Source organism: Perissodus microlepis, chromosome 10 (assembly GCF_051167445.1).
Source record: "Perissodus microlepis isolate ML-2025 ecotype Zambia chromosome 10, ASM5116744v1, whole genome shotgun sequence".
Classification (NCBI taxonomy): Eukaryota; Metazoa; Chordata; class Actinopteri; order Cichliformes; family Cichlidae; genus Perissodus; species Perissodus microlepis.
In genome coordinates, this window is record NC_140470.1 from 6,640,446 (window position 1) to 6,712,534 (window position 72,089).

The 72,089-nt window shown below is 41.1% G+C and overlaps 2 protein-coding genes and 1 pseudogene across 2 annotated transcripts; 1 reads left to right on the forward strand and 2 right to left on the reverse strand.

The window, feature by feature from the left end:
• Nucleotides 1-7,870: 7,870 nt before the first annotated feature.
• Nucleotides 7,871-22,907, reverse strand: zpld1a (zona pellucida-like domain containing 1a). The gene is made up of 11 exons (XM_084941612.1): nucleotides 22,628-22,907; nucleotides 22,039-22,152; nucleotides 21,547-21,767; nucleotides 21,149-21,330; nucleotides 20,526-20,598; nucleotides 19,987-20,084; nucleotides 12,052-12,132; nucleotides 11,776-11,947; nucleotides 10,349-10,451; nucleotides 10,044-10,073; nucleotides 7,871-8,705 (listed from the first exon to the last, which is right to left on the reverse strand). Exons 2-11 carry the CDS (start codon nucleotides 22,142-22,144, stop codon nucleotides 8,530-8,532), a joined length of 1,242 nt encoding a protein of 413 aa, XP_084797738.1. The 5' UTR covers nucleotides 22,145-22,152; nucleotides 22,628-22,907; the 3' UTR covers nucleotides 7,871-8,529.
• A 14,037-nt stretch (nucleotides 22,908-36,944) lies between these two features.
• On the reverse strand, nucleotides 36,945-38,138 carry LOC146378695 (E3 SUMO-protein ligase ZBED1-like). Its single transcript, XM_084941626.1, has 2 exons — nucleotides 37,585-38,138; nucleotides 36,945-37,316 (listed from the first exon to the last, which is right to left on the reverse strand). Exons 1-2 carry the CDS (start codon nucleotides 38,014-38,016, stop codon nucleotides 36,945-36,947), a joined length of 804 nt encoding a protein of 267 aa, XP_084797752.1. The 5' UTR covers nucleotides 38,017-38,138.
• A 23,400-nt stretch (nucleotides 38,139-61,538) lies between these two features.
• On the forward strand, nucleotides 61,539-66,395 carry LOC146378696 (uncharacterized; annotated as a pseudogene).
• Nucleotides 66,396-72,089: the final 5,694 nt, after the last annotated feature.

Sequence of the window (72,089 nt, forward strand, 5' to 3'; positions counted from 1 at the left end):
GTTGAGTGCGAGAGGAACTGACCTGAAAGATAGGATCATGGCCAAGCTTGAAACCTGGACCCCCCGTAGCCGGTTACCAAGATTACGTGAAGTACCCTCAGAAAGTCTGCTAGATGATGTTAATGCAGCACTACGGACGATACCTACAGCCACGATTACCGACACTAACAAGCTGATCTACAATACGGCAGCAATGATCAGTGAGATGCTTGGCTACAAGTTGAACAGCCACAAGGGGCAGTACCCTCCATGGAGAAGGAGGCTAGAGGCTAAGATCAAGGTAGCACGGAGGGAGGTTAGCCAACTATCGGAGTTGCAGAAAGGCACGATGAGGAAGGTGCCTAAGAAGTACAGGAAACTGTCCATACCTGAAGCCTTGGAAACTGCCAAGCAAAGACTCACAGCCTTGGCTGGCCACTTGAGGAGGTACACCAGAGAGATAGAAGGCAGGAGAATAAACCAGCTGTTCTCCACAGAACCAGCCAAGGTGTACTCTCAGTGGCAGGGGAACAATATGAGAACAGCACCACCAAGGCTGGAGGCAGAACAATACTGGAAGAGCATATGGGAGAAGGACGCAACCCATAATGGCAATGCTCAGTGGCTAGTGGATCTGAGGGCAGACCACAGCAACCTCCCCGAACAGGGTCCAGTAACCATCACAGTGGCAGATATCCAAGAAAGGGTCTCCAGTATGAAGAGTTGGACAGCACCAGGCCCTGACATGGTTCACGCCTACTGGCTGAAGAAGCTGACTGCACTCCACGAGCACCTGGCAGCACAAATGAATCAGCTGCTAGTTGACGAGAGACACCCGGAATGGCTAACCGAAGGCCGGACAGTCCTGATCCCCAAGGATCCCCAGAAGGGACCGGTCCCCTCCAACTACCAACCAATAACCTGCCTCAGCACCACGTGGAAGCTCCTGTCAGGCATCATAGCGGCTAAGATGAACAGGCACATGGGTCAATACATGAGCGGGGCACAGAAAGGGATGGGCAAGAATACCAGAGGCGCAAAACACCAGCTACTGGCAGACCAAGCAGTCAGCCGAGACTGCAGGACCAGACTGACCAACCTGTGCACTGCCTGGATTGATTACAAGAAGGCCTATGACTCAATGCCCCACACCTGGATCCTGGAATGCCTAGAACTATATAAGATCAACAGGACCCTGAGAGCCTTCATCAGGAACTCAATGGGGATGTGGCGGACCACACTGGAGGCCAACCTCAAGCCCATAGCACAAGTCACCATCAAGTGCGGGATCTACCAAGGAGATGCTCTGTCCCCACTGCTGTTCTGCATAGGCCTTAACCCCCTCAGTGAGATAATTGACAAGACTGGCTACGGATACCGACTACGGAATGGAACAGTTGTCAGCCACCTCCTGTACATGGATGACATCAAGCTGTATGCCAAGAGTGAACGAGAGATCAATTCACTGATCCACACCACCAGGATATACAGCAAGGACATCGGAATGTCGTTCGGGCTGGAGAAGTGTAGTCGGATGGTAACAAAGAGAGGGAAGGTAGTCAGAACGGAGGGGATCAAACTACCAGAAGGCAACATTGCAGACATAGAGGACAGTTACAAGTACCTGGGGATCCCGCAGGCGAATGGGAACCATGAAGAGGCCGCTAGGAAAGCTGCAACCACCAAGTACCTGCAGAGGGTCAGGCAAGTCCTGAGGAGTCAGCTGAATGGTAAGAACAAGATCCGGGCTATCAACACCTACGCCCTGCCCGTGATCATGTACCCTGCTGGGGTAATAGGCTGGCCAAAGGAGGAGATAGAAGCCACTGACATCAAGACAAGAAAGCTCCTTACCATTGTTAAGGTTCAAATATTGAGGAAGGAGAGTACAAACAACCAGTGGTCCAGAACTTGGTCAAACAATTGATTTTAATGAAATACACGCGTGGGAAGACCAGCTCCGTTCACAGACAGGGCTGATCTCCGACTACTCAAAACATAAACAGATTTTTTATACCATCAGGGTTTGAACTTACTGACGCCCCCTCATGCGTCACAGATACACTTCATACATAGGTCACATCAAAACCACAATGACTTTTAACACAGTTTAAAAAGAACATTGTCTTCTATCTTCATAGCAGATGTCTCCTGTCAACCTTTTGACTTCCCGTTCTCGTCACAAGACACTCATCCTGCAAGACACTGTTCCTCTTTTTGCAGAGATAACAAGAAACTGTTCCTCTTTTAGCAGAGACAATTTCACAGTTACAAGCAGACATGGCTGACCTCTCACCTATAAATGAGTCTAACTAACTGAGTGTGTGTGTGTATATGTCGTCCTCAAATGCTCTCTCATCTCACCCGTTGCACTTCTGACCTTTCACCAGAACAGAGGCTCATCCTTAGGTGCAATAACCTAACTGAAACTATATGTACTATGTTGAATAAATGTTATAAACAAGAACCTCTACTAACAGCTTAATAAAATATATAAATGAAATAAAAGATAACAATGAACAACCTGGTTATTCAAATAGCCTCGTCTAACCAGCTCCTCAGAATAACCTGCACTTAGACTCTGCTCTCGGTTTCAGTTCTGCAAAAGCATGCTCTGCAAACCTGCGATTTCCTGTCTGCCTCCCACTTAGTCTTTCTGAAAGACACACACTGTTTAAACATCTGAATGCAATATCAATACTGTAGATTATATTATTAATGCAATGGTAATGATGATTATTAACAATAGCAGTAAAATAATTTCCCTGATCTCCACACCATGCATGGAGGGTCACCCCAAGTCCAGCACCCTGACGCTGTACGCTAAGCGGAAGGAAGGGGGCCGGGGACTGTTGAGTGTCAGCACCACAGTCCAGGATGAGACAAGGAACATCCACGAATACATCACAAAGATGGCCCCAACTGACAGCGTGCTCAGTGAATACCTCAGGCAGCAGAAACCCAAGAAAGTGGAGGAAGGCAAGGAACCATCATGGAAGGACAGGCCCCTGCATGGTATATACCACCGGCAGATAGAGGAGGTGGCTGATATCCAGAAATCCTACCAGTGGCTGGATAAAGCTGGACTGAAAGACAGCACGGAAGCACTAATCATGGCAGCACAGGAACAAGCACTGAGCACAAGATCCATTGAGGCTGGGGTCTATCACACCAGGCAAGACCCCAAGTGCAGGCTGTGTAAAGATGCTCCAGAGACAATCCAGCACATAACAGCAGGGTGTAAGATGCTAGCAGGCAAGGCATACATAGAACGCCATAAACAAGTGGCCGGCATAGTGTACAGGAACATCTGTGCCGAGTATAACCTGGAAGTCACCAGCCCCCCTACTCTTAATGCCCCCATCACCCTTGGGGGCATCTCCCATTTTGACCCCGGGGTCAAAATGGGAGATGCCCCCAAGGGTGATGGAGAATGACCGAGCTAAGATCCTGTGGGACTTCCAGATACAGACGGACAAAATGGTGGTGGCTAACCAACCGGACATAGTGGTGGTAGACAAACATGAGAAGACGGCCGTAGTGATCGATGTAGCGGTTCCGAATGACAGCAACATCAGGAAGAAGGAACACGAGAAGCTCAAGAAATACCAAGGGCTCAGAGAAGAGCTTGAGAAGATGTGGAGGGTGAAGGTAACGGTGGTCCCAGTGGTAATCGGAGCACTAGGTGCAGTGACTCCGAAGCTAGGGCTCCAGCAGATCCCGGGAACAACAGCGGAGATCTCTGTCCAGAAGAGCGCAGTCCTAGGAACAGCTAAGATACTGCGCAGGACCCTCAAGCTCCCAGGCCTCTGGTAGAGGACCCGAGCTTGAAGGAATAACAGCCCACAGGGGGCGAGTGGGGAATTTTTTTTTAAAAATAAATTTCTTACTCTATCCTCACTGTAGTTCTCACACATATTATTGGTGATATTTTGGAAAATAAATGAAAAACTGTAGAAAGTACAGTAACAAAAATGTGTTTGTTTTGTAGGCACGTTTGTGCTGGTCGATTTGACATGACAGCGGTGTCTGCAGGGCAAACGGTTTGGGAGAAAACCAGCCTAAGGGAAGGAGAATCACAGCAGAAAAGAGAAAGACCGGTCTCTTTTACGTGGTCTTGGTCTTGGATCCCTTGGTCTTGTCTTGGTCTCGCTGTCTCCGCCTTGCTGTCTCAGATCGACATAGTGGTCGGGAGATTTGGACTCAACAGTATCCATGACAAAGAACGTAACGTTTGATAATGTGTCATGCAAAAGCATCAGCTCTAAGAGCCGTGCTTAGAGAGTGCTTTGTAGTGAATCAGAAGAGTCGACTCCCATTGAGCGAGAGCCGGTTCCTCACTTAATTTCCTTTCACTGCTCAGCTCTCACACAGTGGCTCAGCTATGCTCCAATCCCTCCATATTGTGGCCAATCACATGCGAGGATATAGGATAAAATCATTATGTGACAAACAGAGAGGGTGAGAGACGCGACAGTCAAGTGGAGTGTGCGTCTGTCCTCTCAGTAAGTGAGTGAGACAGTAGACAGCGGTGAGGAGGGCTGTGCGAGTGCATCGCAAAAACACATAAATATGTCTGACACCCGGAAATGAAGCAGCATCTGGCTGCAGTTTAAAGACTTTTTGTCTCGGTCTTGGTCTCGTCTCGACTTTTAGAGCATCCTCACACAGAACATGACATCGTGGTTTGGGAACAGCTGTGTGAAGGACCAAAAAGCTCTCCAGAGAGTGATCCGTACAGCAGAACGCTGCTCTCCCCCCGCTTCAGGACACCTACACCAGGAGATGCCGGACTAGAGCAGCGCAGATACTGAAGGACCCGTCCCATCCTGGCAACAAACTGTTCCAACTTCTGCAATCTGGTAGAAGGTTCTGCATCATCCGGGCAAGGACAGAGAGACTCAAGAGGAGCTTCTATCCCCAAGCCATCCGGGCCCTAAACACACACACACCCGTCCTCTCACATCATCTATAATTGACTGAGACAGGACTCTCTTCCTCTTCCAGACACTCTAAACCCAGGCACAATGTACATTTCAAATTCCTTTAATTTTAAATATGTTTATATTGTCTATTCTGTAAAATAGTCAGATTTCTATTCTTATTAATGTACAGAATTCACCTGCTTGCTGCTACTACTGCACATTCACTCAATGTATATACTATATATATATATAATGTTCTTCCTCTACCCCCCCAATTTTTGCACATGTGGAGGAGCGTGTCAGGTTACATTTCACTGTGTGTTATACTTGTATAACTATGCACGTGACAAATAAAGAACCTTGAACCTTGTCTTGGTCTTGACTCGCTCAGTCCTGGTCTTGGTCTTGTCTTGGTCTCAATACCCTCTGGTCTTGGTATTGTCTTGGTCTTGGTGTAGGCAGTCTTGACTACAAGTCTAGCTGTTCTCCATTCAAAGTCAATGTGAATCTACCAACAAAAAAAGTGGAAATGAGCCCATCATTTTGAAGTATGAATGGTGTATCTACAACAAACATTCTGGCCGACCAACTGAGCCATTACTCTCTCTGGTCTCCCCTGGCAAGGAAATGTTGCATCATTCAGCCCTTTAGTATCAACAGGTAGATGAGTTAACAAGGACCAGGTGTGAAAAGGACAAGCCCAGAGCCATCTAGACCTGGAGGCGGGACCAATGGGGAAGCTTGTGCAGCACTCCACCTTTGATAGATAAAACCGTCCTATTCCAGAAAGGAGGTCTAGCTAACATCTCTGAGTTTGTTAAAATTGAGACGGTGGAAACTCAGGTTTCTTGTTTCAGAAAGAGAGTTCACTTCAACTCTTAGTGACTTACCAGGATAACAGACTCCATTTGGTTGTCAATACATAAGGACAGCGATTACATCACAGATTTATTATCAGCTCAGAATAAAATCTAAAAGACTCCATCTGATGTTGTCAGTTTCTTTGTACCGAAAACATTTACTGTATGTTACACATTGATCAATTGTTTATCTTATTATAATAAGTTACACTGACCTAAAAATGTCTGTCACAATTGGATCTTGGAGATGATGATGTTAAGAGTCTAACATTAAACAAAAACTAATGTTTTAAATGCAGCCTGCAGACAATCTGTGTTCCCAAAATTTCACTTTGAAATGTGTTCACAGATTTAGGTACAGTATTTGAATTTTAGAGTCTGAGCTTTGAGATATTTTTCACTGAAAATCATTGAAATCAGTCTGGGTGGTTCGACCCAGAACCGGATCAACTTGACGAAATCATAGGGTCTGTAACAGATCAGTAAACTGTGTCTGGATCCAAAGTGGATCTTATTTTAAATCACAGATTTAGACCGCATCAATCCCAGATCAATTAGACTCCAGCCATTCCTCAGCTGATCACATCTGGATCTATTCATAGAAGTTTTTTTTTATGTTTATGATCTGTATTCCTATTTAAAATGTCTTGAAATATCTTGAAATCTTGAAATATCCAACTATACCATAAATTGAAATGCTCTGCTCTTTACCCGTTGCCATGGTGAATCCTAGTATCGGTTTTCCATGGAGAATGACTTTCTTTCACTCCTCATGCAAATGCTTAAATCAGGTTGAACACACTCTGAGTTTGCTGTTCTAGAACAGCAGATCAGAGTATGTTCAAATAACTCAGAGTTGTCAATCTCACAGTTTATCAATTAAGAGTTTGCTTTCAAACTCAGAGTTTGATGAACATGCTTTCTGGAATAGCCCCCTACTCTTAATGTAATAGGCATTATGAAAAAAAATACTGGGTCACAGTTGGGATAGATCCTATCCCAGCTGTTATGGGGTGAAATTTAAGATACACCCTCAAAGGTCACCAGTATTTCACAGGCCTAAGGCCATGTCCACACTAATACGTTTTCGTTTGAAAACGCATATTTTTCTCTCCGTTTTGTCCTTCCATGCGCACTGAGATGGCTTTTTTGGTCAAGGAAAACTGATCTTTTTGAAATTGTAGATGAATTTAAAAACACTGTTTTCACACTGCAGTGTGGATTGCGAAAACGGAGGCTTTTGAAAACGATGACGCATTTTAGTCATATGATGCAGTCATGTAACCAATCAACTAAGATGGTGTACGGCATTGTACAGCAGTTTTGTTTTTTCCCCATTTTTCATAGCCCTATTAAAGATTAATATAAGTTTGTACATGCTCCACATTTTCACGTTTTTCTTCAAAGAAGACGGAATTGTAATTTCGGCATATTTGTTGTGGTACGTCTCCCAGTTTATATTCTCGCTTGCTTTTCCAACTTTGTACTCTTGTGTTACTCGCAGCAACAACTCCACCTCATTGTTAGTCCATTTAAAAAAACTTGGTGTTTTTCCTCGACATTTTGCCATGATGTTTCAAAGAGCTGGAAAGTAAATAAATGCAAGACGGAAATGACGCAGGTCGAATCGTCTTACGTTTCATGGATGCACAGTACAGGAACATAAGCGTTTAAATAAAATTATCCATATATACAAAACAAAATGTTTTAATGAATTCTATTCTGTTATATTAGCTTTAGGTTTTCTATAAAAATTAAAAGAAACATTAAAATGATAAATGATCCCAGAGGAAGTTAAGCCCCTCCATGAAGCAAAGAGGTCTTTGAGGTTATTAAGGACTATGATAAGGAATCAAACTGATTTTACATCAGGTTTGTATATTAGTAATGCAGAAATTTACATTTGCTTGCTCACCCCCAATCTCCACCTCACCTGATGTGTGTGTGTCTGTGTGTGTTAGATAGTAGTGTTGTATGATCTGACCAAGCAGTGCATGTATGCGTGCATGAATGGATAAATGTGGATTGTAGTGTAAAAATACAAGCTATATCAATGCTAGTCATTTATCAATTCTTGTAATCCCACAGTAGTGTTTAAGAGGCAATGTATAGTTTATGTTTAGAAATATGCAAATGGGTATGTTTTAATAACAAGTCAAGGTGCAGTATTAGCAACATGGACGTTTGAAGACAATTTGTACATTTCGTGAACAAATCAAGTTGCATTTTAACCACATATCAGGAAAAGTTATACATAAGGTAGCACATGTACAAAATATCCTTGACAATCAAGTTTATTGCTAACACAGTAACTAAAAATATTTAAAGCAAGCAATTGAAATACATATTTAGGGGAAAAAAAACCTCCTAATAAATGATTAAGTAAATCTATCTCTCTAATATCTATCATTTCTCTCAGGAAATGCTATGTTTATTATACACTATATAATGCACTGCAAGCCATATAATTGATCCCGTACCCTGCAATGAAAACTGTATAGCTGAGGTATTGCAGTAAGTTTTTAGTATCCCCACTAATGGGTTAAAGCTGCATGAAAAATATGCAGGCTGAGGCTTAGCTTTTTGTGCGATAGGAACACAAAACCCAGTTTTACTTAACTCCTGCACTAATACTCATTGTACAGACCTGGTAACAGGTATTTTTTTTCAACAGTTAAATTCTTTGATGCCCACATGCACAGACAGCGTGTGTTCTGCATTCTTGGTTAGCATTGAACTGATGAGAAATGTGTGAGTTCAGGTACTCAGTTGAAGGTTAGGTTTCGGACTCCTGACAGGGTGCCGACTGGAGCGCTCTTGCCTTTCAGAAGGGTGAGGGACATGATGAAGAAGCATAGGCACATGACACCCAGAATGATCATGCCTGAGATGAGTGCGATGGTCATTGTATTTGTGTGAAACACTGGAGCTTTAAGATGGGCTAAGCAGCACAAACACAAAGAAACATTCCAAAATGTAAAAATGTCTTTCACATTCTCAATGCTTTTTCTTAAGTTCATGCAAAATGCCAAATAGCAGTGAGTGTTAAAACGCTAATACCTTTTTTGCCATTCCAATGAGAAATGACACAACTTTTAATGTCAGATTGAGATATCCCGGCTCAGTATTTGATTTTCAATAACAACTAAAGCAATATACTGGCTGAACAATAAAATGAATCCTGAGGAATATAGTATGCGCAGGCATTGCAGAAGGGTATATGTTCCTGTCTAGATTATTGTGCAATCATCCAGTTAAGGAAATCCCAAAGGTTGATTCTGTTCATCTGGACATAGTATTTTCAGTTGGGGAAACATTTCATCACTCATCCAGACTTCTTCAGTCTCAGCTGGCTGCAGGTTTCACCAGCTCATAATGCATTTGTAGCATTGTAAAATGGTAAAAGATGTACCATACAATGCTGTGATTCCAAACATGCTGGAAATCTTCTAATGGTACTCATGGCCAGCGATCAAGGGTCATGACTAGGGATGGGTATTGATAAGATTTTCACGATTCCGATTCCATTTTCGATTCTGTTTAACGATTCGATTCTTTATCGATTCTCTTATCGATTCTTTTTTAAAAAGGAGAACACTAAGGTCGAATAGCTTAGAACTTTGTTTTATAGCTTCTCTTTGAACGAGATAGAAATTTAGGAGTAACATGGCCTTACAAACCCAACAGTGAGATCTTAAGAGATCCAGCCTATGGCTCTTCCATGGGGTGTCACAGGGTCCCCAGGAAAAAAAATTGTAAATGTAAAATAATAAAATAAATATTCTTCTGTAGCAATAACAAAGTATAACATAAATTATTCTGTAGCAATTACACAAGAATATCCAGTAATGTTCCTGCCTACAATTAAACACATTCACTTACCATCTGCTGTGGCAAATGGGTGCAAGCCTTTTACCGTCATTCGGGGCAACTGGAATCGATAAGGGAATCGTTTGCAAAAATGGCAAACAATTCCAAGGAATTGAAACAGTGGGAACCGGTTCTCAACAAGAACCGGTTTTCGATACCCATCCCTAGTCATGACAATTTGCATGTTAATGATTATACAATTGATATTACAGCCCATTGTTAGTTAGTAGTGCGTTAGTTAGTCCTTTTTATAAGGCTAGGAAAATCTGCAGTCAGCTATGACTAAAGAAGTCACTTGGATGAGTGAAAATGTTTCTCCCAGTGAAAACACAAATATCTTATAACCTTTAAAAGTAGAACAACACACAAAAGCATCATACCACTTATTGAACAGAATGACAAGACTTACCCAGCTGAGAATTATTGGCTGGTATTTCATCTGTGAAAAACAAAGACATGGCATTTCAGCACACTGTAATCCATATGGTATATAGTTTCTTTCATTCGCGTGTATACAGTACGATAGACAAGGATGCCTTGTCTAACGTACTGTTTTGAAAATCCTAGGTCACCCAGACAAGCTTTCAACTTTAGTCAACATTTAGGTGTCAAATCTTGGATTTTGACATACACTAGTGTCTTGTAATACATTGGATAATCAGTAAAAATTATTCAGCTGTGGAAATGTTAGGCAAGAGTGTTATTAAACTATACCACTCCGAGTTATGATAGGCCCAGCAGTCAGGATGGCGTTTCCAGATGCAGCATTTGATCCCTTTCCCTCAGAGACATCTCTCTTTTTCCTGCTGCCACAGATCTATGAAAATATTACACAGAAAGAATGAGTCCTCTCTCATGTGGTGTATGTTCTTATGATGAGGAATTCAGGACACAGACTACTAATATAACCCATCGATGTTGCCAAGATATGTGTCCAATTTGATATCGGAGGAATATCTAACCCCTTATTCTGCATTGAGGGAAATAATGATTTGATCCCCTTTGCTCAAATGAACAGTCTCTGATATTTTTGGTAGTTTTATTATTATATAATGGGGAGACACAGAACTAATCAATCATTCAGTTACAACTACTGTTGATCTCAGCTTGTCATCTGTATAAAGTAGACCTGTTTTCTTCCACTCTAGTCGCTCCACAATGCTCCATGATGATTCATGGTGAAACATGAAATCTAGATGCTCAGGTGTCTTTCAAGACATCGTACTGTCTGAAAAATGAGGAATGTAGGCTGATAACCTGTTATATCTTGTAACTGCTGTGCCCTCACCACTGTTCAATAACAGTGCTGCTGTCTGTTAGACTCTATGGAAGGACCATTTGGAAATCTCAGTCTGTTTGGAAAGTCAGACAGTCACTTAGTCTGAAGAAATATGAATGTAATCTGGTCAACTAATTGCTTCTATGAGCAACTCTTTAGTGACAGTGGGAAGGAAAAACTCCCTTTTAATAGGAAGAAAGTTCCAGCAGAACCAGGCTCAGGGAGGGGCGGCCATCTGCTGCGATTGGTTGGGGTGAGAAGAGGTGGACATTCATCTAACACTGTATACTGAAGCATCAGATTAGCTCCAGCAAATTTGTTACAATGAACTTTGCTGTGTAACGAATCCTTTATCACATACAGATGCTTTAAGAAATGCCCATTGTGATTACAAGGAATGTTTCTATGAGCACCTAACTATACTTGAAGAACTGAATTTAGGAATGCTGAAGGGAAACTGATGTTTACATTCAAGAAATAAACTATTTCTATAATTAATATTAAATTAGATGCAATGATGCAGTATATGCTTTGTATGAAAACATAATGGAACTAGTATTTATTAATTCAAATAAACGTATACTTACCCTTTGAATGTAGAGTGAATATAAAAAACTATGAGAGGTATAAACTGTAATGGAAAAGAATGTGCAGTAGAAGTATTTCCCAATTGTTGTTAAGAATTTGTAAATGAGCTTACGTATTTTAACCTAAGTAATAATAATAATAATAATAATAATAATAATAATAATGTCGATGGAGTTTTCCATTTTGAAATGAAGGTGACTCTAACAAGATTATTGTGTTATATTTTATCCCAAGATTTTTTTTTATGTGTGAGTGTGTCAGTATCCAATCTCACTGGCATCAGCATTGCACAATCATCTGCTCGGCACAGCTTGGTGACACAGTGTAGGAAGACAGTGGACATCTTCTGGTTCTTGTGCTTTACAAAGCGGAATACTTCAAAGGCAAAACGACCCATCTGGCTCTTCCCATTCTCAAACACTGTGGTCTGGGGGTCTTTTTCACAACTGGTTCAGAAAAGCAACATTAGAGAAGACTATTAAAACATTGTCAAGGATAGTCGGAGTCAGAGTTTTACACAATCATGGGCCTGTTATTATACTGGAGTTACCTAAAGAAAAGATCGTAACGCAGGTCATCATTAGGATTTCCAGAAGGTGTGGTGTAACAGTAGTCCATTAGAATGTTCCATCTAATTTGCACAAAAATGTGATTAAAAGCAGAACAAAGAAACAGAACATGGTACAACCTGTTTTAGGATAACTGTGTTTCAGTATGCAGCCTTATGTGGAAATGGTGCCTCCAGAGCAAAGTTGTGAAAAAAAAACCCATTTTTGGATACTAATGGATACTAAAACCCATAATTGAATTAGATGCTTATTTATAACAGTAGCAATACCAATAGTGCCTTCTTTACCTCCTCTAGGTGTGACACAACTTCATAGAGCAACATTGCAGATGGGCATTCCAACAACACAACACTAAAATACTAAACAGTTATGGTAACTGTTAACTTGGCCAGTGGATACATTAACGTTCTCAGTTTAACTTAAGTTATTATTCAGATAGCAACTAATGTTATTGGTCCTACCCATCAGTAACGTTAATAGACAGTGCTGATTTCGCAGTCTAACAAAAAAGAAGTGTCTAAAAAGTGCTACGTTCTTCTTAAAGCCTCAGACTGAAATTGGCTAAACCCAGCTGTCATAGGGCGAGAGGCGGGGTACACCCTGGACAGGTCGCCAGTCTGTCGCAGGGCTAACACACAAGGACAGACAACCAGTCACACTCACATTCACACCTAGTGGCAATTTGGATTATCCAATTAACCTATCCCCACAAACTGCATGTCTTTGGACGGTGGGAGGAAGCCGGAGTACCCGGAGGGAACCCATGCAGACACGGGGAGAACATGCAAACTCCACACAGAAAGACCCCGGCCTGATGGTGGAATTGAACTCAGGACCTTCTTGCTGTGCGGCAACAGTGCTAACCACCGTGCCACCGTGCTGCTTTTTCAGTATTGTATAAAAACAAACAATCAAGCAAAAAAAAAAGAAACTCCCTCTCACCCCTGGTGCATACTTGCCAACCTTGAGACCTCAGAATTAGGAAGACATTCAAAAGGGCTGTTGGGGGGGGAGTGGTATACATATACATTTATATACAAAAACCTTGTACTTTACAGTGTTAATTTATCGGATAAAATAAGTTAAATGTCACTGTTATTATTTACCAGCCAGAAACAGCAGGGCTGTCCAAATTCAGAGGCTGCATCCTCCTGAGGACACGGCCTACGCTGTCTAATTGGGCCGGGTCCTCCGAAAGACGGGTAGGCTGGATGTGAGCGACTGTGAAATTGGACAGTCTAGGCTTCAGAATTACGTCACGAGCTCTCTCGGTGGTGTGAAACTCTGCCGTCTACTCCTTGCTATCTAAAATAAACTGGACGCTGGCATAAATTCTCGACCATCTCACACTTCTGTTTATTACGTTTTCTGTTTGACGTTTATTCAGCTGTCTAAAAACCCCGGAGGAACCCTCCTGGGGGATTAATCTAATCTAATCTAATCTAATCTAATAATTTAAATCTCAGCCGAACTGATTCAATTTTGTTGTCCGGGTGGAAAAATTCAGGACAATGGTTGCTCGGGAGATTTTCGGGAGGGGCACTGAAATTCGGGATTCTCCCAGAAAAAATCGGGAGGGTTGGCATGTATGCGGGTGGATTGTATTTATTACAAAGTTTTAGTAAAAAAGCTCTTCAGTTATCTGCACACTGGTAGGATAGAAAGAAGAAGAAGAAGAACAACAACAATCAAATATGCCCTTTTATTCCTTTGCTCTGAACTGATTCAGCTAATTGCAGCGCAAGTTAAATCATTTCTTGTGCAGGAGGAAGAAAATTGTGGTTTGGTCTATAGCTAAATTGTGGACACTATTTATTTACTGATTGCAATGGTACAAAAGCACAATGGTGAAATGCAAACTGTGTCCAGGAGAAAAATATGATTCAGTACTTGATAAATAAACCCTTGTTGACAAGCACAAAAGTAGGACATTTCTGTAGTTGGTCACCTGGTTTGCATACATCAAAGGAGGGATTTTGGCCTATTCCTCTATGCAGAAACTTGCACATGTCCTTAGGTTACTTGGTTGCCTCTTGGCAACTCAAAGCTTCAACTTCCTCAGCTGCTTCCTTTTCTCCCCTCCTTTGTTGTCATGATGCTGTGTTTTTGGTCATTGTCATGCTGGAAGACTCATCCATGATTCATCTTTAGTGTTCTGGTTGAGGGAAGGACGCTCTCATCCAAAATTTTACAGTCTATTGGCTCGTTAATGTGGTGAAGTCATCCATTAGCATAAAAACAGCTCCACAGCATGACTACCAGATGATCCGATGCGATGTCTATGCCTGTCCTGTAGCTTGACTGTACCTTCTTTTGGTGATATTTAGTCTTTTGCTTCCTCCAAACACGGTGTGACAAGTTGAGGCCAAAGAGCTTGAGTTTGTTTTCATCCTACCACAGCACTTTGTCCTAAGTCTTCTCTGAAACATTTAGATGTTCAAGGCTGTCTTGAGCAGGGTGAGCAGGTGTAGGCAATGCCAGACCTGTCCAATATAATGCAGTGTGTTACCAATTATGTTTTTGGTGACTGTGGTTCCAGCTGCCTTCACATCATTAACAAGTTCATAGTTTTGGGCTAATGTCCCATCTTTCTCATGATCCTCCTCACCCAATGAGACAACAACTTGTATGGAGCTCCAGACCGAGGGTGATTGATGGCCTTTCTTCCATATCTAAATAACTGCACCAACTGTTGTCACCTTCTTATCTAACTTCTTGCTGATGGTCATTTGAGCCCCGTGCAGATCTACAGTCTTGCTCATGAGAAACTCTGACAGCTCTTTGGTCTTCTCCATGGTAGTGGAAGAAGTTGGAATTAAAGATTTTGATTCTGTGGGCAGGTGTGCTTTATAAACATAATAAGCTGACTATCTGTAATTGATTGATGGTCTGTATCTGTATCTGTTTCTGAAACTGATTAATTGATTGTAATCTAATCTCTGGGAGCCAGAATTTTATCTAGATTGTAGGGATTCAAATGCATACTTAACTCAATTATATGAAAATCCATTTATAATTTTATGTAATGTGGGGATTTTTTTCTGGATTTTTGGTTAAAATTGTGTCTCGCTTCATTGAACTTAAACTATAAACAGTGTTGGGAAGGTTACTTTTATCATGTATTCCACTACAGATTACAGAGTACATGCCCCAAAATGTATTTTGTAATGTATTCTGTTATGTTACTCAATGAAAGTAATGTATTCTGAATAGTTTGGAGTACTTAATATATTATCATGCTTTTTACAACTACATGAATGTACTATTGCTGTGTGATTTAATAACTATTACTGAAGGTTACTCGCCATAACAGTACCAACTAGATTTTTAAATCTTAATATAAAATGAGTAACAGTAGGATGGACATTAGATAAGGCTGCACTTTTTGCACCAATCTCATATAGGAAACTATTCTGCGTGTATCTCCAAAAGTTGGTTCTCTTAATCTGGACGTAGCTTTTAAAGTGGGAGAAACGTTTTGTCACTCATCCAAGTGACTTCTTCAGTCTCAAATGACTGCAGGTTTCCCCAATCTTATAAACCAGGGGTAGGCAACCTTTCTGATGATGAGTGCCATCTAAAATTTCCTCAGAAGTCAATGTGCCATTTGATTGCATTAGCAATAAATTTAATAACGCTCTATATTAACAGTTACACACTATATAAAACAACTTTATAGAATTATATTTGTTCACAGATGTTTGCAGCTATCAGCGAATAGTTATCAGCTATTTTGAAACAAAAAAAGAAACTTTTTATCCATAACAAGAACTCCATAACAGCAAATGAACTGTACAACAGAAAGTGCAAATGCTATTTGTGGTCTCCTCACAACAATGATAAGAAAAATAAACTGGGCCAATATGGCATGTTTGTTAATACAGGGATACACATATTAATGTGTATCCCTTCTATACATTTTACATCAGATAAAAACTTTGGTTGTAAGATTCAGACAATTATTTATTAAAAGTGAGTAACTAACCTTATGAATAAAATAAAGTTCACTATCAGTAACATCATAGCGCCCACCCAGCTGTATAGCAACTCCGTCATGCTAGCTAGTACGCAGTACGAGTTATTGTAACTGACTGTAAAAAGTCAGCACAACAAGAATAAACTCCACCTAAACTTGGTTTATCTCTGACCCAGATAGACTGCAGGTCACAACTTCTTACCTGAAGATCAGTTCACCTGACACTTGGACCAGCGGCCGCCTCGGGTCTCTCCTTCTCCTGCCTCCCCTTTCCCTCATCCACCTGCTGGTCTCTGTGAAAGCTCCGCCATAGCCACCACCAAACAACTGACTTATTTTTACACATCGGCCACCATCTGGCCAATCCACCACCTTTCATTGTTTATACTGTTACAAAAAAGAAAAAAACCTCGGCCCATAAAAACGAAAAATCACCATCCGGTATGCCCGATGGCCAGTCCAGCTATGGTTGTGCCACCAGTTAACCCTTCACATGCCAGTTGTGGCACGCGTGCCCAGGGTTGCTGACCCCTGTTATAAACAGTACATTTGCATAATGACTGAAACCAGCCCACTGAGGAACAATGGGCCAGGAGGTCACCTTCATCATGATTAGTCAAATTCTCATGACCATTGATCAACAACCACTGATCAATGGCCATGAGTACCATTCACAGAGAGTTGGGGAATGGCTGCAATCACAGCACTGTAAGATGGTGAAAGATGTACCCTTAGGCCCCCTCCTCGATTCAGAGATGGTCTTTCCCTTTTCGCGTAAATGGCCTCCTTGACTCCGCGCTCAAACCAGTGTTCCTCCCTGTCCAGGATGTGTACATCCTCATCATTGAAAGAGTGTCCACTGGCCTGACGAGGTAACTCTTCTGTTTTGTGCCATCTGCTTCGGAAGGGGTTGTTTGGTTTCCCTGATGTATAAATCCTGGCAATCCTCCTGGCACTTAACAGCATACGCTATGGCTACATTCACACTGCAGGTCTCTATGCTCAATTCCGATTTTTTGATCAAATCCGATTTTTTTTCTGCTTGTTCACGCTACAAATAAAATGTGACAGCAAACGCGCTCTAGTGTGAACCCTCAGTGGCCCGCATGCGCAAAAGAAGATGTTACACACAACGCGCTCTGTTTAGACCCAGACCAAACAGTATTGTTTGACTGATGGCCCTGGTCTTTAAGTCTGACGTCACTAGCCTTGTCTGGGCTCAACTCCAGTGCGGGTCCATAAATCAAACAATCACTGTGGCATCACCGAGAGTTGAAAAACTGTCTCAAGTCTTTCATCTGTAATAAAATGATCAGCGTTCTGCTCTACCAGGTGTAACAATTCATTTTAACATCCAGGCATCCATGAAAACGGAATTTATGACATTTAACGGAGTTAGAAATTAGCAGGAAGTTAGCTCACTAGCTTCCTTCTAAATACTAATATTACCAATAATATAGCATGTCCTGACTGAGGGATTTTGGAAACAAATTCAAACGTACAGCTCCTACATAAATGAAGACAGAAAACTAAACAGCATTGACGTTTGTAGGGTTACTTAAGTTTGGCTAGCTGGTATATAACGATGTGCTACGTGACCACTAGCGACACGGCTATGTGAGCATAATATAAACACGCTTTTTTCAACTCGATAAAAGTTAACGTGAGGATTCTTGGTGGTCAGGAACAAATGTAATCGCATGGCACGATGCTGTAAACAGACCAAACTTCAGCCAGGAGAACAACTGAGATAATCCATCCACAATACCAGGTTAGTCATTCATATACTGCTGTATGGGCTGGGCTGTACTTACATCGTAAGGTTTTAAAAACTGAGCTTTAAAAAGATTAGTGTTAATAAAAGCCGAGAGAGGCTGACAGTGATCACTGATTGATCACCCAGTTTTGTTTTAAGTTATAAAGTTATTTTGTTATTTTCATATGGCCTAATAATTATCCTTATTGCTGTTTAAGAGAGGAGTGGTGCTTCAAAGGATAGTTGCAGATTTCTGTCAGAATCTGCAGATTATACAGTACAAATAAAATGTTCACGTTTGTCCAGCGTTGTCTTCTCAACAGTTTCACTAACATCTACACTGGATGGCCAGGAAGCGTTCACGTCTTCTCGGGTGCTTCACCGGCACTGATAATTGGCGTCTGTCTTGTGTCAGCAACGTAAAAGACGGATTTAATGCAACATGACCATTCAAACAGCAGTCGCTTTCTCAAACATCAGATATGTATTGGATTCAGTACCACATACGAAAGTGACCCAGGTCGGATTTGAAAATATCGGATTTGTGTTGTTTACGCTGTCATACCATGATCGGATATGGGTCGCATAGGGTCAGAAAAGTCGGATTTGATGCGCTTTCGCCTGCAGTGTGAACGTAGCCTTAGTTACTCTGTTTGTTCTGGGGGACCCCATCCTTGGGGTGGACCAATTTTTGGCGCAGCGTGTTTTGCGGTTTAAAAGCCACAGAGACGCAGTGTTTAGATAATGCGTCTCAAGTGTTTCGATACTCCTGACATGTACGGGATAACTACAGGTTTTCGCTTAGTCAGCAGTTGTCCTTCTCTCCTGGATCAGCTGGAGCTTTCTTTAGGCGCCTTCCCAGCTTTGACAAATGTCCAGCTGGGATAACCACATTTCCTCAGGGCCTTCTTGATGTGATGTTCCTCTGCTTCCCTGGCCACTGTGTCTGTGGGGATGGTGTTGTTTATGCTCCAGTGGACGATGAGAGTCAAACCTTAAATACTGATCCGTATGCGTAGGTTTACTCCTCAACACTGACTATAAACGAACATGAAAATTAGAAATTAGAGACTTTATAAGTAAGAACATCTACAAATTCAGCAGGGGATCAAACAATTATTTCCCCCCACAGCAGGAGCTGTGCAAATTGAAAAAGAATTGACACAGAAGATTGCGTAATCACTCATGGAGTAGTTGTAGACTAAGCTCAAAGTTCAAACTCAGTTGCAGGTGTTGTTTCTTTGTACTCTATTAATTTGGATTTTAAAAAAAAGTTTGTAAAACTGTGATCTGGCAGCTGATAAACAAAGACAAGTGCTGTTTTTTTCACAATGTATAGTATTAAGTATATATTTTTATAACCCCATTTACTGTTCACACATACAGTATGTAAGGGGATCCCTTAGTGGGTCTGTATTACTAATGACATTATTTCTTTTAATGAAGAAAAACAGATAAGATGCTGCTAATATATTTTACTTTAGCTAACCAAAAAATGTGTTGACATTTTATATATTTATTTATTTTTGCACCAGTTAGTTAAGAGGTTTTAGGCTTTTTGTATTCTGATAACAAACAATTAGAAATAACATAAATGTAGCCTTTTATTTTATGCTGAGAGACCATTTTCTTAGCTGTTTATACAGTTAAGGGTCACATGGTGCTGGAGCCTATCCTAGCTTTCAGAGCGCAAAACAGAATTATCAGTTAACCCAACATGCGTGTGTGTGTGTTTGTTTGTGTGTGTGTGTGTGTGTGTGTGTGGGGGAGGGTCATGTATCTCATCTGATGACAGAAGCTAAGCAGAGGTGGGCCTGATTAGTACTTTGATATGAGAACACTTAAGAATACTAGGTAATGTAAGCTGGACGTCTGTTGCTCAGGAGGTAGAGAAGGTCATCTACCAATCAGAAGGCAGAACACTGAACCCCAAGTTGCTCTACAATACAGTCATTGAAGTGTGAACATTAGACGGTGAATGAGGCATGTTGTATAAAGAGGTTTAGCGCTAAACCTGAAAAGTACTATATAAGAATCAGTTCATTTACAATGAATAATGTCGATGTATTATTTTAACATATTCAGTGCTTTTATGCACAGATGAAAGTCATCATTTATCATAGTTTAATGAGTCATCGTGTGGGTGGCATATTTAGGCTGAAAGGCTACATTGTGACTGAATACCTTCTATCCAGATTAGTGGCTTTTACAGCTGCAAATATGCGTGTCTTCAGGGTCAGTCCTGCCATTGGGATGGACAACTGCTGAATATATGATGAGTCCTGTATAAAAAGCAAATTGTCATTTAAGCATAGATGTGATATTTCATGGCTCTTCGCGTCCACCCAACTGACAGTGATTTATTTGCTTTTTAGACATTTATTTTCTAAATAATTCGATGTAGCCCTAGTGTTTAATTCAAGTGGATTTAGGGTAAGAGTAAGAGTAAATTTAGTATACGTTTGTATAATTACAGTATTAGCAATAATTTGCTTTTTACATCAACTGTATAACAAGAATTTCTGGGAATCTGGCATCATTCTTCTTTTGTACATGGACAATTGATGCATACATCTGTAAGAGGTAGAGATCAACTTTACATAGATGCAGAGTTTCTTTATGTTCACTTTATGCATACAAGTGTGGCTTTATCTCTGGTGCAACAGACTAAGATCACCTGTACAACACAAATGAACATTTATAACTCACTGTTGTGAACTTACATTATAAAGCAGGAGATTCAACGTGCTAATGAAAGTGCCATTGCTTTCCTTCACTGAGATTGCAGCTGATGACCTTCAGTCAAGATAAAGGAAAAAAGAAGTAAGTACCTAAAACATTATGAAAGTTAACAGTAATTATGGTAGCATCAGTATTTTAAAATTACATTTTTATATTAAAATTTACATAACATTGAGGAATCCTTGTCTTTAAAACCATGCCTATACATCACTCTTTCAGGTTAACATATACACTTTCCTGACCAAACATTTCCAATATCTCCTTTTAGAGGTTAATATATGTAATCTGAATTGGACTTTTTGTGGGGCCGAGGACTTAAAATCTGGAAATATGTAACAAACTGTGTTTGGGTTGTATTTCATGAAAACAACAACAACAAAAAATTCTGTTGTATTGTGTGGAACTTAATAACTTATTATAAATTTTCATTATTATTATTAGTATTGTTTTTATTAATATTGTTGTTATTATTTTTTTTTATTGTTATTATTAACTTATTATTAAACTTCTTCTTTTTTTGTCTGCCAATTGATATAATGATTGAAACTTACATGTATATAGGATCACGGTATCAAACAAGCTTAAAGGTATGAGTGAGACTTACGAGGCCAGCTGTGTATTGTTGACTAGGTATTCCAATGGGTAGCTGCAGCTAAACTTATACAGCAGACCTGGCAGGTAGCTGATGATGGTTGGAGGGTCTGGTGTATCAATATACCCTGATATGTTTCCAATCTGCACCAGGGACAGGTTCCCATAAGCATTGGGTCCTTGAGCAGTTGACACCTGTAAGAAACACCAGTGTGAGTAAAATTCCTGCTCCAGCTCTTTTACTAAGATAAGAAGGGTTGGACATCGTGCAGGATAAAAAGAAAAGTTCTCAAGATCAAGAAAAGCTTGATTGAAGTATATATATATATATATATGTATGTGTGTGTGTGTGTGTGTGTGTGTGTAATTTAGTAAGAGCAGTTAATATAAAAAAGAAAATGTTTTTCTTACCACCAAAGAATTACCACAGGACTCAAGTGTTGCCAGGCTGATGCTAAAGATTACAACAGTGGGGAAGGTGTTGTTATTGATAAAGCCTCTGCAGTGGGCGTCTCCATGGCGACCATTAAGGGCTAGGTCGGTGTCAGTGTAGCCAGAGAAGAGAACAGGGCAAAAATTGATCTTGAGGGTAATGGTCTGGACCCCACAGTATACACTGATATCTCTCTCAGCTGGAAAAGAAGCCAAAAAATCTAATGTACATAAATATGTACATAAATTGTGTATTTTACAATAGTACATTTCCCCCCCAAAAAAAGATTTAACTTCTGGGATTACAGTCTGTAACATTTAGTTTTGTATGTCATAATACTGGTGTCCAAAAATCTTATCATCTCATCTTTGGAACATGTAGGTAGTCCAAAAGAATTTTTTTCACATTTTTAGAATGTTAACATAATTTCTATTCAGTTATTCACAAAACAAAAGTCTTTAAGTCCTCACCAGGGAAGCGGCTGTGAAAATTTGCATCACAGTTGTATCCATTGAATTGAGCTCCAACTGAAAAGGCCTTACTAAACATTAAAAAAATGACAAATATATGTTCCATTTCAGCACCTGAAACAGATCAATAATGTAATGTGAATAATCCAATCAACGCCATTTGTTTTATATTGTGGGGTCTTTACCTTACAATATAAAGTGCACCGAGGCAACTGTTGTTGTGAATTGCCACTATATAAATAAAACTGAATTAAAATTCATTTTTCACTTTAGAAAATACAACGTCTCATGTAGGAAGACAGAAAGTAAAATCTGTTTTACATGCACTAATGGCAGGAGGGAAGATTAACAGTTTTCCTTAAATTGAACATTTTTTATATTCCTACCAAATACATTCACTGAGCACCCACAGCTTTGGCAAGTTATAAGAAACTGATACAGTTTTAAATGAGGCCTCAGTGACAATTACAATGATTGAAAGTCCTCTGGAAACTGCTAAATTAAAACTAGTTTGTAGCAGATTATGTAGTTAATAAAACCCTCACCTACAAAAGCACACAGTTGTTCTGTGAGAGGGAGAACTACTCACCCTGGTTCCTGGCAGCCAGCAAGTGAGCGGTTCTCCATAAGCCTGGGACAGACGATGGAGTGGTCTGCACAGCATCCCTTCCTGACAACTAGAAACAGAACTCATGAGCAGGAGGGAAAAAGGGACCATACACATAACAGATTCATTATTTGAACGTGTCAACAAAAAGGGTTGTCTGGATTGAACATGGGAAAGTCCATCAAAACTGAATGTGTTATACAAATCCTTTCACATCCACAGAAATATGAGCAGGTTTTGAAGTTTCCCACTCATATCCTTTCGGCCCAATCTGGCTCTGTCACTGCTCACAAATGGTTTGACGCTGCATGAGGTCCAGGAGCTGTGGGGGGTGGCAGGGGGTGGGGGTGGGGGTGTTGAATTATCTTTTCATCGCTTCAGTGGCCTTGGCCTGCTGACTGAGCCATTCCTTTCTCTCTAGGACAGTCAGGGAGTGCAAAGCCCACTGTGCGGGCCTTTGGCCCAGGGAATCCATGCTTTTTCATTCTTTGTCTGCTGCAGTTCTCAGTCAACACAACAGCAGGCAATCTGGTAGGTGGGGCTGCAAGCTGCCTGTGACTGCATACCTGATCCCAAATTTTGACTCCTGGTCACAGGACCCTCACCACATGGCAAAGTAAAAGAAAGCTAAATTTGTGGAGTTTCATGGGATTAGCCAGTTGAAATATGAATATAAATGTATGTGGAACAGGAGGACAGGACATTGCGGTTTGAATTTTTAGGAAACTTCTCACTCTAGGCCTATTGGGGGAAAAAAAGGACACATTTTTGGTGCTAAAGCTAAAAAGCATTCTTCTTTTGCACAAATTAATCTGTTTAATCAGGTGTAGTCTGCTGAGTTGTCTGACCTTCATACTTCTTCAGTCCACAAAATATCTTGTTGAGGCTGTACATTAGGAACTCTGCAGCTAAGAAAAAAAGTCTTTGTTCTTGTGATTCCTTGGGCTTTTTGAGAGGGACAGAAAAGGTTTGGTTACATCACAAAAATACACAGCCAGTGTGCACAGTCCACAACTGTAGACTATTAAAGCAAGAATTTAAGAATATGAAAAAAAGGCTCAACACAACAGGAACTCAGCGTAATTGTCAGTCCACAAATATAATCAAACAGTATATGAGCGACTGTGGTCTTTGTGATGCATGGTGTTCCTTTCACCCCAACAGTAAGGAATATTCTTTCTTCTCACATGTCCATCCCTCCTACTCTCGTCTGGATTATTTCGTAATCAGCAGCTCACTGCTGAGTAACATTTCAGACCCTGAGATACACCTTGTAGCTGTCAGCGATCATGCTCCTGTTATGTCTAACAGTAATACATAAGAAGAACACTTCACCAAGTACAAACTGGGATTTAACACATCACTGCTCAAAGATGAAGACTTTATTAAATATTTAAAAAAAAGAGTGGAATCTATATTTAGACTATAATGGCACCCTTGGAACATCAGTTGTGATATGATGAGAGGTAAAATAATTTTTTTCTCATCACATAAAAAGAGAGAAGAAAACAAAAATAGTCAGTAAATAGAAAAAAACATCAAATCCCTAGAAGAAGTCTACGTGTCCGACCAATATCAGGAAATACCAAACAAAATATGCAAGACAAAACTAGAATTAAATGAAATTATTAATAAAAAAAATCATTTCCTAGTTCAAAGACTGCTTGCAGAATTTTGAACACAGTAACAAATCCGGTTGATTTCTAGCTAACCAGTTAAAAATAAATAAAGAAAAAAGAACTATATGTGCTGTTAAAGATTTATCTGGGAACACAATAAATGACCCTGAAAGAATAAACAACATTTTAAGGGATTTCTATGAAACTTTATAGTCACCACAAATAAACCCGTCTAAAAATGAAATTGACCAGTTTCTTGGCAACGTAACTCTTCCAAAATTACTAGACTGTCAAGCAATGGCACTGGATTTGCCACTGACACCAGGGGAACTCCAGGAAGCCCTGATAAGTATGCCCAATAATAACGCTCCAGGTCCAGACAGTTTTCCTGCAGAATTCTACAAAGAATTCTGGACAGTTCTGGCACCAGTATTCCACAGAATGTTGCAGGAAATCAAGGAAAATGGCAGACTACCACCAAATATGAATTCTGCCAATATTAGTCTCCTGCTAAAACCAGGCAAAGACTCCTGATTTCCCTCAAGCTATCGTCCAAAATCCCTTATTAATGTAGACCTCAAAATAATCTGCGAAGCTCTCTCAGAAAGATTAGAGAAGATAACCCCCCTTTTAATTCTAACTGACCAGACTGGTTTCATAAAAGGCAGGCACTCATCAACAAATACACGTAGATTGCTTGATTTAATAGACTACTCATGCAGTGAAAACATTGAAACTACAATGTTGTCTCTAGATCCAGAAAAAGAGTTTGACAGAGTTAACTGGAAATTTTTATTTGCAACTTTACACAAATTTGGTTTTGGAAACTCTTTCATAAACTGGCTAAAAATATTAGAATTATATAGAATTCCCCAACCGCTTGTGTCAGAATAAATGACCAAACATCCTCCAGCTTCTGTGTCCTGAGGGGCACCAGGCAGGGATGCCCACTCTCCCCTTCACTGTTTGCAATTTTATCAAACCACAGCAATTAGACAGGCTACAACAATTAAGGGCATAAAATGCAAGTAAGTAGAACATACAATCAGTCTCTAGCAGATGTGTTTCTTTTTCTTCAAAACTCACAAACCAACCTTTCTCAGCTAATTACACTAATAAACTTGTTTTCAAGAGTTTCAGATTCCATTAACTGGTCAAAATCTACAGTTCTTCCAATTAATTGCTCTTTCCATAATTCTTCTTCTATCCCACTACAATCTGGAAATATTAAATATTTAGGTGTTAATGTCTAAGCTTGCAGATTTAACTAAATTAAACCACATCCCACTTCTAAAGAAAGTAGAAGGTGATCTGGCTAGATGGAAATCTCTACCCATCTCACTCATGGGAAGGGTCGCTGATATAAAAATGATGGTCTTGCCAAAAATAAATAATTTATTTTCAACAACCCAAACAAACCATCACAAGATTGGTTCAGATCTCTGGATTTGTATATTTCAAAATTCCTTTGGAAAGATAAACCCCCGCATATCAGGTTAAAAATGCTACAAAGGACCAAGGATAAAGGAGGACTAGATCTGCCTAACTTTCAACAATACTTAGACAACAGGCTTCAGTTCATCTCAGGATGGTTAAAACATACCTTCTTAGATGAGCCTTGGCTAAATGTAGAACAGGTACTATGCAATAATTTAGAGATTTCAGACCTACTATTTATCAGCTCAAATGTCAAATGATGTTTGCTTTAAAAGCATCAACATCAGCTCTTCTCTGACAGCATGGTGGGAGTTTCTAAAAAGTAGTAGTCGTAGTTTTGACCCGCCTTCGCTATTGTGATTGATGTTGAGGTAGGGACGGGCTTACAATACAATACAACTTAGGGCGTCTGGAGAGTCCCTAGGGATGTTATCCCTGGAGGGCTTAACCCGGGGGTTGTGGTCAAGACCTGGTTAGGGGCTCTTAGATTGTGTTTTCCTTGTGGCTGCATCAAGCAGGGCTGGGGGAGGGTCTGTGCTGGCGGACGTGGGTTACTGGCCTGGTAGCCTGGATGCCCCTGGGTGAGTGCGGGGCGGGCGTGGGGGCTTGGGGTTCTGGGGGTGCTGCGCCTCCGTGCTGGCACTCTGGCTGGGCCTTGGGGGCTTTGGTCCTAATTGGTGTGTCACCGAGGTTGTGGGCGGGTGGGTACATGGGGACTCAGCCCTGGCACAGGGGGCCTCTGGTGCATCGGCAAACTGGGGGGCTCTTCAACTGGCAGGGAGGCTGTTTCCTCCTTGCAGGAGTTCACTCTGCAGGTGGGGAAGAGACATAGGAGAGGTGGAGAATAGACTTAACCTGGGTGTCTATTGTCTTGTGTAGCCTGGGAGTTGATTGAATGGTGGGGTGGGTACAGTTTCCCCTGCGGTGGGTTCAGGTGGGCTGCCCCGGGTCCTGTGGGGCTTGGCGGTGCTGCTGCCATGGGCTCTAGTCTGGATGGGCCTGGGCCCCCTCGCCTTGGTGGGTTCCAGAGGGCGGTGGTGCCTACTGGGGTCAGCGGGGGAGCTGGCCCCAAGGAGGGGCTGCTTGCCCTTCACTTCCTTCTCTCCCCATCCCCGACTGCCTCCCTCTTCTCGCTCCACCACACCCACCCACACATGCAGTGCCTTGGGTTGCAGGGGTGTCACCAGGGTGCAGGGGAGGCATTCCACTCAAGCCCTCCAAAGTATGGAGGCCTATCTCCCCTCACCACACTCTTTGCCGGTGGCTGATGCCCTCAGGCGTTGGTGCGTTGGTGGTTCTTGGTGTTTGGGGCTGGGCGATCAGGTATGTACCAGCTTACTTCCGGTGGCTGCTTGACAGGACCTGGCGCCCATGGCTCGGTCAAGCCTCTTAACCGTGATGACCCACTTGGCAAAGTAAATCTGTTGGGTATCTTTGTTGGCCTTCAGACTTCAATTCTGAGAAAAAAAAAAGAAAAGAAAAAAAGAACATGAAAAGAAGATCAAATCCAGTCAGATCAATAAACAGGTTATGGAAAAATGTGTGTGTAAAGAACAGGGCCCACCTGGCTTGATGGGAGTTTAATTATTTTGCGGTTTGCTGATGGGCAAGATTCTTGTGATTTGTCCAAAGAATGACTGGATACTGTGAGCCCTGCAGCACATCTCTCCAATCTTCCTGTGATGACTTTATGGCGAGCAACTCCTGATCACCAACATCATCAGTTTTCCCAAATAGACTCACTCAAATGTGCAATCCACTGGTATTCCTATTTATCCCTATTATATATTCTGTATTTATATATGTGTATATGGTATATTTATGCTCATATCCTTACTTTCATTCCCCTTTATTGTATCTGTAACATGCAACTTCTGTCAGTGCAGTGCTACTGAAAACTGAATTTCCGGGAGGAATCCACCCAAGGGTTTCATAAAGTTTCATCTAATCTCTAAAAATCCCAAGATCTGATAACACGCAAGCAGGTGAGTCATTCAGCAGCCGCGGATGTTGCAGGAATGACTAGTAGGATGGTTATCCTGTGATCCATGGAAGCATAGAAGTATAGTTCCTTAGCCGCGGAGACTGCAGCATAGGGAGATCAACATTAACACTAGGAAAAAACAAACTTGAGTTCACACATGGAGGCCGAGTTACCACTGTGAGTAGCAGACGATCTGGCTAAGAATGGAAGTCTTCCAGTGGAGAGAGTAGACAATTTCAGATACCTTGGTGTTCACATCTCACAGTTATCTGAAATTGTCCAGTCACATTAACACTCTGGTAAAGAATGCCCGGCAGTGTGTCTTCTTCCACAAACAACTTAGACATGCTATCTACCTCTGAAGGTGCTCAAGAACATTGTGGGTTAGGCTCTTTGAAAGTATCAGGAAGGAAGGACGTGAATACGAGTTTTATTGAACAGCAGGACATACCAACTCAAAACTATTGTTTTTCCTTAGTGGTCTACAAGCTTCCTTTCATTATATGTTGGTCAACCAAGAATAGGCACTTCTGTATTTTTACCACAGGGGGGGCAACAGTTCACTCTATTACATCCCTTCCCTTTTAGATTTTTAATTCAAATAAGTAAACTCTTTAAGAAATGTATTTTGACTGCCAATAAAATATTCTACTGCCTTTACTAACAATGAACAAATGTAGCCATTACTCTCATTACTCTAAAGCTGTTTCACTTCCAAATTAACTGGCAGTAAATAACTAAATCATAGTTTCTACATTTTCAAAGATTCAGTCTCTTTGGAGGAACTCTGCTTCTCTCTGGGTATCTGTGTTCCACAGATGGGCTTTGGGCGGTTTCTGGGGTTGATACTGGTGGTTCATCAGTTGTCTGTTTAGGTGGTTCAGCAGGTAAGGGGTGTGATGTTAAATTCCCAGGTGGACTTGGTTGTATCTCTAGAACAACACAGTCCAGAATCACTTCTGGTCATCCCTCTGGAGCCGGTGAGGATATAACTGGGGGTTTCTCCACAGTTTGTCTCCATGATAACAGGTGGTCAACATGTATTGTGCGTGTTCTCTGTCCCTCTTATATCAGGTAAGTAACACTTCCCATTTTCTTCAGATCTGTTCTATGAGTCCATTTTGTTGACACCCCCTACAAAGTTTCTGATACGCACAGTGTCTCCCTCCGAAAAAACGGGTTGGGTTCTGTGATCATGGCATCACTTCTGCTCAGACTGTTTCTGTTCAATGTGTGTGGTTAGTTCAGGTTTGAACAAGCTGAAACAAGTCTGGAACTGACATTTCAGGAACAACTCTTCTGGTGTGTGCGTTGTACTGCGACACATGATAAGGAAGTTTGTCAGTCGATGACTGAGTGGTAATGTGGCTTTACCATCTGCTTCCAGCACATTCTTCATCAGGGATCGTTTCAGGATTTGTACTGACCTCACTGCTGCTCCATTTGAAGCGGGATGCAGGTACAGCTGTGTATCTGATCCCATTTAACTCCAAAAGCTGACTGAATTTCTTTAACACAAGTTGAGGTCCACTGTCTGAAACAAGCTCTTCTGGAAGTCCATATGAAGTAAATAACCCTTTCAAAACCTCAATGGTATTGTGTGAGGTAATGGATGATATAGGAAACACTTCCAACCATTTTGAATGACTGTCAATGACAGCTAAAAAGTACTGCTTGTCTTTTTCAGCAAAATCAATGTGAATCCATTGCCAAACTCTCTCGGGCCACTTCCACGGATAGAGTGGTGCAACGGCTAGTGACTTCTGTACAGCCTGACAGACTGAGCAGCTTTGAACCAGTTCTTGTGTATCACCATCACAGCCTGGCCACTACAGGTAACTGCAGGCAAGTGCTTTCAAATGACAGAGGCCTGGATGTTCATGATGCAGGTCTTCCAGTATTTTCTGTCAGTAAACTGGTGGAATGATAACTGATTGTCCCCAAAGAACACATCCTTGTTCTGCTGACAGCTCTTGTCTGCATGTAAAGTAAGGCTTAAGTGATTATCTTGCACATAACTCAGCCACCCATTCATGGTGTAGCTCCAGACTTCGCTGAGAATTGGATCTTTCATGGTTGCTCTCTCAATGTCTTTAGCTGCTATTGGTAGCTCTTCCACATGTGAGAAATAGAAGATACTGCCTTCCTCTGGAGTGTTGTCTGGCGTGTTGCGAGGTAAACGTGACAATGCATCTAGTTTGCCATGTTCTGATCTTGTGTTTTCAATGTCATAGTTGTATGCCATTAAAATAAGAGCCCAGCGTTGCATCCTTAGTGCAGCAAGTGTTGGGACAGCTGACTTTGGTCCTGGTATAGCCAGCAGTCGCTTGTGATCTGTTATGAGGGTAAATTTCCTCCCATACAGATATTTATTGAATTTCTTGACTCCATAAATTACGGCAAGGGCCTCTTTTCCCGTCTGGGCATACTTGCGCTAAGCGTCAGTTAAAGTCCTTGATGCAAATGCCATGGGCCTTTCCTCTCCATTTTCCATGACATGAGAAATGACCACGCCCACCCCGTAAGGTGACACATTGCAGCCTAACTTCAATGGCAGGTTTGTGCTGTAGTGCGCCAACACTTTGTTTTGCAGCAGTAGACATTTTGCATCTTGAAATGCTTGAAATGAAATTGACTGTAGTAATTTAGAGGACCCAGGAAAGACTTCAGTTCAGTGACTTTTGTTGTTTCTGGTGCATTTGTTATGGCTGCTACTTTTTCCTCTAAAAGATGCAGTCCTTCCTGGTACCTATAGAGACCTTTGTGTGTGTTGATGACTAGGGCTGTGCGATATGACCAAAATCTCCTATCCTAATATAAGACATCTATCGTCCGATAACAATATAAATCACAAAAATGTAACATTTTCTGTAAATTCTGTGAATCTTGGGCAGCTCGACTTGCGTGAAGTGTTTCCAGCTGGGCGTCGTGTACCTGGAGTCGAGTGTTTTAACCGATGCATGAAACAATACATTTTCAGACATAAGTTGTAACGGCCGCCGTTTTCTTTGTGAGTATTTATTACACGGCGTGCTGCGGGGAAAAGCCTGTTCTAATGTTTGAGTCTAAGGTCTATTTTTTAGCATCTGACAGCTCTTTTTTTTTCTTCTCATCCGTAAATACTCTGCATACTCTTTCACATGATTCCGTTTATTTTGAAAAGTCTCAATAGGATCTTGAGCTTTATTGTGAAAGGTTTATGTGGAAAATAAACAAGCGGACACGCTGTGGTTTTACCGTCGTTGTTGCTAATGACAACGCATAAAAACAGGCGCTTGTCCGTCTGTAGTGTGGTTATATTAAATATAAGAGAAAGAGAGAACTTTAAGAAATTAATATAGCCACTACAGTGACCATCAAAACCATGAAAACATTTTGCGACACCACGAAACAAACGATAGCGTAAAATGAAACGATAGATGTTTTTATATCGTCATCCGATATATATCGTTATATTGAACAGCCCAATTGATGACCAGATACTTCTCTGATTCTTCGTCTAACTGTAGCTGCTGATAGGCATGAGAAAGGTCAAGTTTAGTGAAGGATGTTCCTCCAGCTAAAGTAGTAAACATATCTTCAGTATTAGAAAGTGGATATCTCTCCTCTTCAACACACTGGTTGACACTGACTTTGTAGTCAGTACTACGGTGTACATTTTAGGACATCGTCAGGTCTCAGGAAAAAAGTTGTCAGGTATCAGTCTCACACGAAAAAATACCCGGGTACGTGTGGACGTAGCGTCCACACGTACCCGGTTATTTTTAAAAACGCAGATTTTTCTATGCGTTTGCACCTTTCGTCCACACGTAAACGGCGTTTTTGGTCACTGAAAACGGAGATTTTTAAAAACTCCGGCCAGGGTGGATATTTTTGAAAACTCCGTTTTTGCATTTAAGTGTGGACGAGAAAAATGGAGAAAACGCAGAAAACACAGCGTCAAAGGTGTGCACCTTTTTTGACGTCACACTGTGCGCCACGTTATTGTTTCGGTGAAATGAATTTCTACAATACTGTTATTGTTAATTGTTAATTGTACTCTCTGCAGTGTTTAAATGCTTACATACACACACACAGTTACTGTCCCTCCACACATATGACTCGGTTCTGCTTCTATGCCCCATCCTTGTTTACTATTTCCCACCGAGGCTTCTAGACTTCTGATTGGCCAACATTTCTACAGGTTAGGAATATATCGCCACCTGTTGCTTTGGCATGTTCCTAGCAGCGTTTTCCTTCATTTCTGCGTTTACGTGTGGACGGGATTATTTTTTATAACGAAAACGGAAAATCTCCGTTTTCAAAAATACCCGTGTAAGTGTGGACGTAGCCTCAGACTCACACGAAAAAATGTCAGGTCTCAGACTCACACGAAAAAATGTCAGGTCTCAGTCTCACACGAAAAAATGTCAGGTCTCAGACTCACACGAAAAAATGTCTGGTCTCAGACTCACACGAAAAAATGTCAGGTCTCAGAACACGAGCTATCAGACAGAGAGAAAATCTTCCTGCAGGTGGCGCTGTTGTCATGTCCCACCAATGACTGTAGTGACAGCTGCAGTCACGGAGAAACTTGCGTATCTCTGTTCGGGAATAGCAGATAGAGCGTAGGCTCTGAGAGGAGGGCCAGTGTTTACGCTTCGAGGTGTTCTTCAGTAAACTGGACTACCCGACAGAAGGACCCGAGGCCCTGCTGCACTGTTTCGGTAAGTTAAATGTGTTTGTAAGCTACTCCGTAACTACCGTCCTTAGCTAGGTCCTGAGACGATGTCAGGGTTCGTTTAGCTAATCTGTGCAGGTGAATGCATTTACTAAAGAAATCAAGAGAAACGCCCCGGGCTACTCAGTCACTAATTACTGTTACTGTACTTTTATTACAAGTATTATACTGTAAAAGCAACAGGCTGCACCCTGCTTCAGCTCCTGTGCAGAGCTGAATATTAAAGATGTTCAAACAACAGCATGTTTTCAGTCTCTTGTCACATCTGTAAAGACAGTAACATTTTTTTTAAAAGGTTGTACTTCAGTAACTCCTCATTAATCAGGAACTATGGATTAAAGTACTATAGTGTACTGTAATACTGAAAAAAAAATGTAAGAGAAGAACTTCAGATCCTGAGTGTGTGAGGACAGAAGATTCAGCTTTATTTTAATTTTGAGGGATAAAATTTATATCTGAGTTTGATGGTTCTGTTCTCTTTGTGATTACAGGAGCTGCCCTCAGATTCAGACCTCAGCCCCATCGAGTGACAGCAAACAGATCATCCAACATGTTCACATGTTAACTGGAAAATGAACTGATAAAAACAGTACAAAGGTTAGAGTACCACATGTGCTGTAGTGAAGGCTGCAGCTTTATTGATAAAGTTAAAGACAAAAAAACAAAAGGATTAATCACTCATGTAACTGTGTCACTATATATCAGCATTAACAGGACCTCAGTTTGTATCTCAGACCTGCACACCTTCCGTTTTAAACACTTGATGTACTCAGCTGCATGAAGAGCATATGAGATTTTGTCTAACACAATTAAATAAAACATGATGAAGGTCAAAGGTCATTACTTGTATGTTGAACTACAAACTTGTCATCTGGAATTCTTTCACAGTTTTTTGCAGATAGTGTGTTATTTACCATAAAGTGATTCAGAGTTATTCATACCAGAGTAACCAGAGAGGATCATATATTTTTAAATATATAACTTTCTACAGGACTGAATATCATATCTTTATATAAAAGTCTGGAGCCTTTGGGGAGTATCTGAGTATTTATAACATTACACAAAGCAAAGGTCTCATCACAGTGTTCATGAAATGCTGGGTTTATCCATCTCCTGGGGTGGGCCTACGGAGGAGTGCTGAAGATTTCCCTGTGAGGGAGCTGCTGGTGAAGATCATGAGTCCTGCTTGATCAATGCGATGAGCTTCAGTGTTCCTGGTGTTTCTTAAATGATGCCTTTTTGAGTGGGTCAACAAACTTCTGGCACAGGACAGCTGTGATGAAAGAAAGGGAAGAAGTTTCTCCAAACCTCTGGACCCAGGAAACCCAGCTTGGTCCTGATGGTCTCCCTCACTAGTTTCTCTCCAGGGTAGGTGTTGATATAATATGGACTCTATTATTAAATTAAAAGAACAAATTAGACTACATTACTGAGACGTTCTGCTGATGTTTTTAAAGTCTCCATGTTACCAGGATGTAGAGGGCTCTGAAGATTTAAACAGTTTTAGATCCATTACACTCACAGTCTTATGTTAAAATCTCAAAGGACAGCATTATATTTTTGATATTAACAGTAACTCTGGGCCTCTGTAGAGTGTGCAGATGATCTCATTGCTGTCTAAAAATGGATAAAAAAAAAAACAAGTGCTGAATCCTTCAATAACACAGACTATTAGAGTAGCAGGTGTGTAGCATCGCTAACTAGCTAGCAACAAGCCTCCAACACAGTGCGTATGCTAGCGGCTAATCTAGCAAACGAATTAACAACAGAGTGATTTTAGAACTATAAGATGATAAACTGTGTGTCTTTTTTTTATAACAGTGACATGGTTGTATTTACCTTAATTAAACGAGTCGTCAGTCGTGGTAAACCAGCAAAAAAACTCGAGCAGCCGGGCTGCGTAAAAAGTGTAGGGGGGCGTGTTTGCGGTCACGTCCAGCGGGTGTGTGGGCGGCAGCGTTACACAGTCGCTCCACCTCAAGTCACTACTCCAAATTTGCAAGATGGCAGCCTCCATCTGAGACTGAGACCTGACATTTTTTCGTGTGAGACTGAGCCCTGACATTTTTTCGTGTGAGTCTGAGACCTGACATTTTTTCGCGTGAGTCTGAGACCTGACATTTTTTCATGTGAGACTGAGACCTGACATTTTTTTGTGTGATTCTGAGACCTGACATTTTTTCGTGTGAGTCTGAGACCTGACATTTTTTCGTCTGAGACTGATACCTGACAACTTTTTTCCTGAGACCTGACGATGTCCTAAAATGTACACCGTACACCACATATCCTAATTGTTTTGTCTGCTTTCGGTACAGTAACAATAGGGGATACCCACTCACTTTTCTCAGCCTTGAAATGACCTTCACCTTTTCCAATCTTTCCAACTCTTTCTCTACAGCTTCTTTTAGTACATAAGGAACTGGGCAAGCTTTACAGCAAATTGGTGTGGTCTTTGGTTTGTGTGCATTCTTCCTTTAAATGCAGCCTTGGTCATCCGAAAACACTGCCTGGCGCTGAATCACTTCTAGTACTCTAGTACTGGCTTTGCTTCTTTCTGTAGTACCTTGTGTACTGTGAAGATCTGTTTCCAGTTCAGCTGTAGTTTCTTTAACCAGTTTTGACCTGATGAACTGGTCTGTCTCCCTGAACAACCATCAGCGGTAGGGTGATTTTTTTTTGGGGTCTCATACTGTACTGGTAACATAATATATCCACGCACAGTGATGTGTTGGCCTGAATAGGACTTGAGCTTTAGCCCAATGGCTGGTTTTATAGGGAAATGAGTGAGATGCGTCTGATAATACTTGTCTGATACCACCAACGCTGCAGATCCTGTATCCAGCAACATGGTGGTGTTCTTGTTTGTGTTGTTGTTCACCTAACCCTTTTCACTGGAAGCAATGGATTACACTGAATATACTCCAAAAGGTTCAGCTTCACCCTTCCTACTTGAGCATTCATCCTCAGTTTCCACATACTGAGTTTGCTGACAGAATTTTTTATTCCTGCAAGCACGTGCAATGTGTCATATTTTTGCGCAAACATGACACTTTTTTTTTTTTTAATGTATTTATTTATGCAAGTTTCAAAATTTTTACACATTCACAAACAGCGGGACAGAGGAACACAGACAATAAAGACAATAACAACCAAAAAAAATCAAAAACAAAACACAGGAACAAACAAACAAACAAACAAACAAAAAACAGAGCAACAAACCCCACAACAGGGTACACGGCCAGTACTTATTAAGAACAGCAGAGAAGAAAAAAAAGCAACTGGTATACATGTCAAACAACTCACAATCCAGTGAGTCCAATCCACAAGATCAAATCCACAAGATCAAATCCAAAGATCGCTAGGAGGAGCCGATAACAACTATGCAATAACAGATATGGGCAACAGCTCAGAATGAAAGCAGTTAAAACAACGTGGTCAGGACCCAGGGCGTGAACTGTCCTTCTTAATGTGGTCTATAAAGGGCCCCCATATCTTCCTGAACTTCTCCATGGAATCAGACGTAGAGAACTGAATTTCTTCCAGGTATAAACAGGAGACCATCTCCTCGAGCCACCTCTTGAAGCAGGGAGGGGAGGCAGATTTCCACTCCCCCAGAATCAGACGTTTGGCAATCACCATACCAAACATGAGGGCCTGTTGAACAGCAAAGGGAAGTGCCAAGGAGTCGCTGGAGCAGCCCAGGATCACCATAAGACAGTCAGGATACAGTTGCCTATCGTAAACAATACTATAGAAACTAAAAATACTAGTCCAAAAGGCTGTAAGCGTAGAACAGGACCAAAAAAGATGGCCAAGAGTACCGTCCACAAGTTTACATTTATCACATTTGGGGGAAACGTTAGGAAAAAACATGACACTTTTCACTCTTAAATTTGCACTCACGTGCTGAATGTTTTCCACCACAACGATAGCATGGTTGCTTCACTCTTGTGTCTTTTTTAGGTCTCTTCTAGATCTTTAGCTTGTTATTGCCCTCTTGCCTGTTAAGTCCTTTCCATCCTTTGTTGGAAACATTTGGAGCATTTGTCAAGGCATTTACTTGGTGAGGTTCATGGTAGGGCTGCTCGATTATGGCAAAAATGATAATCACGATTATTTTCACTGAAATTGAGATCTCGATTATTTGACGATATTTATTTAACAATAACAATGTATTGAATAATGGCTTTAAAGATTGTCAAAAATAATGTAAAATAGTGTGCAAATACTGATAACAGTGCAAATGTGTGCAATATAAAAAATAAATGAAAAATGTAAACATCTATGTTTAGTGAACTTCAAAATACTGCATAATATTTATGCATACAAATAACCAAACATCAAGGCAAGCTGTGTAAGCCACACAATGCACAATTGCATCAAACTGACACTGAGGCATGTCAACTAAAGTTGCTGCCTGAACAAAAATAAAATGAAACACTGAAAGTAGTAACTTTTATAAGAAATAAATACAAACTAGTAGGCCCAAGTCCCATACAATCTCAAAATGGCTCAACAAAACATGGTTCTTGCAACCTCTCAAAGGTTTTCAGCCAAAAACACCAGCCTATTGACATGATTAGGCTTCAGGGAGCCACGCAGGCAGTTGACAACATTTCCACCAGTGCTGAAGAACATTTCTGATGAGGCACTTGTGGCTGGGATGCAAAGATATTTCTTTGCCAGGATGGAGAGTCGTGGGAAGAGGTTCTGCGATAGCTTCCACCACCCCAGTAGGTCTTCCTCTGTGTCCAGGGTCCCTGCCTGGAGGTAGGCCTGAAGCTCAAAAGCTATGGCCTGGTCCAGTTGAAGAGCATGTTCTGCACCTGGAGCTGTGCTGTGAGGGGCTTTAAAGAAGCTGCTTAGGCCCTTTTTCCTCTTCTTTTGGTTTGATGCACCATTATCAGCAACCTCCGTGTCAGGGGACAGGGGACAAACATAAAATGATAGCAACACATAATGAGGAACCAGTTTTATCTGTCTCAGGTTTGGCATTCTAAAATACAATCCTTAAATAATAATAATAATAATAATATTATATATATATATATATATATATATATATATATATATATATATATATATATATATATATATATATATGTATATATATATATATATATATATATAAATTGCTTAATTTTGTATTAAATTTAATGTTTAGTATCTTTATAACTACCATGATGGACTTCATTTCCATTGTCAGTCTGGCTTTTATTGTCTCTTGGCTGACTTCGCTTACATATCTCAGTTTGAACCTTGGGTCCAGGACAGTGGCCATGTCAAGCAACTCTTGTGTTGGTGAATCACCATACTTTTCATTTAGGTACTCCAGTATTCTCCTCTTGATGTATTTTGAGAGGTCTGTGTCATCATCTTGCTCAGCCAAGATCGAGTTGTTAAATAGGTGGAGTGTTGGTTTTATAAAAGACACACTCACATATTTCTCTCCAGAAAGTGCATCAGTGAATTCAACCAGAGGTCCCAGGGTCTTGTTGATGGCCTCAAGGACATCAGTGTCCTGCCATGAGGGGATGAGGTGCCTGGTTCCTCTGTCTTGGGAGAGGACATGGGCAATGGCCTTCTGCTGCTCGAGGACTCTGGAAACCATGGCCTGCCTAGATCCCCATCATTCAGTCTTTGAGGAGTGGTCTGGTAGTTTGAGGTCTATCTGTGCCTTTTTCAGCTCTTTCTTTTTTTTTCCAACTGAATGAAAAGGTGCTGACCACTTTTTTGCAGACCCCCACTGCACGCTCAATCCTGTGATCTTTCTATAAAAACATAAAAAATATAAACAAGCATTATCAGGATGATGATTATCATTTCCTTGAGTGTGAATGAATAAGAAAAAGTGATGGTAGCTTATTTATGTGTTTGTATAATTCATAGTTAAAATGTGTATGACTATGAGAATGAATAAAAGTATCTCTGAATTTATATCTATTTTATATATTATATTCACTCGAAGCATTACGTTGTATACTTATTGAAAGAAAATCACATTATGCATCATATTCAGTAGGAATTAGGCCTACTCACCTTTGGCCAAATGTAATCTGTGCCCAAAGCACTGGAGCCTCATCCAGCCATTCAGTTGTGCAGCCAGCATGACATTTGCAGCATTGTCTGTGGTTATACAGACGAGTTTACTCTCCTCCAGATCCCACGTAGCCAGTGCTTGTTTCAGATCTGCAGCTATGTTCTGCCCTGTGTGGTCTTCTGGGAAAAATGATGTCTGGAGACATTTCGTTCTCATGTTGAAATCCATGTCAATGAAATGTAGGTCATGTCCAAATTGGAGGCTGCATCCTCCTGAGGACCCATTTGTAGAGCGATTACGTCACAGCCAAAGGCTGTCCAAATTCATAGACTCTGAATGCACCTGACAAATGCGTCCTCCTTTTCCGCGAATTTGAAGGATGGGTCGGGTGTGTCCTTCGTGGCCCACCATATCCCAGGATTCATAGCGGGGCCCAGCCAAACTCCAGTTTCCGGCAATGGTGGCCGCTACTAAGTTTTAAAATTACTCTTATTAATCTTTCTGGGTCACAAAATAAACTTTTTAAAGCCATTATCCTCTCCTCTCCAAATAACCTCTGCTTAGCTTTCCGAGCTTCCCACGGGTCCTCTTAATCAGCGGTCTCCAACCTTTTTTGCGCCACGGACCGGTTTATGCCCGACAATATTTTCACGGACCGGCCTTTAAGGTGTCGCGGATAAATACAACAAAATAAAACTACTACCGGTACCGAAAAAAAGAAAATTTATTCATAACACATTGAAAAGACCCAGGAAAACCGAGTAAACGATAAAAACGATAACAAAATAACGCTGAAAACCGATAAAAACCCTGAAAACTATACATTTCACATTTGAGCCTCAACTCTCGCGGCCCGGTACCAAACGACTCACGGACCGGTACCGGTCCGAGGCCCGGGGGTTGGGGACCGCTGCTCTTAATTGTTGTGATGCATGTTCGAAACGCAGAGAGGTGCATTCGATTTACCACACGGAGCAGCACGAGAGTAAAGCACGAGGGAGGTGCTAATAATTGGCTCAGTCATTTTTAATGATTGTTGAAAGCCCAGATCGTAATTTAGATTAAAATTCGATTAATTGAGCAGCCCTAGTTCATGGTGTCCTGAGAACTCCATCATATTCTTCGAAGCGAGTTCCATGGATATGACAATCTCACATGCACGTGGAAATGTAAGATCTTTTTCCGATAGTAGCTTGCACTGTACAGCATCAGAACGCAGCCCACTAACAAAGCGATTTCTCAGGGCCTCATCCATATATTGTCCAAAATTACATGTGGCTGACAACTGCCTCAGGGCCACAACGTAGTCAAAAATGGACTCCCCTTCTTTCTGGTTATGTTTCTGAAAACGAAAACGCTCAGCTATCACCACTGGAGTTGGCGGTATACACTGCATATCCCATAGTACTCGGTACCCTCGGAGACACAAGATTCTTTAGCAGCCTGTATGTATCTGCTTCGATCACAGAGAGAAATGTGCACACTTTCTTCTCATCGGAAACATCATTCACCAACATCCATTGCTCCAACTGCTCCAAATATGACTCAAAATCTTCCTTTGCTTCATTATATTCATCAACACAACCCACATGCATTGCCATGTTAGCTCACCAATGCTACTGCTAAAAGCTGTTCCACTGCAGCGGAGAAGAAAACATCTTTTGTCTTCTTACATTTAAACACAGTCTATCTACAGCCTCTTTCACGCTGCAGAAATCTTTAAAATCCTCTTCGCCAGTTGTGATATTCTGGGTTAGACTTTTTGAAAGGATGAGGAAGGAAGGAAGGAAGGAAGGACGTGGATAGGAGTTTGGTTGAACAGCAGGATATAACAACTGAAAAAATATTGTTTTTCCTTAGTAGTCTACAAGCTTCCTTTTGTTATATGTTAGTCAACTAAAGAAGTAACACTGTAACAGGCACTTCTGTATTTTTACCACAGGGGGGCAACAGTTCACTCTATTACATCCCTTCCCTTTAGATTTTTAATTCAAATAAGTAAACGCTTTAAGAAATGTATTTTGACTGCCAATAATCTCACTCTTGAAGTCAGGAAAGCGCTTTCATTCTCTTAAGGCCAACACAGAGAGAATGAGGAAGAGAATATGAGCTTCTTCTGCCAGGCTATTCGGGCCCTGAACCAGGTGTAGGACTGGATTCTCTACATATCTCTACACACCATTGCACATACACTTAATAACAACAACAATAATGTACTTCTGATCTGGTCTCTCTCATATCACATAGCTATATATGCACTTAATAACAAACTCACAATAACATGCCTCAATAGCTGTTTTTTTGTTTGTTTGTTTTTTACTGGGGTGGTTGTAGCTCAGGAGGTAGAGCAGGTCACCTACTGATCAGAAAGTTGGAGGTTCGATCCCAGGCTCCTCCAGTCTGCATGCTAAGTATCCTTGGGCAAGATACTAACCCCAAGTTGCTCTCCGATGCATCCATCGGAGTATGAATGTGTGTGAGTGTAGTTAGAAAGCACTCAGTATAGAAGTAGTGCTTGTGAGAATGGGTGTGACTGGGTGAATGTGGTGTGTTATATAGAGCGCTTTGAGTACTCCGGGAGGGTAGAAAAGCGCTATATAAGAATCAGTCCATTTACTGTTCACTGTCAGTCTGCACACTGCTAATTTTCACACCTTTGTTAATTTTGATTTTTAACTTTAAGTGATAGTTTTTTTCTTGTATTTGGCAGAGAATTTCACAGCAACAAGTATTTCATTGTATGTCGTACTGTGTATGATTGTGTATGTAAGAAATAAAATTTGAATTAAATTTTGAAGTCCACACCGCCCTTAAATGCAGAATAGCTGATTGCTGCTGATGGCTTGCAGGTGAGGCTGGGCCGACACCGGTGGCAGACCCTACCAAACAGGCAAGGCCAAGGTGCCGGAGCCCAGTGGAAAAACAACCTTTGCAGCTGCTTTAAGTCCGTGGGAATGGGAAAGTCTACCATGGTCTTAACTTTCACCCAGTGAGTCTTCAGTTGCCCTCTTCCTACAGTGAATCCCAATAAAGACAAAGTCAACGTGAAGCTCACAAATTTTCCAAATTTTCCAATATGCGCGGGAGGAACAGATGGACCTGTGTCTTGTGCTCCTGGAGAGACTTCGAGAAGATAAATATCTTGGTATGGTAGACAAACACAAAAAGATTGATGAAGCCCTGTAGGACATCATTAACCAAGGGGTAACCACTAAGGGGTATTTGTTTTTTACTGTGATTTTGCTTAGGTTATGGAAGTCTATCCTTTTTTTCCTTATATCCTGCTCTAAGGAGAGACAAGGATGGATAGAAATGTATGGTATTATATTGCTCCATGACTTCACATTCGGGTTTTGACAGACTATATAGGTGACTTGTTCAAGAATGTTAAATTCAGCAGCAAGAGAGTTGTGCAAATTCCCTGCTGACTCAGCCTCAGGATGTCTAGAGGCAAGAATCAAGCGCACCCAAAGAGAATGAGTGCATCAGTGGTCATGTGCGCATCACGCACAGTGTTGCCGAACTTACCGACTTTGTCGCTATATTTAACGGGTTTTCAGACCCCTTAGCGACTTTTTTTCTAAAAAGCAACTAGCGACAAATCTGGCGACTTTTGCTGGTGTTATAGGAGACTTATGACGACTTTTTCCACATGAAACTACGAATTGCTCTTACTTTCAACAAGCAGCTGGTGCTTCCGTGGGCACATTGCCCGTGTCAAAGCGCTCACAGGTGGTGGATAGTCCTTACGCAGCAGTCGCCTCCAGCTGCTGTCAGAGCAGGACATGCTCATCCTTATACGTACAAACTGCAAATGAACCGTGCATGAGCAAAGCTGTTGCTCCCGTAAATGTACATTTTTCTTTGTCTAAACTATATCAGTGCACAAAAACATAATTCCAATACAGTCACTTACTCACTCACTCCATCGTGTGTGTGTGCCTCTCTGTGACATAAGCTAAACATCTTGCTAGCTAGCTCATCATGTATCACTCTAAACTGTACACTCAAAAATATAGAAAAGAGTGGGAATCAAACCCTGAATTTAAGGGCTGGTTGAAGCAGTTCATTTGAGATGATACATGTGCATACTGCCTGTATTGCAAGGCTGGTTTCTATGCCAAACTGAGTGATGTGAAAAAACACATGATAACACAAAAACATACTCAAAAGGCAAAGCCTTATAAGAGTTCCACCCAAATGAAACTGCCGTTTCTTACTAAAAAAAACTCTTGAAAAAAGGCAGAAGCCACCATGGCATTAGCTATCGCTGAACAATGTTTCTCAGACTTCACTACCGCCACCCATTTCAAAATGCACAGCACAAAGTGCACAGAAATGATTAAGGGTGTTCTGGCACCATACTTTCTGAAAAAGTTGGTTGCAGATGTGGGTGATCAGCGTTTCAGCCTCCTCGATGAGTCCACAGATATAAGTGTTTCTATGAACCTGGGGGTTGTCATAAGGTATTTTAGTGACACCAAGCAGACAATTATTTCTACTTTTCTAGGGCTTTTTGAGTTGGAGGGAGGAGATGCCAGATCTATAGCTTGTGTGGTTGTGGGTTTCCTTGAGAAGTGTTGTCTTAAAAAAGACAAACTCTTGGGGATAGGAACCTACAATGCATCTGTGATGACAGGGATTAACAGTGGGGTCCATAAAGTGCTGAAGGAGGAGTATGGCCTCAAAGATCTTGTTCTTATTCGCTGTGCATGCCACTCTCTGCAGCTTGCTGTAAGTCATGCTTCCAATGACACCATACCCCATAGTGTGGAGTACTTGGTACGAGTGACTTATGACTGGTTTTCAGTGTCTCCAAAGCGCAGGGAGGCTTACAAGGCCATTTATGAGACCATCAACTGTAGGGAGACCCCTTTACAGATAACCAAGGTTCAGCCAGATGAGTGTGGTAAAAAGCAAACTTAGAAATCGGATGTCCTTGCAGAGCCTTAACTCCATCCTGTACATCCGATATGGACTGAAGCTGTCTGGTGAGGCTTGCTATGAGCCTATGAGCACCAGCTGCCTGATAATGTTTTGCAGCTTTTTGGCACATCAGGTGCTTATTCATTTAAGTCAAGTGCTACAGTTGCTGAACCTGTATGGGCTCAAATTGTGGTCATAAATATTTTGTACTTGTAAATCAGGATCTGTATATGTAAAAGGAATTTGTGTGTGTGTAAAAAGAATTTGTGTGTGCGTAAAAAAGATTTGTGTGTGGACTTAGCCAAAAAATACGTGTGAAACTCTGCACTCAAGTTTCAAGTTACAAGTACGCATTTTGACTCTATTTTTCTTCCTTTCATCTGATTGTTAAATTTGTGATTGACATGACATTGGCCAATCTAATCAGAGAACAGATGGGTTTGGCTGTCGGAGGGGGCGCTTTTTTGAACTGCAGGTTCTTGAAAGGTAATACAGTTTGAAGCTGGAGGATCTCTATATAATAGTGGTGTGCGGATCGATACTGAAATATCGATTCTTCCGATACCAGCAATTTATGTTCTAGAATCGATTCTCATATTATAATATCGATATTTTAGTACTCTGGGGTAAATTTGTAGTTTTTCCATTAAAATGAACACAGTGGAAAGAAACTATACCATTCGCATCGTCTAATTTGGAAGGAACTACTTCCTCTTACGCCTTTCATAGTCATATGCGAAATACGGCTGTATAAATGTGTCGCCGCCCCTGGCGTGTGCACTAGTGATGGTAAATTTGATTCTTTTTACTGAATAGAGTTTTAATGAGTCACTCACCAAAGTGAATCGAGTTTTTTGAGTCATTTGGTTCACTGAGTCAGTCGACCAGAGAGTGCAAAAAATGTACATTTTCACTCAAACTTAATTTGTTTCTCTTTTCATGTAAATCCTACTGCTAAGATGAATGATTCTAAAAGAAAACAACTATTTTATAGAGCAAAAAAGAGCAAAAACATTTCTAAAATTAAGCAATTTCCTATCAAAATTGCTTAATAAACATTTATTTTATTTTATTTTATTTTATTTTATTTTTTATTTTATTAGCATTTTCCTTAAATGTGTTAAATATATATTTTCTCATCTAAATGTCCACTGAGCTGTGAGCCAGCTGTGATCATAATTCATCATCATCATCATCATCATATATGGAAAAAATGAAGTTCCTGAAGTCTCTAAACAAGAAAAGAAAGACACAGATTCTGAGTTTGTCTCATTCAGAGAAGGCCTTCCTTTCTATGATGAACCATCACTTTAGTGTGATCTTTATTAGTTTCAGACCAAAATACATTTCAAAAGATATTTTAGATATGATATGATGGTGTGTGTGTGTGTGTGTGTGTGTGTGTACACTTTAGTTTTTAACAATATATACTATATAGGATTTAAAGGAACACACTCCACTTTTTTGGAAATAGGCTCATTCTCCATCTCCCTCAGAGTTAACAATGCAGCGTCTTCTTTCTAAATCTGTAGGTTAATAGGACTTCGGAGCGGGATCTTAAGGGATGGGGCGTGGCCAGGATTTTTGCTCGAGGCGCCATATCAGCAGGCCAAAGAAATGCTTGCTGTGTGTGTACACACAGACACGCATACACGTTTACACACACAAACCATCATATAGAAGAGAGATTTCTGAATAGGGATTTTGTTTCTGTTTTTTGTTAAAGAGACATGAAAGACCTCAACTTAAGGTTAAGTGTATAAACTTGAACTTGAAACATCTTTATGATGCAACCGAAAGAATCATGAATCTGAAAAGCTACATGATTTTTCTGGATTTTATTTTTGTCGACTTGTGAAGTTACATATATTGTTTTGTATATTTTTGAAATTGCTTAAGGAGAAGATTGCTGATTGGCTGATTGGTCCTAACCAATTACTGTATAAAAGATGAACGACACGACAGCACTTCCTCCCATTGTGCAAAAATGAAGCCAAAATATCCCGCTTGTGGGAGCTGCCATGTTCCACTTTTGGAGCCAGAGTCTGCTCAGTAGTAACTCGTGGTGGAGCGTCTCTGCCCACACACCCACTGGACGTGACCGTGAACACGCCCCCTTACACTTTTTACATAGCCCGGCTGCTCTGTCTCTCATTCTGCAGGGTATGGGTAAAATTTATCATACAAAACATGCACTCTGTGCAATATGGATTAACGTTACTGCTGAAGATGTGAGGACATCTGATCTCTGAAAAAACAACTGTTAATGAAGCTGGAAAAACACACCCACGTCTTGATCCTTAAAAAAGCATATTAATATATAGTAAAAGCCAATCAGAAGTAAGTAGAAGTAAAAGGCTTCAGCCTACTAATATTAGTCAATAAAATACATTCTCTGCGTCAAAAGTGATGAGTTAAGGTGCCCATGGAGGCAAGGGTGCCACCAGGCATTTGGCCCCGGGGTAGACCCAAGTCAGGCTGGAGAGATTATATCTCTTGGCTGGCCTGGAAACGCCTTGGTGTTCATATTCATATTAATATTCTTATTCTTCTATGACAAAAAAGTACAAGTGTTAATTTAAAGAAATAAACAGAGCAGTAAGAGATGGTTTTTTTATTTTTTTTCTTTATTTTCCTTAGCCGAAGGCCGTATCATTTGTTTTCGGAGTTGGATAGTCCTGGATCAGGGACTTTTTTGAACGCCCTGTGTCACTACTGCTTCTTCTGGCCTCTTGTTGTCTTTTGGTGTGTTTGGTGTGTTTTCAGAGGTTTCACTCAAGGTCATATTGTTCATTTTCTTAACTAGGAGTCGAATAGTGCTTGGCGTCCAACTTTTTTGGATGCTCTGTGTCACTGCTGCTTGTTCTGGCCTCTTGTTGTATTTTGGAGTGTTTTCAGAGCTTTTGGTATCGCTTGAGGTCGTAACGTCCATTTTCTCAACTTGGTGTTGGATAGACCTTGGCGTCCAACTTTTTTGGCTGCTCTGTGTCACTGCTGCTTGTACTGGCCTATTGTTGTATTTTGGAGTGTTTTCAGAGCTTTTGGTATCGCTCGAGGTCGTAACGTCCATTTTCTCAACTTGGTGTTGGATAGACCTTGGCGTCCAACTTTTTTGGCTGCTCTGTGTCACTGCTGCTTGTACTGGCCTCTTGTTGTATTTCAGTGTGACTTCAGAGCTTTTGGTATCGCTCGAGGTCGTAACATCCATTTCCTCAACTTGGTCTTGGATAGACCTTGACAAAGAACTTTTTTGGATGCTCTGTGTCACTGCTGCTTGTTCTAGCCTCTTGTTGTATTTCAGTGTGACTTCAGAGCTTTTGGTATCGCTCGAGGTCGTAACATCCATTTCCTCAACTTGGTCTTGGATAGACCTTGACAAAGAACTTTTTTGGATGCTCTGTGTCACTGCTGCTTGTACTGGCCTATTGTTGTATTTTGGAGTGTTTTCAGAGCTTTTGGTATCGCTCGAGGTCGTAACGTCCATTTCCTCAACTTGGTCTTGGATAGACCTTGACAAAGAACTTTTTTGGATGCTCTGTGTCACTGCTGCTTGTTCTGGCCTCTTGTTGTCTTTTGGTGTGTTTTGGGAGTTTTTGGTATCACTCAAGTTCATATCGTTCTTTTTCTGAACTTGGAGTTGGATAGTCCTTGAAGAAGAACTTTTTTGGATGCTCCGAGTCACTGCTGTTTCTTTTTTCTCAGTGTCTATTCTCATCCTCTTTCTCTCTGGAGAGTAGCTCTCAGAGTTGTTTTTGCTGCCTTTGGAAATCTGACTGTATTGTCTTTTCAACACAGTTTTTTCTTCACAGATTCGTCTTTTTTTCCTTGGTGGAGAGCAGCTGTCGTCACTTCTGCAATTCTGTGCAACATAATTCGGGCCTCGCTTCCTCTTGAGTGGAAGCTGGAAATGTGTTTCATCCAAATTTGGCTCTGGATTTTGGTGGTCCATTGTAGTAAAGCCAGCGTAAGCTTGTTGGCTTTTGCTGTGTTTACTCTGAGACATGTCAGAGTGTTGATGAAGTGACTGTCTTAAAGATTCAACTGTTTTAAAATGTTTCTCAGGCGTACCTTTGAATGCTGCAATCTCGAGTGTTACAAGTAAACTGCATGAAAGTTTGGGCTTCTTACCCGGATTTAAGGATTCACAGATCAAAGGCATGTTATGACATCATGATGATGTCATAACATAACGTAACAACAACATTCTTTTTTTTTCTTTTTTTAAAAATTTGGTTCTATTGTCTATGGGGCTTTGGAGCGTGATGTCACGGCAGGGGGCGTGGCCGCCGGGGCGCCATTTTAGCAGGCCAAACAAAGGGCTAGTGATGGTAAATTTGATTCTTTTTACTGAATAGAGTTTTAATGAGTCACTCACCAAAGTGAATCGAGTTTTTTGAGTCATTTGGTTCACTGAGTCAGTCGACCAGAGAGTGCAAAAAATGTACATTTTCACTCAAACTTAATTTGTTTCTCTTTTCATGTAAATCCTACTGCTAAGATGAATGATTCTAAAAGAAAACAACTATTTTATAGAGCAAAAAAGAGCAAAAACATTTCTAAAATTAAGCAATTTCCTATCAAAATTGCTTAATAAACATTTATTTTATTTTATTTTATTTTATTTTATTTTAATATATTTTTATTTTTTATTTTATTAGCATTTTCCTTAAATGTGTTAAATATATATTTTCTCATCTAAATGTCCACTGAGCTGTGAGCCAGGGGGCGGTAATGCGCCTTAACATTGGTTGCCAACCAAGAAGAAGAAGCTGTGAGCCAGGAGGGAGGGGGTGAGCGAGTCCTGAGTGATTCGCTTACGATTCAGCACAGGAGGGAGGGGGTTAGTGAGTGAGTGATTCGTTCCTCTATGATTCAGCACAGGAGGGAGGGGGTGAGCGAGTCCTTAGTGATTCGCTTACGATTCAGCACAGGAGGGAGGGGGTTAGTGAGTCCTGAGTGATTCGCTTAGGCTTACGATTCAGCACAGGAAGGAGGGGGTTAGTGAGTGAGTGAGTGATTCGTTCGCTCTATGATTCAGCACAGGAGGGAGGGGGTGAGCGAGTCCTGAGTGATTTGCTTACGATTCAGCATAGGAAGGGAGGGGGTGAGTAGCTCAAATGTGCTGTTAGCATGTTAGCAGAGCGATGCTACTGTGAACCGAGGAGCTATTTTCTTGATGTGAGCTTCTACTCAGGGTTTTTTCTTACAGTTCAGAGCAGAAATTTTTTTGTTACGATACTGGATGTTGTGTTTTTCTCCACAATTTTAATTATAAGCTAGATACATTGCTGCTAACAGGAACAGGGATGAGTCAGTGAGTCAGTTGGGCTTGTGAATCATGATTCATGAGTCAGTAAAGTGATTCTCGAGTATTGAACGATTCGTTCATGATTCGCGCATCACTAGTGTGCACTCACAACAATGGCTGAGCGCAAACAGAGTCATGTGTGGACGCGTTTTACCTCCACAAACAGCCAAGACGCGGTTTGTGATATATGTGGCAAGACAGTGAGGTGTTGTGGCAACACCACTGACCTCGTCAAACACCTCGGAGTAAATCACATCACAGAATATGATGAGCTTATGTTGAGGCGAACTGAAGAGGAGGAGAGGGACAGGTGCTGCTAGGGCGAGACAGACGTCTCTTGCAGAGTCCTTTAGTGCTGCAGGCAGGCAACATGCACAAATAGCGCACAACGTCAGTTTTTTTTTTTATTATTTCTATATGATTATACTGCATTATTAAGCAATAAAAACAAGTTGTCTGATGTCCTCTAATCATTATGAAGCAATATGGTTATGTTATTATTACAATTACATAATACAATTATATATTGTATTATGAAATGCAATGAAACATTAAGTTTTTGTACAGAGTATCGGTATCGGATCAGTATCGCCGATACCACCCTGAATTTTACTTGGTATCGGATCGGAAAGGAAATCAGTGGTATCGCACATCACTACTATATAAATATCCGATAGAAGCTAGGTCCTCTAACTTTCATTAGCTGTTGAAAGGATAAAGTTGTGGTATATCAGTGGTTGTGATTTTTGTGATTGACATGACATTGACCAATCAGCTGAAAGGAAGAAAAATAGGGTCAACAATCAGCCTGAATTAGGACCAGGTCCATTTAGATGTAGTAATGTAGTTTGTTAACAACATTATGGTTTAAAATGTTCTTCTTTTACCCTTATTCTTGTGTGGTTTAAAACTACTTAAAAAGCAAACAAAAAAAACAAACAAACAAAAAAGTAACTCTGCCAGAGTGCCCATTATGGGTCACCTTTTGCCGGTCCCAAGCCCGGATAAAGGAGGAGGGTTGGAATTATGATATTAAAACAATAATTGCTAAAAGAAATGTAACTTGTACTTCTAAATATAAATGCCTAAATGCATTGAGGATGTTTTTACTCACTTTATGTCTCTTCCATGATGTTCTTTCTCTCTCCTACAGCATAGTTTAAAAGCATTACTGCAATTTGCAGTAATGCAAATTAGGCGATGACCTCATTTAGCGACTTCTAGCGACTTTTAGGACAGCCAATAGTGATTTTCCTTACTGTGGAGTTGGCAACACTGATCACGCAGAGGGAGAGTGAGAGACGAAAGGAGCAGTGGCAGAGCATGGCAGTTGTAACGCAGTTTTGTGTGATTACGTGTGCGTTAATGAACCTGTAAGTGTTATTACCTTTGACAGGTTGACTGGTATTATAATAGCTATAGTTGTTTGTGCATGTTAAAGTTAAAGTTATTCCTCTGTATACTGATACCATGTTGGTAGGCTTATCTAATTATTTAATTAATTTGCACTAAGGTAATACCTGTGGCCAGAATCTCCTGCAATAATTACATCCCACGGTTTAAGGATTTTCTGTTATTTATTATTTAGTTTAACTGTTGTTAGCTTGCCATGTTCATACCGTACTACTAGCAACTTGTAAGATGTGGGCTCTTTAGCCAACTCATGGTCTTACAGTGATCCCTTGTGGACATTGTAAAATATTGCTGTATCTGAGTAGATGATGTGTTATGATTGTTTCTTAGTTATCTTTGACGCTACTAATTATAGAATTACCTGTTTCTGTTTCCAGACAACCATGCTTATAGTCACATATACTGCATCTGCTACAACTATAAGTTCATATCTGGCTGCATCACATTTGGATTAAACATGGCAAGCTCTGATGTAACCAATTCTTCTGTGGAGCTTAATTAAAGACAGTGAACTAAACTCCTGGACTGCTGCAGTCTTTCTGACCGAAGACTTAGTCAGACCCGTATACCCAGCACCTCCAGCATATATATTTTACAAGAATGATCAATAAAGTTTTATTCTATTCCAGAATTAAACAAAACTTCAAGTGATTGGATTGATTCTGTCATTTTAGAAATAACTATGAGGCTGGATAGCGAGGAATGATCAGAAAGCTTTCCCGGCAGTATCCACTACCACCAGGCCCCAGGTGAATATTTCTTTCTTAGGTGGTCTTGGGCCTTTTCTTTTCCTAGTTTTCTTTAGTTAAGTTCAAAAACCATGTGGCTTCCTACCAAACAGTAACTTAAAGAGAGTAAATCCCATGGAGGCCAGGGGCACCTCCCACACTGCAAACAACAGAGAGTCTTATGAATCATGGATTTTAAAGTCTCAATCACCAGCAACCTGTCAGTTTTAGGATGGTCGATGCTGGTCCAGTAAGAATCACGTTGTCTGGGAAAAATAAGGTGTTTTTGTACAACTGTAATTATTGAAAGAAGACACAGACAAGCCTATTTATGGCTGAATCTTATAGAATTCAACATCCCCATGTTGGGCAAACAGGTTTTGCAGCTGTTTGAGCTAAGATTTCCAAGTTATTCACAAAATGAAAACCTGTACTTTGTTTTGGGCAAGAACTCCATTCAAATGCATGTAACAGTACGAGAAGCATTGTCTGGGCGAAATAAAGCGTTTTTGTACCACTTCAAAAAGATAGCTGTAACTATTAAAAGAAGACTCAGACAAGCATATTTATGGCTGAATCTTATAGAATTCAACATCCCCGTGTTGTACAAACAGGTTTTGCAGCTGTTTGAGCTAAGATTTCCAAGTTATTCACAAAATGAAAACTTATACCTTGTTTCGGGCAAGAATTCAATTCACATGTGTAGCACCCAACTCAAGTAGCTCTGGATTAACCCTCGGTTAAAATGGTGATAGTACTCTGAGCGGGGCCCTGGGTACGTTACTTATTTTATTGGTAAACAGGAGAAACAATAGCTAACCAGTTTTAACCTTTGTACTTAGAAATCTTAATGTTGGTGGTGCCTCCACCTTAGTGAAAATAATAAGTTCTGTTTAATCTTCACTAAGAATAATGAATTTATCTAACATGTTAAACCTCTCTTTTACCTTTTTAGTAACCCTTATCACTTATAAACTCTGTAAATCATAAATATGACACAACACAAACCTTTAAATTCAAAATGTAAGATTTAGTCAAAACAAAGTATGATTTAAATAAAAAAAAAAAGTTCTGAAGTGTTTCCTTACAATTCAATTGGATGGTTTTTTCCTCTTCACAATTCACAGTCAATGTTTAGAAACAACACATTTATCCAAGATATTCCCCTTTAAGTTCAGTTCAAATTCATAACCTTTTAGAGCTCATTTACTGAAACCGTTGCAGGCCTGATCGTTGCTCGGGCTCGTTGGGCCAGAAAAACACACAAATGGCCGCTTCGCTTGATAAACAAGCAGAAAACAAAACGCACGTGCTCATGGCTACTCACAAATTCTTCGTGCTAAGTGCGTGGACAAGCTGAGGGGCAGGCTCGGTTTGTGACCATGCGGCCTCCACTCGGCAACGTGGTCGGAATTAGCGGCATACATGGGCTGCTGAGCACACTGGGACAAACCCACGGAAATCCTATCCACAGCAGAAGGGGCCAGAGAATTCCTCTCGGTCCACTGTGCATTAGAGTTCCATAGAGTAATCTGTAGCTTACATATTCAGCATACATAGCTAATACAGGCTCTAAAATGCTAACATGCTAACTCGCGATTAACATCATACATTTTAAGTACTTATACATTCCGTTTAAGCTCAATGCTAACTCCACATTCAGTACTCACTCATCACAGGGTAAAACAGTCCATAACAGGAACGTAGACTCTGCATCCACGGCTATTGTTTTGACTATTCTCCCGTTAGCTCTGGTACACAACCTCCTCCGGTAACGTGCTGCTGCAGACTCTCACTAGCTTAGTTTTTTTTTCTTTCGCCTCACTTAGATCCCGCCTTCCTTACGTCTGATTGGACAATAGGTTTACATCAACCAATGGGATAAAAGCAAATACAAGATTGACAACCCAAAATGAGCGTGCAAAACAGCTTGAAGCAAATACAAAGTTTTCCTTGTTTCACATTAGATAACAAACCTTTGGGTTTCTTGTAACTTTTAACTCCATGAACACTTAAATTATGATTGACTACTATTTATTGTTATTTTAAACACATTTTTAATGCATTTGAACTCTTTTTGTTTTTTAAACACATATATGAAATATTTACAATAAAGTTTTTACATGACAATATTTATATCCTTTTAACCTGTAGGGTCTAAAATAGATATTTGAGACCAGGCGACACCCTCCCCGTCTAAAATATTTAGATGTCCTCATCTAACGCAGGATTTTAGACTTGGGCTCAGAGTAATGCCTTGGGTGTTTAGAGCGTTTTATATGATGGTTTTTATCTCTGGTGCTACTGAGGTTCAACTGTATAACCATGCCTTGGTGTACAATAGTCACAGGTTCCTCAGACTGCGTTCCAGGTTTGTCATAGGTCAAACGGATTACTGGTTTCACCTCTCACATTGACTTTCGGGTTTTAGGTCTTGCGGGAGTCCTCAACTCCACTTCGGTGTCTGCAGCCGTATCACTGGTATCTCCTTCCACATTTGATGGCTGGCATTCCTCTTCATGAGAACTTTCAGAAGGTCCTTCCTCCAATTCCGGTTCACTCTCAGATGAGGGGGAATTATCAGAGGGAAGAGATTCTGTGTTAGGTCTGTCTGACCTGAATTCATGTCTCTGAATATTGTCACTGGTAATGGTGGGGTACTTGTAGACATACTCATTCTCAGATTCGGAGTCTGGCAAGACATCAGATAATCGATCTTCTTGGTCCCGTATCTGACGTCTGTTGGCATGACGTCTTCTAGTAACTGGTGTTCTTACTCTTTCAGGTGAAACTGAGTTATCTGCGATTCTGACAAGATAACCGATTGGTAGCAGATGGTCTCTGTGTAGAGTTTTGACACCTCCAGATCCTTGTTCCGGTTTTACCTTGTACACAGGTAGGTTTGGCAGCTGTGTGATGACAATGTAAGGTATTGACTTCCATCGGTCTTGCAGTTTGTGTTTACCAGTAAGGCCAGCGTTTCTTATCAGGACTCTGTCTCCCTCTTGTAAAGGTTGGTCTCTTACTCTTTGGTCATAACGTGACTTGTTCCTCAAATGGTTCTTTGTTGCATTCTCGGTAGCTAGATGGTATGCTTGTTTGAGTTCTTTCCTCATTTTGTCGACGTACTGCAGGTGAGTCATCTCCGCGTCATCTTCAAGAACAGCACCAAAGCAAATGTCAATGGGTAATCTGGCATTACGTCCAAACATTAGATAGTATGGAGAATATCCAGTAGACTCATTTTTTGAGCAGTTATAGGCATGTACTAACTGGCTGATGTGCTGACTCCAGTTTTGTTTCTGTACATTTTCAAGAGTTCCAAGCATTGATAGCAAGGTTCTGTTGAAACGTTCTGGCTGAGCATCTCCTTGCGGATGATATGGTGAGGTACGTGATTTTCAGATACCTAGCATAGACAAGAGCTCTTTGATAAGGCGGCTTTCAAAGTCTCGACCTTGATCTGAGTGTATCCGGGCAGGTAATCCGTAATGCACAAAGTACTTCTCCCATAATACTTTTGCAACTGTGACTGACTTTTGGTCTTTTGTAGGGAATGCCTGGGCGTACCTTGTGTAATGATCAGTCACTACTAATACATTAGCAACTCCTTTGTTATCTGGTTCAATCTGAAGAAAGTCAATACAGACTAGATCTAAAGGACCTTTGCTAGTGATTTGACTGAGTGGAGACGACCGTTGTGGGAGAGTTTTGCGAGAGACACAACGTCCACACGTTTTGATGTACTGGTCCACATCAGCATTCATGCGTGGCCAATAGAAACGGTCTTTGAGGAGTTCTGTTGTCTTCTTGACTCCTAGATGTCCACATTCATCATGTAGTGATCTCATTACACTTGTTCTGTATCGATCTGGTAAAACCAGTTGTTTGTGAACTGTGCCATTGGCCAGTTTTCTCTGTCGATATAGTATTTTGTCTCTCAGTTCAAGTTTCCTGCTCTCACGACTTAATAAAGACATGTCAGGTGGTGAATTTTTGGATGTGATAAGTTGCTTTCCAGTTTGGATGGCTTGTTTGACTGGTCCAATGACTGGGTCCAGATCTTGAGCAACTTGTAAGTCTGTAGGAGTCAATTGATCTTCCAAAGTCGCTTTTAGGCTTACTGTCAAGGACATAAGCTTCTGGAATCACGGATGTAGGAACTCCCAGTTGGTCTACTAGCCTGACAGGGGACTTAGTAGCTTCATAGATAGATTCCTTTTTACAGATGGCTTTTATTGCAGACTGTGGAACATCTGTCCATTCAGTGTCATTGGTGTGTTGTCGGGACAATAGATCTGCATCTATGTTGTGACGACCAGGACGATATTGGATGTTGAAATCGTACGTGGCTAAAGCTGCAAGCCAACGATGTCCAACAGCATTTAGCTTTGCAGTGGTCAACACGTAGGTTAGGGGATTGTTGTCGGTTCTAACCGTGAACTTAGCTCCATAAAGATAGTCATGAAATTTATCCACGACCGCCCACTTAAGTGCTAAGAACTCCAGTTGATGGACCGGATAGTTTCGTTCTGAGTCACTGATCTTTCGGCTAGCAAAAGCAACAGGCTTAAGGCCCTCAGGGTACTCTTGATTGAGCACGGCACCTAACCCGTTCAGGCTAGCATCCACATGTAGGACATAAGGTTTGGTGGAGTCTGCAAATGCCAAAACAGGGGCATTGGTCAGACATTCAATGATTTTTCTGAATGCGGCTTGACAGGAGTGGTCCCATCGCTCTTTGAATAGCTCAAAAGGTTTGAGGTAGGTTTTGGTTGGGTCTTTGGTTTGAGCTCGCTTGTTTTTCTGAGTAGGTGGATAACCTTTGGTAAGCTCAGTTAATGGGCGGACTATGCTTGAATAATTTGCAATAAATCTGCGATAATACCCACAGAAACCAAGGAATGAGCGAAGGGTTTTCAAATCTGTTGGCTCTGGCCAGTTCCTGACAACCTCTACTTTTTCTGGATCGGTGGCTATACCATCTTTTGAGACAATATGACCAACATATTTGACTTGGGACTGACAGAACTGACATTTGTCAAGCGACAATTTCAGACCAAACTCCTCAAGGCGATCTAAGACTTTGAGGAGACGCTGCTCATGCTCTTCGAGTGTTCTACCAAAGACGATTATGTCGTCAAGGTACACTAGGACTTGGAGAAGGTGCATATCACCCACTGCCTTCTCCATGAGCCGCTGAAAAGTGGCTGGGGCTCCTGTGATGCCTTGTGGCATTCGTTCAAATTGATAGAACCCCAGGGGGCAGATAAATGCAGTCTTTTCCTTATCTTGCTCGGACATGGCAATTTGGTAGTACCCACTCCTAAGATCGAGGACTGAGAACCATTTGCTGCCTGTAAGGCAATCTAAGGCGTCATCAATACAAGGGATGGTATACTGGTCGGGGATAGTACGACTGTTCAAAGTTCTGTAGTCGATGCAGATTCTGATGGAGCCATTCTTTTTTCGCACTACCACAATAGGTGATGTGAATGGGCTTCGAGACTCTTTGATAATGCCTGCAGCTAACAACTGCTGTAGGTGTCGTCGTACATCATTAATATCAGCCGGAGCTAAACGACGTGAACGCTCTCTGAAGGGGGTAGAGTTGCTAAGGCGGATGTTATGTTCTACGTCTTTAGCTAACCCCACATCCCATTCATCAAGAGAGAAAACATTACGTCTCTGCGCTAGCTTTTGCTGTAGTCTTTTCTTCCACTCTGTAGGGGCAGGAGAGTCACCAAAATCAAAGAGTTCGGGAGCTACGGTACTAGCTTCAGGTTCTAAAACTTTAGGGTCGGTGACTACGTCCACTGCATGCATCTCGGCAATAAGTGTGCCGACTTGGATAGAGGTAGGTTTTTCTGACTCATTCTGTAATAGAACAATGAAACTGTTCTCATCCAGGTCACTTCCACGGAGAACACCTGGCTGGACCAACACGCCGGATGGGAGTTGGGGCATGGCAGGTGCTTCAACCAAAACAACATCTTGGGGTTTAGTTCTTTTCTGCTCTACTTTACACGTGGCATAACATTTTTTCCCGGGAGCAATGGTAAGTGACCCTGGACCTTGCCATTTCACTTGCCCTATGGGATCGTCGGCTGCATGGGATCCTAGGGACTGAGTTTGGATTTTATCATAAACTGCCTGTATCCTCATGGAGCTGACTTTGTTCTCACTACCGCTATCTCTGCACAGCTGAAATAGGCGGCTGAACAGAAAAGCGTTGGTACCAACCACTACAGGGGTTTCATGACCTTGTGGGGGCTCAGGACAGACGAGAGCGAGGACGTTAATTCAATTCAATTCAATTCAATTTTATTTATATAGCGCCAAATCACAACAAAAGTCGCCTCAAGGCGCTTCATAGATACAGAGAAAAACCCAACAATCATATGACCCCCTATGAGCAAGCACTTTGGCGACAGTGGGAAGGAAAAACTCCCTTTTAACAGGAAGAAACCTCCGGCAGAACCAGGCTCAGGGAGGGGCGGCCATCTGCTGCGACCAGTTGGGGTGAGAGAAGGAAGACAGGATAAAAGACATGCTGTGGAAGAGAGACAGAGGTTAATAACAGATATGATTCAATGCAGAGAGGTCTATTAATACATAGTGAGTGAGAAAGGTGACTGGAAAGGAAAAACTCAATGCATCTTGGGAATCCCCCGGCAGCCTACGTCTATTGCAGCATAACTAAGGGAGGATTCAGGGTCACCTGGTCCAGCCCTAACTATATGCTTTAGCAAAAAGGAAAGTTTTAAGCCTAATCTTAAAAGTAGAGATAGTTTCTGTCTCCCGAATCCAAACTGGAAGCTGGTTCCACAGAAGAGGGGCCTGAAAACTGAAGGCTCTGCCTCCCATTCTACTTTTAAATACTCTAGGAACAACAAGTAGGCCTGCAGAGCGAGAGCGAAGTGCTCTAATAGGGTGATATGGTACTACAAGGTCATTAAGATAAGATGGGGCCTGATTATTTAAGACCTTGTATGTGAGGAGCAGGATTTTGAATTCAATTCTGGATTTAACAGGAAGCCAATGAAGGGAAGCCAAAACAGGAGAAATATGCTCTCTCCTTCTAGTCCCTGTCAGTACTCTTGCTGCAGCATTTTGGATTAGCTGAAGGCTTTTCAGTGAGTTTTTTGGACATCCTAATATTAATGAATTACAGTAGTCCAGCCTGGAAGTAATAAATGCATGAACTAGTTTTTCAGCGTCACTCTGAGACAGGATATTTCTAATTTTAGAAGAGGACCCTTGACACCTGCTACATCCTCAGGGAACTCTATCTCTACTACTACATACCCATGGTAGGGATAGGACTCAGCTGATAGGCCCCAGATGGCTAGATTGGAAATGGGCTGTATAGGGACTGTTGGTATGTTGGCTCTATACCAATCCTCAAAGATAATGGTCACTGTTGACCCTGAATCCATAAGACCATGGCATGAGATGTTATTGACCTTAATAGGAGCTATGGATGATGGACCGATAAGACCTTCCGGTATGTTGACACTTTGAGTTGGAACATTGGTAGTATTAACTCGGGCAACACACTGATCTTGAGCGTCTGTACTTTGACTTTGTCCATGTGGGCTTCCATGCACTTGATGAATAAGCTTTTTGATTACCTTTTGAGCATTCTCCGGAGCTGTACATTTGTTTGCAAAATGGCCATTTTCTCCACATCTGTAGCAGAAATTATCTGACTCTTTACTACTCTTTGGCTTAAAGGTAGATGACTTTGGACTAAAGTCTCCTTTGGACTTAGAATAATGGCCTCTCTCTTTTGCATAATGTTGTGGCTTTACTGACATTACACTTAACTGTGTTTTCAGGTCTTTGACTTCTTTTCTTAACTGTTGCACTTCGCTGCTTGTGTCTGATTTCTCTTTTTTCTTTTCTCTGGACATCTTTTTGTGGCTTGACTCTGTAGAAAGAGACTGCTTGTTGAGCTCTTTCAGCTTTTCTTTTAGCTCTTGAATTTCGGACTGAAAATCATGTTGCTGACAGCCTTTAGAGTCTGTTTCACTTGCTACTTGCACTGCATGCACATGCGGTCTCTGTGCTGGTTTTTTGAGTTTTTGTCTTGCAGCTTCACGCTCCTCTTCTTCTCGAATTTCTTTGAGTAGGCTTAAAAATGTCGGGGGATCATTTCGCTTATCTCTTAGACCTAGCTGAAGCAGCATGAAGTCTGATTCAGTGGCACCTTTAATGAGTTGCTCAAGTCTTGCTTTGTTGGCTTCATCTACTTGTAGGCCTCCTTTTTGCACTACTTTGTTCAGTAATCTTTCCAGTCTCAGCAAGAAGTTAGACAAGCACTCACCTTGTCTTTGATGCATAGCTCTGAATGTGAGATACAATTCCTCACCGGATTCTGAGGTTCCAAAGGTACTTTCCAATGCCTGTAAGTAATCCATATGGTTTGCCATGGGATTAGACATGCGCACTAAAACCATTGTCTTGTACAGTAGAGCGGGACATTAGATTTACTCTCAGCGGAATTGACCGGAGAAGGCATCAGTTCATGCACTGCACTGGCCTGCACCACGATTAGTATAAGGTAAGAATAAATGACTTAAATTCTATTCGTTATTTCCACGGTTGCATTTGAATAACAGTAAAAAACAAACAAACTTGTTAATGTAAAGTTTCGGACAAAATGTGGGAGCCCGAAATTGTGTCTACTTTCATCTTACAATCCGGCAACAAATAAATTGCACTGCGAACAAAGTCTATCAACAAAGAAAACATTTTCGTTTCATACTTTTCCGTTATATTCCCTTACAAAGCTAGCTTTAACGCTTCAAGGGTTCCTTTGTTCTTGCCGTCGCCTCGGCGCTTGACCCAGACTTTCGCTCTGTAGTTGCTTTTTAGCATAGTACTACAAAAAATTGTAAATCTGTGATATATGATTGATAAACGTAAAGGTAACTGTATAAATGTGTTCAATGACTTTGTTACTTTTAATGATTGGAGAGCACCTGCTTCGATTCGCAGTCAATTCAAACTTTACGTTGCATGTTCACCTAACTTTACGTTGCACGCTCACCTAACTTTACGCTGCACGCTCATATTACTTTACGTTGCACACTCACCTACCTTGCGTTTGCACCTTTTGTCCACACGTAAACTGCGTTTTCGTTAACTGAAAACTGAGATTTTTAAAGACGCCTGCCAGGGTGGATATTTTCGAAAACTCCGTTTTAGCATTTACGTGTGGACGAGGAAAACGGAGAAAACGCAGCGTCAAAGGTGTGCGCCTATTTTGACGCCACACTGTGCGCCAAGTTTTTGTCTCGGTGCCATGAATTCCTACGATGGCAGACTTAGACAAAATACTGTTAATTTTATTATCTTCGGTGTTTAAATGCTTACATATACACACGCAGTTACTGTCCCTTCACAAATAGGACTCGGTTCAGCTTCTATGAGCCGTCTTTGTATCTAGTTTTCCCTCTTTATTGACATTGTTCCCTATTTTTCCTCTTTTTTACAGATCTGATTTGGTAACTACTAGGGGTGCAACGATACTCGTATCGATAATGAACCATTCGATACAGTGCTTTCGGTTCGGTACGCATATGTATCGAACAATACAAAATTTTTAATTTATTTTATGAACTTTCCTTCTGACGATGCTGTCTGTGTTGAGCGCTCAGTGGATCTGCGCTCGACAGTGCAGCCTAGGCGGAGTAGTCGAACGCAGATTCACTGAGTGCAGGGCAAGCTAGCAAGACAGAAGTTAAGCTCTCCTTGCAACATGGCAAATTGAACCTCCCCCACCCTCATTCAGATGTGGCGTTTGGAACTATTTTGGTTTTCATGTGAAGTATGACCCTGAAGGTAAGCGCGTCATGGACTAAAAGTAAAACAGTATGTTGGATGTGCCACGCAATGCTCAATTACATTGGTGGGAACTAGTGTGTTAGCGCAGTTAGCTCATTAACGTGTTGGCCGTCCAGCCCCACGCACGGGGCGATCCGCGGTAGCTCGTTAACGGAGATTTGCCGTGTTGTGGCTTTAACGTCATTTCAACGAGATTAACGCTGACAGCACTAGTGGGAACACAACGAATATGACTGCACATTTACTCCGACAGCATCCTAGTGCAAAGACAAGTGGAAGCAGACAAAAACAACAAGCACGCATGCTACAAACTTTACCCGAGTCATTTAGACAGCCGTTAGCACATGATTCTCCTTATGGGGACCTGATATGTTTAATATGCTGCTGAGAATATAGCCCAGAAGAAGCGTATAGTATAGCTTTCATTTTGGAAAGAGCCATTTCTCTGTAATAAACTCTCTTTTCCAAAGATGAGTGATTCCTCAATCAGATATATATTTTTTTTTTATTACTTTGTTGTTTCAGCAATATTAAATTTAAAAACTGTACTTTTGAGTTAAAATATATATCTATAATTTTAATAAATGACAAATCAAAAAGGCATGAACATTTTTTTTTGTATCGAAAAAATATCGAACCATGACACCAAAGTATCGAACCGAACTGAACCGTGAATTTTGTGTATCGTTGCACCCCTAGGTAACTACCATCCACCCATTAATAAGTAAGAAACTCACGTCCTTAAATAAATTCCTAGTGTTAATCAATTTGCTTATTTGGCTATTTCCAAATATAGCACTATTTGTTTAATCTGATATACACTGACAATGACATCACGCTGGTCAAGGAGGCGCAAATTACGGAAAATGGTTGAGGCAGCAGAGTCCGATATACTCAGGCACTTTAAAGAGATGGTTGCTGAAAAACATAACCAAAACAGCAATGCACAAGTTGAAGTTAAGCGACCGAAGGTTGCAGAAGAGTCTGGTGCGTCCCACTGTTGTCACCCAGGTATAGACAGTCAAGTATTTACCAGTCGCTATGAGCAGATTTCAGAAGTATGTGAGACCTATGTATCACCCGACAAGAATAATGACTGTGACTTTAGTTTTGACAGCTTTGGTTGCCATGCACCACCGTTTGATTCTGATAATAGTGATGCTGAAGCTGATGACGAAGCGCCAAATACTGAATTCTTAATAACAAGTTTAAGATACTGGGCTTCTACATTTTCAGTCTCGTTGGTGGCAGTAACAGCACTCTTGGGAATTTTGCGTGTGTTTCACCCAGACCTACCAAAAGATGCCAGGACAGTTCTCAGAACGCAAGGTCAAATAAACACAATAAAAATGGATGGTGGGGAATACCATCATTTTGGTTTGGCTAAAGGGTTGGTCTCTCGACTAAAACCCTTGATCTTGCCTGCCAAGTTGAACGACTTAAAATTGCAGTTTAATATAGATGGTCTACCCCTTTTCAAAAGCAGTAAACTTCAGTTCTGGCCAATTCTTGCAATTGCAAATGTTGACTACACAAAATCACCATTCCTTGTTGGTCTCTACTGTGGTCTTGGTAAGCCAAAAAGTGTAGTTCAGTTCTTGGACCCATTTGTGAAGGACCTCAGGCACATTTTGAAGTATGGCATTATTTACAATAGCTGCCAGATAACAGTTAAAGTATGTTCATTTGTGTGTGATGCACCTGCAAGAGCTTTCATTAAAAACATAAAGGGTCATAATGGTTATTCTGGTTGTGATAAATGTGTTCAAGTAGGTGAATGGAAGAACAAAATGACGTACCCAGAAGTTAATGCAAAGCTTAGAACAGATGCAGATTTTCAGTTGATGATTGATGAAGACCACCACTTGAATCAAACACTGTCTCCTTTAGCTGGTATGGTTAAGATGATAACAATGTTTCCCTTGGATTATATGCATCTATGTTGTCTTGGACTCACAAGAAAACTCATATACTTGTGGATAAAGGGCAAAGTACTTGCAACAAGGCTGTCCAGTCAAACAGTAGGTGAAATTTCAGAAAAGTTGAAAGCTCTGCGACCTTATACACCAAATGAGCAAGCCAAGGGAATTGTCTGAAATTGATAGATGGAAAGCAACAGAGTTGCGAAATTTTATGTTGTACACAGGGCCCGTAGTGCTTAGGAATAGCATTCCAGTTGAGTTCTACGATAACTTTATGTTGTTTTCTGTAGCAATGCATCTGCTGTTATCCCCCTCTATGTCTAATGAAATGGTCGATTGTGCCAATGAATTCCTGGTGTCATTTGTTTCTCACTTCGGCGAATTGTATGGTAGGGATAAAATCACATACAACGTACACCAGCTGACACACCTGTCAGAAGAATATCGACTCTTTGGCCCATTAGATAACATTGCTGCTTTCCCCTATGAAAATTACTTAGGCCAGATTAAACATCTCTTGCGAAAGCCTCACTTGCCTTTACAACAAATTGTAAAAAGACTTTCTGAAAAAACGGATGTGAAGCCAGCACCGCCAAGAAAAGCACAAAAGTTAATGCATCAGCATTATGATGGTCCACTTGTGGCTCCGATACACGATTCAGAGCAGTACAAGAAAGTAGTGACAGAAAAGTACATCTTGTCTGTAGGGGATGGGGACAACTGTGTGCAGGTAGTCGATGACATTGCTTTAATCCGCAACATTGTGAAAGTAGATGGTGACACATTTGTTATTTTCCAAAAGTTTTGTCATAAAGAGTCTTACTTTCAGTACCCCTTACCGTCATCCAGAATTGGATGCTACAGAGTGTCGCAGCTGAACAGCAGACCTGGCATTACAAAGCTCAATAATATTACTGGCAAATATTTTCTTTGTCCGGACAACACAGCTTTCATTGCATTGCCAATCATGCATAGTCAATTAAAAAAAAGAGTTTGTTTTATCGGGTTTGCTTGTAATTGTTGCCTATATACATTTTAAGCTATTATTTATTATTTAGTTCAGTCAATAGATCAAGTTTTGTAGTGACTATGAAATATATTGTAATTATCTGTTTCCTGTTTATCCTAGACAGGGCAAAAAAGGACTCCAAATTAAAAAAAAAGATAAAAATGAAAGACTGGTGCATTGTGCAGTTCAGCACTGGTGGTACAGAAATTGTCCCTAGTTCATGGATAAATGGGGAGAAATTGTCATGGCCTCCATATCCTCCGCGAGACACATTCAGGATCCACGCCGCAGTACAGAGGAGAATTCATCCTGGTGCAACATGGCTCACCTATCCACCAGTCCGACTTCTAATAAGCCATGGTGGGTATCATCTGGATTGGTGTTGTATAAATGTAACAGTAACAAGTTTTTCGTGTCCTAATTTATGTCTGGCCATACATTGTGTTTGTACTTCCAGACACATTTCACGAAGCAGAACACAGTCTTCAGAAATATCTAAGTGAACACTGTGATACGTCTGACCTTCAGTCCGAAGCTGAAATTCAGACCAGTCATAAAAGAAAGCACAAGTAAAACTTTTTTTATTTCACAAACATATCTTTGATTGCTAAGAATTTATGATCTTGTCTTTTATACGTGTCTGTGGTGCTTGCATACTGCAATATCACCACATAATATAGTCCAAAAAGTGGAAGCTTGTAAACTTTTTAAAAATGCAAAGCCGTGTACACTTGTGCACTTCAAAAATTCCTTGTATACTGTACCTTCTTGCACATCTCCGTTTCCTGTGTGTGTTGTTATAAATCAAACTGTAACTTTAGGAAAAAATATTCCAAAAGCACATTTGTAATTACTTATGACCGTTTTCAACTTTTTTTCTTTAGACGAAATCCCCTGTACACATATAGTGACTCAGAGGATGAGCAGCCCACAAAAAAACGGTTACCCCAGGCCCCTCGAGTGAAAATAACAGGTAATAAAATACTGTCTAGTGTCTTTGTACATATCTGTGTGTGACACAAGGAAACTTTTTTTGACAAGTTGTCTGTATTCTTAAATACTTAAAAATAAAAAATATCTTTTTCTAAACAGCCCTCACCACTCCGCAGTCTTCCCCCCATCCCACTGACAGCAGGCATCATAATGCCCCACCCAGCTTCCGGCACCTTTCGCCACTCCGCCACAACACGCAAACCGACACAGCTTTGCGATCTCCCCAGCATGCAGAGTATGATGTCGAGGCCTTCCCTATAGATGGTATGCTTTTAAAATTGTTTTAAAGCTGATTCACAATGTCATTGTACTCTTATCTTCAAAACACCAATTTATACTCCTGAATGTCATCTTGTTGTGATTTGTTTTTCTGTAGATTCCAGAGACTCTGTGAGGCCACTATTACAAGGCAAGTTCGAAAATCTTGGAATTTCAGATTTTACATGGTATAAATGGTAAATGGCCTATATTTGTACAGCGCTTTAACTAGTCCCTAAGGACCCCAAAGCGCTTTACACATTCAGTCATCCACCCATTCACACATAATTCACGCACTGGTGATGGCAAGCTACATATACAAATATCAAATATATGTGACAGGCAAAAACTCTTAGCAGTTAGAACAACTTATACTTGAATGCAGAATGTTACACCATCACTTATGGATATATTAGTTTTTCACCTCTCAATGCTTAAGCCATTAATCTTTCTAGAATTGTTTTTTTAAACAGATGCGACCTCACAAAAGATATTAACTATGCTGTCAGACCTGACAAGAGCTGTTAACGAACTCCGTGAGGAGGTCAGAGCCATCCGCAATACCGGCTGCAATGAATCGGTAGATGCTGGGGTACTGCCTCTGGATTTGCCCTTGCACAACATTGAGGAGCTAAACAATGCAGAGGCAGCTCTTTAATCACAAGAGGCAAATAAGGCAATGGTAAGTATATAAAGGTTATGTACACTTTGTAACTATAAAGTGTAATAGCTGTCAGATGTGATTTAAATACATAACAACGGCCTGTTGATTAAACACACAAGCACTTGCATACACATTTAAGACATGAGACACGCTTATTCCATCTCTTAAAATGTGTCTATAGGTGAGACGCTTTGCCTTGATTGGAGGGACCACACTGGAGGTGCGAGTCCGCCGTGTAATGCCTTATGCCATTACAAACGAGCTGGCCTCGGTACTAAACTGGGCAGGGAAAAAAACCAAGGGCCAGACAAAGCAAAAAAGGGCATTTAAAGATACAGCGCTCTGCAAATGCATATTTGGTAAGTTTTACCGTTTTTTTGCTATATTACTTTTTCTTTCTTAATAACAAGACTTTCATGTCCGGTTAATCTGGAGATGGAGTCTTTGGTCTTTGGCTTGTTTAGTCCTCGGGTTGTAGTTTGTACAGCCCGATGACCCCATGTTTATTTTGTTTTAAAGGATACACGGCACACCATGCTAAGACTTATCACTTTTTCCGCTCATAGCTCTTTGCGAATCAAATGCGGCAGTTTGCAGATTTACGCCTGGTGACTTTCATGTTTATCAGCCTAGGAGTTTACATACTTTCTCCCTGCTGAAGACAGTTAACAAGAGCTTATTCATGTGCTCTAATTCACTTTTTTTGTTTGTGTGTGTGTGTGTGTGTATTTTTGTCCTAGATAGCCTGACGCAGCAGTTAGGGGCAAACTCTATGTCCGAGTTTGTCTTTGCACAAGCAGTCCAAAAATGGCTCCGATACGCCCCAGATCGTTTGGGTGGTGCAGGACGCACGTCATGCATCCCCATCCCAGAGTAAAGATTACAAACTTCTGTGAAACATATAAATGTAAATAGGAAACTGTCTTTTAATAAAGTATTTAGCAAACGAAACATGCCTATTGACCTTTTTTTGTTTCGTTTTTTTTCTCTGTTACTTCACATGCAATGCTTTCTTATTTTAGGATATTAATATTGATGTTAAGTTGAATTATTAAATGTTTGTTATTTTTATGCTTGCCATTTGTACATAGTTTTAAGGAATTATTTCTGTCCTCACCTCCCCAGATTCTTAAGATTCTGGGAGGGGGGCGGTAGTGGTTTTTTTATCACAGGAACACCCTTGTGAAGGTCTGTTTGATGTGGGGAAAATTCCTCCCCTTTGTATGGCTTCACTGTGTTATCTAGGGTGAACCATCTAGGGTGTGGGGGAGACTACCCTCTTTATGACCAAGGATGTTCCTCCTGTGCTTTTACCCTTTGATCATCAGGATCACACACACACTCTTACAGAAGTTCACACATATACATACAAATGCCTTGTCTTAGGACCATGTGGGCGTGGCTTTGTTCTGACGTGTTTTGTGTGAACTGTCTCTCCATAAAAGGTAGCAGGAGGAGGTCAGATCTGGAGGTCATTTTCGTGGTGGACACAGACGAGGCCTCCCTTGCGCAAATAATCGATCGATCGACTGTCTTGTTTTCTTCATGATGAATAAGTCTCTAGAATTAGCGGGGCTTGTGGAAACACAGACCCAACATTTATTTGGTCCTTCGGAGCCGGAACCTAAAACATCGCATCCACCGAGGAGAGGGAGAGGATGCCACCGCAACGTCTGGGATGATTGACGTAAAGCCCTGGTGTTTTTGGCTTGTCACCAGGCCGGGAAGTTTGTGCCTGAACTCCCCTCGGGATGGATGACGATTGACGGGATCCAGAGACTCTTCCCATGAACGTAAACAAACAGTGAGTACAGAAGGCCTTAGAGAGCGGCTACGTGACCCTGCGTTGAACGCAGGTACGGGAGCGCGCTAGCCGCGTGAGAGAGACGCAGGCTTCTCCGCCGTGTGGGGCGTAGAGACAACCTAGGTTCGGTGACTCCGCCGTGAGGAGAGTCCGGAATCTCCGCCATTTGGGGCGTTAGAGAGTGTCCGAAGGTTGAATTCTCCGCCATATGGGGCGTTTGAGAGTTTTCAACAGAGAGCGCTAGCTGTGCGTGTAGACGCAAGCGATAGGCCTATGTTGTGTGTGTGTGCGGGCCAGACGTGGTCTGCGTGAGTGTGGCTGATTGTTGTCTTGTAATGGAGAATAAACTGTGTAAGTCTGCCTTGAAAAAGGATGAAATACACTGCAAAGTTTTTATTGGGCAGCACGTGGTGTGTGGATCGTTGACGAATGAAGTGTAATTGTGATTTAAGCAGAAGTGAGTGTGAGCGTGTTTGACGTCACGGTGTGTGTGAAAAGGTATCCAGCTGGGGCAGACATGATTCTGCAGATCACCTGCCCAGTGGACAAAAAGAAATAAAATAGTTGTGTGGATGAATGATAGCATGAAGAGTGTTTGGTGTTTCTCAGTCTGAAACAGCTGTAATGCTATTTTCTGTTTTGGAGAAAAGTACAGTTTAAAAAAAAACAGAGAGAGAGAGATGTGTGTTGTTTAAGCAGTGATGAGAATAATGAAAGTGTGATGAGAGAGAAACACAAAAACATACAGAAAATGCATTAACTATACTAACCCTTACATGCACATACACAATAAATGATACTCATGAAGACCAGACAGCATCTTAAGCATGAGATTCTGTTTGTCATCTTGTCCAAGTCACTAGTAAGATGAAAGTGATACATAGACTAGTGGACTGAATATTATAGGAGGACAGATGGTTGCATCATAGAGGAGAAAACAGAATGCTGATGAGGGGTCTTAAATGAGTGAGCTGAGTGAGCTGATTTTGAGTTTCTGGTGTGTGTAGAAGTTTTACCATGGCACACATTTAGTTACATGAGAAGAAACTTATTATGTGCTAAGACGACAGGGTTATGCTGTATGTTGTGCGTGATTGGATGAATGTTTGAGATTAAACTGGCTGTTGATTTGTCTTTTGTTACTAAGTTGAGCCTGCCAATTGGGTTGGTACGATTTATCCCCCTGGCATGAAGAACACGTGTCATGACTTAACAAGGCCTTTCTTTCCTTTGTTTTCCTTTATTTTCTTTCTTTCCTTTCATTTTGTTACTTTCATGGTGCACTGAAAGTTTTGTTTGATGATCTTTGTTTGAGCAGATCTGCACGATTAGAACCGAAGCGTCGTCGAGAAAACTGTTGAAAAGTGAGCTTCTCCAAAATTAAAATGGGCTCAGGAGAAAGCCCATTTGGGACAATTAGGAAACAAGTTCCTGTCCAAAAGGATTCAACGAGGAAATCCAGTCTAAATTCTTTTTCTTTTTGAAATGACGTCATTTTGCTGAGCGTGGAAACGAACGCGACGATAATTTCCACAATCAGCAAAAGAAGGAATCACTGAGTGAATGAGTAAGAATTTTAAAATAAATGGAGAAGCTGATAAGACTGACTGACTCAACACCATTGTGTGAAGTTAACCCCCACCTAACAAAGGTGTGAATGTATCTGTGTGCCTCTCTGTTGCAGGAGCAGAAGGAGACCACAGGAGGAAACTTGGGTCACATGACTATGTGAACTCTGAAAATTTAACCTTTTTAGTTTAAATTTTTCTGTGTCTGTGAATTTACCAGGTACCATTCACTACCTTGTGTTGCTCAAAGAGATTACTGTGAGAAAGAGTGTATACACCTGCGCAGTGCTAACATTTACATTTCTTTTTACAGCAGATGGTTAATCATGTGATTTGATCATGTGATTTACAGCAGGACACAACTTAATATGTTTTTCTACCACAGGATTACTGAGATTTTGTGTGAAGAAAATTGTAGTTACAGGCTATATGTTGATGATGAAATTACACTGTGTTAAAATGTTGGAGAAAATGTGAATGTTACAGGGGAGAAATTAATACAGTTTGAGACATACTGTGATGAGACCATTGTTACTTTTCCACAGCGAGTGTTAATTTTTTGACTTTTCACAGCTCCTCTGGAATCTGGATGGCCGACACCTGACAACCAGGATGAACCGTGTGTTTGGCTAATGTTTGTTTTCCTTTAAGAGTGCTTGTAAAGGATTCAGCACAGACAGACAAGTGACAATTGAACAAATGTGCAGTGGTTACAAAATAGTTACATGGGGCTCATTATCTGACCACTATTGGGCTCATGGTGAGTAACACACTTAAGGGAAGTCACTGATTACAATGTGGAATGACGTTGAGATGTTAAATGATTTGGAACAAATTATGGGAAAAAGTAGGAGTTTAATGATTTTAGAATAAACCTGCAATGATACTTGTCTCTGTGATGCTGAATACTTTATTACACTTACGAGCTGCAGTTGGTTGCAAATGTGAAGTTGTTTTAACTTTAAGACTTTGTCTTCTAGGATACAGGAGCTGGGAGTTAAACAAGAAAAACATTTAATTGCTGACTAATGTTTTTACACAGGGTTACAGCTTGGAGTGAAGCTGCTCCAAGGGACAAACCCTGGAGATTGTTTTAGGGAGACTGTGCAACATTCTTGTACATGTCTCATTGGGGAGTTGACACGTGGCGAAAGCCGTGTGGCGAGAGGAGTGTCATATTTTTTGATTTGTAGATGTCGTGAGGTGCCATGACGAGAAGGAGTGACTGAGAGGATCGCCCACAAGATGGAAGCTGAGGCCTGGAGAGAGTCTTCAGGAGGATCAGAGATCACCTTCAGCACAGAGAGCTGTGCTACTGGGCTTCCAAAGGATTGTCACGAGGAGATCGTCACGAGGAGACTTTGCACAGCAAATCTTAAATAAGATTAAAGAGTTTCGACGTTGACGTTAAGGAAGACAACTAAGGTGTACGACGTGCTCTGCCTTAAAAATCTTCAGCAGCGTTGGAAAATGGAACCTGAGGGAGCGTGCCAAGCTCCAAAAAGTGACAGCGCAGAAGAGGTCCAGCGATGGACTTGTGGTTCTGTGAACAGCACAAATGCCAGGTGACTGTAAAATAACTAACAGCACTTTTTCCACAAGTGAAGCCAGTAACTTACTATCCTAAAAGATTAGCTGTAGTTGCTCGTGCTTTACCTCCATGCGTGAGATCAACACCATTGTGTGAAGTTAACCCCCACCTAACAAAGGTGTGAATGTTTCAGGAAATTGTTAGTTCCACACGAGGTAGATGTTTAAGACTGCAGACTAAACTTACATTTCTGTCACCTACAAGACACTTGCTTTTAATGTTACTGTTACTCTCGCAACCACACATATTACCATAAAGTGGTGCACAATTCTGAATCTGTCAACCCTTTTTGCCAACAAAAGAAGAGGGCACTTCTCATGAGTGTAGAGAGCGTGAGGAGAAGAAGTGTAAGCCGAGGGATGACTTAATAGCTGTGCCATTCGTTGAGGGAAAGGTTTGGTTTGTTGATGATTTGAGTTTTACAATAGCAGAGGGACAGACTAAAACAGGTTTTACTGTAGCAGACAGTGAGAGAGGGTTATATATGCAGGACAACTAACATGTTTCATATTTGCTTGAGCAGCAGAGATTCTAGCTTTAATGGAAACGTGTAAAGCTGTAGAGACACAACATACCCTGATAGCCAGTATGTATTTGCTACTGTACATTTCTTTGTAGTGCAGTGAGTGAGACGAGGTGTGACAACCCCTACAGGGAAACCTGTAGAACACACCAAACTCTTGCAAAATCTGCTGGAGGCAGTGTTATTGCCCGGTAGAATTGCCGTTTGTAAATGTGCAGCACATACCCGAGGGAAAGGTCCAGTTGCATTAGGGAATGCTTTTGCAGATAAGATCGCAAAAGAGGCAGCTTTAGGAGCACATGGTGTTCACATTTTAGCAGTGCAACACCAGCAGACATTGCCTATTACACCAGATGTATTAGCAGACATGCAGGCACATTCACCTACTGCAGAAAAACAGTTGTGGCTCACCAAAGGAGCGAGCTTGCAGGTTGGTGTTTTTTATCTGCGTGATAAACCAATACTGCCTAATAATTTGTATAAGACTGCTGCTATTTTGGAGCCATGGGCTTTGCCATGTCTCCACAGGAGGGAGAGTAATGATGGCAGCAATTGTTTATACTCACTCTAGCAGTAGTTTATACTCTAGGATTAAATACTTTAACAAAAAAAAATTTTTTGCAGGCAGAGAGAACTAATAGAACAGTAAAGTTAAGACTTAGGAAGACAGGCAGGACATGGTTAGACTGTATAGAATTAGCTAAGATGTACATGAGGATTACTCCAACAGAGAATGGTCTGACTCTTTGAGATTACATATGTTAGAGCATTTAGAGTTCTAGTCTTCTGTAGTGATGATAGAAGAGCAGAAGAGAGAGCATATTAGCAGATCAGATGCTTGAAATGTTTAAAAGTAAAGAAGTCATGAGAACAAATGATCTGCCAGATGATTCTGTTTCTCCGCAGGAGCAGAGTCTGAAGTCTGGAGATTGGATGTTGATAAGGCCATGGAGAGGAAGTGCTGGTCCAGTCCACGATGGAAAGGTTCCTATCGGGTGCTGCTGACAACGACCACAGCAGTGAAGATTGCTGGAAGAAATACTCGGATACATCAAGCGCACTGCAAGAAGGTGACACACATCCAG

Coding starts and splice junctions, on each gene's coding strand:
- zpld1a (XM_084941612.1), bottom strand. CDS start 22,144: ATGGAACATATATTTGTCATTTTTTTAATGTTTAGTAAGGCCTTTTCA. Junction 21,331..21,546: donor CCTGTGGTAATTCTTTGGTG/GTAAGAAAAACA, acceptor TGTTTCTTACAG/GTGTCAACTGCTCAAGGACC. Junction 8,706..10,043: donor AGCCAATAATTCTCAGCTGG/GTAAGTCTTGTC, acceptor TGTGCTGCTTAG/CCCATCTTAAAGCTCCAGTG.
- LOC146378695 (XM_084941626.1), bottom strand. CDS start 38,016: ATGGTTTCCAGAGTCCTCGAGCAGCAGAAGGCCATTGCCCATGTCCTC. Junction 37,317..37,584: donor TGGAAATGAAGTCCATCATG/GTAGTTATAAAG, acceptor CCTGACACGGAG/GTTGCTGATAATGGTGCATC.